This window comes from Symphalangus syndactylus, chromosome 1 (genome assembly GCF_028878055.3).
Source record: "Symphalangus syndactylus isolate Jambi chromosome 1, NHGRI_mSymSyn1-v2.1_pri, whole genome shotgun sequence".
NCBI lineage: Eukaryota > Metazoa > Chordata > Mammalia > Primates > Hylobatidae > Symphalangus > Symphalangus syndactylus.
The window spans coordinates 83701899-83773987 of record NC_072423.2 but is presented as its reverse complement, the minus strand read 5'-3'; positions in this window follow the sequence as shown (position 1 = coordinate 83773987).

Here is a 72089-nt window from a genome sequence, read left to right as displayed (position 1 = left end):
ATTTCGTAAAGTCCTGTGGGATCCTGTCTCCTTTGCCATGCCGCTACAAGGTCATAAAGTAGATAAAACCTAAGTTGCACTTCTGGTTTCCCTCAAAATCCAAGACATGTCACAAAATAATTTACTGCCTTTGTTTCTCACTCTGGTAACATCTTCCCGCCACACGTATCTCCCATCTTAAAGAGTTTAAAAGGCAATCACCCAAAACTAAGAGTGGCTACCCATTCAGGACCCCTTCCATGCTGTGGAAGCTTTGTACTTTCACTCTGCCCAATAAAGCCTACAGGTTTTTCTCTCTATGGGTCCCTATCTATATCACTCACCGTGGGCAGCCACCACAAGTCTTTGGCATGGCTAAGGCAAGGACCTTTGGCATTACAGTAATATTGGTGATCTAAGGTACAGCATAATGTCTGTAGTTAATAATACCGTATATTATGTGAGTATATGTGTGCATGTGTACATTAAATAGATACATGATAGATAGATAGATGATAGATGATAGATAGATGATAGATAGATAGATAGATAGATGATAGGTAGATAGATAGATGATAGATAGATGATAGATGTCACATTGCGTTTATTCATTCATCTGTTGATGGACACCTAAGTTGTTTCCATATCTTGGTGATTATGAATAATGCTGCAGTATACATGGGAGTACAGGTATCTCTTCAAGATACTAATTCATTTTCTTTTGATACATACCAACTAGTGGGATTGCTAGATCATATGGTAGTATTATCCTCCTTAGCATTTTCTATAATGGCTGTATCGATTTACATTCCCACCAACCATGTAGAAGAGTTCCCTTTTCTCCACACTGAAGGTAAAGAATACATGATCTCAATTAAATGTGGAATCTAAAAAAAAAAAAAAAGTCAAACTTATAAGAGTAGAGAGTAGAATGGTGATTGCCGGGGACTATCGGGAGGGAGAAATGAGGAGAGGTTGGTCAAACAGGACAAAGTTTCAGTTATGCAGAATGAATAAGTTCTGGAGAGCTAAGTTACAGCATAGAGAATATACTTCATAATACCATATTGCATACTTGAAGTTTGCTAAGAAAATACATCTTAAATATTCTCACCACACACAAAAGATAACTATGTGATGTGATGAACATGTTGATTGTGGTAATCATTTCACAATGTATACATTTAAAAAAACATCACATTGCACATCTTAAATATATATTATATATTTTTGTCAAATACACTTCAATAAAGTTAGAGAAAATAAAAAGCAAACTATGTTTTAAAGATGACAACAACAAAAGGAGTAACCAATCTGCATGGACTTGCAAAAACAGACAAAACTCTGCAAATGCTGCACTGTCCTCAGAAGGTGGTCTGGAAGCACTGGAGTGAAGGAAAAGCCTCCCAAGGGCAGTATTTTGAGCAGTCAGTCTGGTTTTCCGCTGTTTTGTGGAAGGAATAATAACCATACTTATGGATCTAGGCTGAAAAGGGATACTGTCTCACAGGTTGGATGAGCTAATGAGGAAATTGGAAATTTAAAGATGGAAAAGTGATGACAAAGTAGTTGGAAGAACCAAATGTGGACGAATCTTTCAAAATGAACACCAAATACAATAATGTTAGTTTCTGACATAAATACCTAACAAAAAGAAACTACTGCAGAGGAAGCTTTCAGGAATCTCATAAACATGAACTGCACTTTGGATATCAGTCAGCCTTTTGCCCAGTTACCTTTGTAGTCACTGTGGCAGAGATGAGTACTCTACAAAACATCAGGGTCTAAAATGCCATCAGCAATGTCCATCATTGACTTCTTAACATGGTATAAATAGCTAGAGAAGCCAGCCAATAATCCTGGGACAGCTTACCTCATTGCAACTCCTCAGTATGGAGAAGACAGCATTTTGTCATCATACCTTCTTGTTATATATTTGTCCTAGCACTAGCCTTATTTATTATTCATGGAGTAGAATCCATTATCCTTTGCTATGGTATCTCACTCATTCTCTATCCAGAAGAAACATTTCTAGTAAATAAAGTAAAACATATCACTCACCACAATAGAATTTACTGGTATAACCACATTTCTCATCACCTAGAAGCTGAAAAAATGGGACATTGGAATGGCCTCCTAAAGGGTGAGCAATGATGCCAGCTGGACAATCCTAACCTGAGAACTTGAAATGCTCTTTCCCATATGTTTGACACACAGTATGTGCTAAGCAAATTTTAGTCATCATATACTCATGCCACATATATTTTGAGAAATTATCCCAATGCTAATAAACATTCCCCCATGCAGCCATCATCTTTGCCTTTTTTGCTCCAATATCCACAAGATCCATTTCCACACTTTCCTCCAATTCTTGCCAGTGCATATTATTTAGACTCTGCAATTTGCTAATCAAATGAAATATTTCCTTCTAGAACAAGGCCGTATTTCCCACTTGCACTCTAGTGATAGCTGAAACTAAATACTGATCTAGATGCAAAAAGGGAATTCTTTGGGAAAGGACATGAGGCCTTTGGTGAGGTGGCTTTCTGCAGCTTCTACAGATATTGAAAGGGCTAATATCTGAAGGTTCTCTACTAACAGCATGCCCAGCAATTGAAAAAATATATCCTTCTTTCATAAAGAGAGGGCAAGGAAGTACATTCTTATATCTATCACAGTCTACCACTTAGGTCACTTGAATCAATTTCTTCATATACACGTGATGACATCTTCTTCAGAATCCTCTTCCTGGGGTGAAATTACTGCTATTTATCATCTTATTCCTTCATTGTCAATTCTATTTCTCCCACTTCACCTTCTACTAGCACCGCTACTGATCTTATGACTTACTTAAAGGTGTGGCTTAGACCTTCATCCTCAAAATGTCTCCTCCCTGTTCACTATACTCATTCAGAACAGGATTTTTTTTTTTTGGACTTTCTCACTTACTATCACAATTAGAAAAGGGCATGAGGTGGAGCCAAGATGGCCGAATAGGAACAGCTCTGATCTACAGATCCCAGCATGAGTGATGCAGTAGATGGGTGATTTCTGCATTTCCATCTGAGTTACTGGGTTCATCTCACTAGGGAGTGACAGACAGTGGGTGCAGGACAGTGGGTGCAGCACACCATGCATGAGCCAAAATAGGGTGAGGCATTCCCTCACTAGGGAAGCGCAAGGGGTCAGAGAATTCCCTTTCCTAGTCAAAGAAAGGGGTGACAGATGGCACCTGGAAAATTGGGTCACTCCCACCTTAATACTGCATTTTTTCCAATGGGCTTAAAAAATGGCACACCAGGATATTATATCCCGAACCTGGCTCAGAGGGTCCTATGCCCATGGAGTCTCACTGATTGCTAGCACAGCAGTCTGAGACCAAACTACAAGGCTGCATTGAGGCTGGGGGAGGGGTGCCTGCCATTGCCCAGGCTTGATTAGGTAAACAAAGCAGCCTGGAAGCTCAAACTGGGTGGAGCCCACCACTGCTCAAGGAGGCCTGCCTGCCTCTGTAGGCTCCACCTCTGGGGGCAGGGCACAGACAAACAAAAAGACAGGAGTAACCTCTGTAGACTTAATTGTCCCTGTCTGACAGCTTTGAAGAGAGTAGTGGTTGTCCCAGCACGCAGCTGGAGATCTGAGAACGGCAGACTGCCTCCTCAAGTGGGTCCCTGAATCCCGAGCAGCCTAACTGGGAGGCACCCCCCAGAAGGGGTGGACTGACACCTCACATGGCTGGGAACTCCTCTGAGACAAAACTTCCAGAGGAACAATCAGGCAGCAGCATTTGCGGTTCACCAATATCCGCTGTTCTACAGCCACTGCTGTTCTACAGCCACTGCTGCTGATACCCAGGCAAACAGGGTCTGGAGTCGATCTCTACCAAACTCCAACAGACCTGCAGCTGAGGGTCTTGTCTGTTAGAAGGAAAACTAACAAACAGAAAGGACATCCACAAAAAACCCATCTGTACATCACCATCATCAAAGACCAAAAGTAGATAACACAACAAAGATGCAGAAAAAAACAGAGCAGAAAAACTGGAAACTCTAAAGAGCAGAGTGCCTCTCCTCCTCCAAAGGAATGCAGCTCCTCACCAGCAATGGAACAAAGCTGGATGGAGAATGACTCTGACTAGTTGAGAGAAGAAGGCTTCAGACTATCAAACAATTCCGACCTACAGGAGGAAGTTCAAACCAATGGCAAAGAAGTTAGAAGCTTTGAAAAAAACTAGATGAATGGATAACTAGAATAACCAATGAAGAGAAGTCCTTAAAGGAGCAGATGGAGCTGAAAACCAAGGCTCAAAAACTATGTGAAGAATGCAGAAGCCTCAGTAGCCGATGCGATCAACTGGAAAAAAGGGTATCAGTGATGGAAGACGAAATGAATGAAATGAAGCAAGAAGGGAAGTTTAGAGAAAAAAGAATAAAAAGAAATGAACAAAGCCTCCAAGAAACATAAGACAATATGAAAAGGCGAAATCTACGTCTGATTGGTGGACCTGAAAGGGATGGGGAGAATGGAGCCAAGTTGGAAAACACTCTGCAGGATATTATCCAGGAGAACTTCACCAATCTAGCAAGGCAGGCCAACATTCAGATTCAGGAAATACAGAGAATGCCACAAACATACTCCTCGAGAAGAGCAACTCCAAGACACATAATTGTCAGAGTTACCAAAGCTGAAATGAAGGAAAAAATGTTAAGGGCAACCAGAGAGAAACGTCGGGTTACCCACAAAGGGAAGCCAATCAGACTAACAGCTGATCTCTCGGCAGAAACTCTACAAGCCAGAAGAGACTGGGGGCCAATATTCAACATTCTTAAAGAAAAGAATTTTCAACCCAGAATTTCATATCCAGCCAAACTAAGCTTCATAAGTGAAGGAGAAATAAAATCCTTTACAGACAAGCAAATGCTGAGAGATTTTGTCACCACCAGGATTGCCCTAAAAGAGTTCCTGAAGGAAGCACTAAACATGGAAAGGAAAAACCGGTACCAGCCACTGCAAAAACATGCCAAAATGTAAAGACCATCAAGGCTAGGAAGAAACTGCATCAACTAACGAGCAAAATAACCAACTAACATAATAATGAGAGGAACAAATTCACACATAACAATATTAACCTTAAATGGAAATGGGCTAAACGCTCCAATTAAAAGACACAGACTGGCAAATTGGATAAAGAGTCAAGACCCATCAGTGTGCTATATTCAGGAAACCCACCTCATGTGCAGAGAAACACATAGGCTCAAAATAAAGGGATGGAGGAAGATCTACCAAGCAAACGGAAAACAAATAAAGGTAGGAGTTGCAATCCTGGTCTCTTATAAAACAGACTTTAAACCAACAAAGATCAAAAGAGACAAGACCACTATATAATGGTAAAGGGATCAATTCAACAAGAAGAGCTAACTATCCTAAATATATATGCACCCAATATAGGAGCACCCAGATTCATAAAGCAAGTCCTTAGTGACCTACAAAAAGACGTAGATTCCCACACAATAATAATGGGAGACTTTAACACCCTACTGTCAACATTAGACAGATCAACGAGACAGGAAGTTAACAAGGATACCCACGAATTGAACTCAGCTCTGCACCAAGTAGACCTAATAGACATCTACAGAACTATCCACCCCAAATCAGAAGAATATACATTCTTTTTGGCAGCACACCACACCTACTCCAAAATTGACCACATAGTTGGAAATAAAGCACTCTTCAGCAAATGTAAAAGAACAGAAACTATAACAAACTCTCTCTCAGACCACAGTGCAATCAAACTAGAACTCAGGATTAAGAAGCTCACTCAAAACTGCTCAACTACATGGAAACTGAACAACCTGCTCCTGAATGACTACTGGGTACATAACGAAATGAAGGCACAAATAAAGATGATCTTTGAAACCAAGGACAACAAAGACACAACATGCCAGAATCTCTGGGACACATTCAAAGCAGTGTGTAGAGGGAAATTTGTAGCACGAAATTACCACAAGAGAAAGCAGGAAAGATCCAAAATTGACACCCCAACATCACAATTAAAAGAACTAGAAAAGCAAGAGGAAACACATTCAAAAGCTAGCAGAAGACAAGAAATAACTAAAATCAGAGCAGAACTGAAGGAAATAGAGTCACAAAAACTCTTCAAAAAATTAATGAATCCAGGAGCTGGTTTTTGGAAAAGATCAACAAAATTGATAGACCGCTAGCAAGACTAATAAAGAAGAAAAGAGAGAAGAATAAAATAGATGCAAAGAAAAATGATAAAGAGGATATCACCACCTATCCCACAGAAATACAAACTACCATCAGAGAATACTACAAACAACTCTATGCAAATAAACTAGAAAATCTAGAAGAAATGGATAAATTCTTCGACACATACACCCTCGCAAGACTAAACCAGGAAGAAGTTGAATCTCTGAATAGACCAATAACAGGCTCTGAAATTGTGTCAATAATCAATAGCTTACCAACAAAAAAAGTCCAGGACCAGAAGGATTCACAACCGAATTCTACCAGAGGTACAAGGAGGAGCTGGTACCATTCCTTCTGAAACATTCCAATCAATAGAAAAACAGGGAATCCTCCCTAACACATTTTATGAGGCCAGCATCATCCTGATACCAAAGCCTGGCAGAGACACAACCAAAAAAGAGAATTTTAGACCAATATCCTTGATGAACATTGATGCAAATATCCTCAATAAAATACTAGCAAACCAAATCCAGCAGCACATCAAAAAGCTTATCCACCATGATCAAGTGGGCTTCATCCCTGGGATGCAAGTCTCATTCAACATATGCAAATCAAAAAATGTAATCCAGCATATAAATAGAACCAAAGACAAAAACCACATGATTATCTTAATAGATGCAGAAAAGGCCTTTGACAAAACTCAACAACCCTTCATGCTAAAAACTCTCAATAAATTAGGTATTGATGGGACATATCTCAAAATAATAACAGCTATCTATGGCAAACCCACAGCCAATACCATACTGAATGGGCAAAAACTGGAAGAATCCCTTTGAAAACTGGCACAAGACAGGGATGCCCTCTCTCACCACTCCTATTCAACATAGTGTTGGAAGTTCTGGCCTGGGCACTGAAGCAGGAGAAGGAAATAAATTGTATTCAATTAGGAAAAGAGGAAGTCAAATTGTCCCTTTTTGCAGATGACATGATTGTTTATCTAGAAAACCCCATTGTCTTACCCAAAATCTCCTTAAGCAGATAAACAACTTCAGCAAAGTCTCAGGATACAAAATCAATGTACAAACATCACAAGCATTCTTGTACACCAATCACAGACAAACAGAGAGCCAAATCATGAGTGAACTCCCATTCACAATTGCTTCAAAGAGAATAAAATACCTAGGAATCCAACTTACAAGGGATGTGAAGGACCTCTTCAAGGAGAACTACAAACCACTGCTCAATGAAATAAAAGAGGATACAAACAAATGGAAGAACATTCCATGCTCACGGGTCGGAAGAATCAATATTGTGAAAATGGCCATACTGCCCAAGGTAATTTATAGATTCAATGCCATCCCCATCAAGCTACCAATGACTTTCTTCACAGAATTGGAAAAAACTACTTTAAAGTTCATATGGAACAAAAAGAGCCCACATCGCCAAGTCAATCCTAAGCCAAAAGAACAAAGCTGGAGGCATCACGCTACCTGACTTCAAACTATACTACAAGGCTACAGTAACCAAAACAGCATGGTACTTGTACCAAAACAGAGATATAGGTCAATGGAACAGAACAGAACCCTCAGAAACAATGCTGCCTATCTACAACCATCTGATCTTTGACAAATCTGACAGAAACCAGAAATGGGGAAATGATCCCCTATTTAATAAATGGTGCTGGGAAAACTGGCTAGCCATATGTAGAAAGCAGAAACTGGATCCCTTCCTTACACCTTATACAAAATTTAATTCAAGATGGGTTAAAGACTTACATGTTAGATCTAAAACCATAAGAGCTCTAGAAGAAAATCTAGGTAATACCATTCAGGATATAGGCATGGGCAAGGACTTCATGTCTAAAACACCAAAAGCAATGGCAACAAAAGCCAAAATTGACAAATGGGATCTAATTAAACTCAAGACCTTCTGCACAGCAAAAGAAACTACCATCAGAGTGAACAGGCAACCTACAAAATGGGAGAAAATTTTGGCAACCTATTATTCATCTGACAAAGGGCTAATATCCAGAATCTACAATGAACTCAAACAAATTTACAAGAAAAAAACAAACAACCCCATCAAAAAGTGGGCAAAGGACATGAACAGACACTTCTCAAAAGAAGGCATTTATGAGGCCAAAAAACACATGAAAAAATTCTCATCATCACTGGCCATCAGAGAAATGCAAATCAAAACCACAGTGAGATACCATCTCACACCAGTTAGAATGGCCATCATTAAAACATCAGGAAACAACAGGTGCTGGAGAGGATGTGGAGAAATAGGAAGACTTTTACACTGTTGGTGGGACTGTAAACTAATTCAACCATTGTGGAAGTCAGTGTGGCAATTCCTCAGGGATCTAGAATTAGAAATACCATTTGACCCAGCAATCCCATTACTGGGCATATACCCAAAGGATTATAAATCATGCTGCTATAAAGACATATGCACAGGTATGTTTATTGTGGCACTATTCACAATAGCAAAGATTTGGAACCAACCCAAGTGTCCAACAATGATAGACTGGATTAAGAAAATGTGGCACATATACACCATGGAATACTATGCAGCCATAAAAAATGATGAGTTCATGTCCTTTGTAGGGACATGGATGTAGCTGGAAACTATCATTCTCAGCAAACTATCACAAGGACAAAACACCAAACACTGCATGTTCTCACTCACAGGTGGGAATTGAACAATGAGAACACGTGGACACAGGAAGGGGAACATCACACTCTGGGGACTGTTGTGGGGTGGGGGGAGGGGAGAGGGACAGCATTAGGAGATATACCTAATGCTAAATGACGAGTTAATGGGTGCAGCACACCAACATGGCACATGTATACAAATGTAACAAACCTGCACGTTGTACACATGTACCCTAAAACTTAAAGTATAATAATAATAAAATTAAAAAGAAAAAGAAAAGTGCATGACAAGACGTGCCCATGTCAGTCACCTGGAAGGTGAAAATATCATTGCCTGCTACAATTGTGTTATAACACCTCCATTCCACATCATAATCAGGTCAATTACCTCTGCCACAGTTTCTGAAAGAACCTTTTCTCAATGGCTACAGAGACCCACCCTTCTTGTGATAGGAGAGTGAGATTAAATACAACATTTGACACACCAGATACTATGAACAAAAAATAGAGCTCCTTCATTAAATAATCAATTTTATCCACTTACCATGAAGCTTTATATAGCATTGAATTTTACACTTATGTCACCCAACAAATAAATACCCTTATATTTCAAAATAGTTTGAGTTTTCTGTTGTTTGTAACAAAAACATCTTAAATAAAACATACTCTATGTAAATATGTATAGGAAACTGAAGTAATATATAAATTCTACTATTTATTTACCTATGTATATATTTGAAACAGTACCACTTTTTTATTGTTATAACCTTTTAATCTATTTTATCCAGAATAGCTCATTATTCTTTCAAAATTTAATTGCAATTTCCATCTCTTTATGCTTCGAGATGAACTTTTAGAATCAAAGGAATAACATGAATAGTTCAGTTCCACGTAGAAAAAAGGCAAAATATGTTTAATATTTTCCCCATGGATATATACTTAGCACACTACCATGAATTGGTGAAATAAAATTTACACACAAATCTAATCAAAATAAATACATTCATTTTGATTTGATTAATTAATTCATTAATAACATCTTAATAGTTGATTCCTCAGAAGAAGCTTTGAGGAGTATGGGAGCCACAGCAACATACCACTAGTCTAGTTTAATCGATCAGTCTAGCCAAAATACAGAATTTGGACTAATCAGGCAAGTTCCATGGAACAAAATGGTCCATGATCATCAGAGACATTTTAGAAACCTTATCAAATATACCATATATTTCATATCCTAGTAACACAAAAGAAATGACAATGACTCTTTTTAAGAAAGGAATAGAAAGCCTTTGTCCCAGGATTTTCATGTAGCCACTTGGATATATGAGATGAATGCCGTATAATGATGGGAAGAATAGAGACATACTCCATTACGTCAACCAAAACTGTAAAGACTAAGGTGCTAAAACAATAGCAGAATCACTGCTTTAAATAGCTTTAAAGAGTACTTTTTAGGGCCAAGAACCACAACAGAACTTGTAGGGTTATTACAAAAGACCAGTAGTCATAGCTCCTAGTGATGTCAAGTGGATTTATCTTTATTAAACTTTAAATGACACGTTGAGATTTACTTAGCCTGTGATCCAAGCCATAGATGAAAACACCATCAGGCTACTGAAACAAGTCATGGCCTACCAATTTGATTCCCCAAATCTCTTGGAATCAAAGTAGAAATGTCCTTATGGCCAGTTGGCATAAATGAGCTAAGAAGTCATCACATAGGCCGGGCACAGTGGCCCACACCTGTAATCGACAGCATTTTGGTAAGCCATGGTGGGCAGATGCCTGAAGTTAGGAGTTAAAGACCAGCCTGATCAACATGACAAAACCTCTTCTCTACTAAAATTACAAAAATTAGCTGGGCGTGGTGGTGCATGTCTGTAATCTCAGTTACTCAGGAGGCCGAGGCAGGAGAATACCTTGAGTCCGGGAGGTGGAGATTGCAATGAGCCAAGGTGGTACCACTGCACTCCATCCTGGGTGACAGAGTGAGACTCTGTCTCAAAAACAAACAGACAAAAAGAAGTACCTCACATGCACATATTATACTCCTTACAAACCACATAATAATGGCTTAATCAAAAAGATAAATTCGGTTTATATAGGTAACAGTTAAATGGAAAAACCATGCCAGATGGGAAAGGAGCACACAGATGGGTGATAACGCCTAGAATGGACATAATTATTCTTTCCCCAAGACAATATCTTGTTTCGAGAGAATAAAACCCTTGTTTTATTTTCATATGTGACATGAAGTCAGCTAATGCCAGGAAAGGACAATGAATCCCTTCTCACTTGAATGGGAGAACTAAACTGAAGTTATTTCACGCTCTGTCTGAGAATTGTATTATTTGTTTTGAAATGTACAATGCAGTAAATTCTTCTGTTGATAAAACTGCATGAGAACAAAGTAGAACTATAAAAAGGTGAAGATGATAAAAGATAAAGAAATAAAAGGAGTAGCCCAATTGGTAAAGGACGTCTAAAAGGGCTATCATATAATCCGTAATTCTGGGATGCAGACATTATTGCTGAGACATGGAACTTCTTGAGTTTCAACAGAAAGCTGAAACATTTACTATGTCACTCTATTATAGCAGAAATTGAACTTTAAACTCTTTTCCAACATCCCTTGCACTAGCAAATTGCTGAAATTTCTTCTCACTCTTTCAGTCTTTTACTTATTTTGTGTTGAGGGGAGAGCTAAATGTAGTCGCAACCTGCCTTACGCAATTCAGTAATAAGCTCAGTACTGGATGGATGAGCTAGGTCATAGACAGCAGACCTGTTATTATAAGAAATGCAAAAAAAAAAAAGTTCCTCAGGCTGAAAAACACAATATTACATATAAATTATAATTTATAGAAAAGAATTAAGAAAGTAGAGATAATGCATAGGCATTAGAGATTCTTTTTCTTTCTTTTTTAGTTGTTTTATAAAAATTGTTCAAACAAAATTCATAAATAATATATTCAGAAGTTAATAACATGCAGCAGTAAAACATAAAACAATTTCAAAGAGCTGTTAGATGTTAATTAGAATGACACTTTCAAAAGATTCTTCATTTCTATTGAGAAACTGAGTTCTGCCCACAGCCATCTTGGAAGTGGATCCTTCCTCAGCCAAGCCTTCATGTGAGACTATAGTGCCAACCAGACGATGATTACAGATTTGTAAGGGACCCTGAAGCACTGGAGCCAGCTAAGCCATCCTTAGTTTCCTGATCTTCAAAAATTGAGACATAATAAGTACATAGCATTTCCAGTCTAAGTTTTAGAGTAACTTTTATATGGGAATAAACAGCTCATTTGAAAAATCTTCAAATATTTGGAATCTTGGCAATAACTTTTTATAACCTATGAATCAAAGTAAAAGTTATAATAGAAATAAGCAAATATTTAGAATTCAACACTAAAATATATCAAAATGTGTGAGATGTAATTAAAATAGTACTGAGAGAAAAATTTATAGCTATGTGTTATGTAACTATATATAGCTATGAGTGTTATCTTAAAAGTGTTATATATGTGTGTGTTATAGATTAAAAATAAATGTTTAAAAGCATCCATCTGAGCTTTCACCTTAAGAAGAGTAAATTAAAGCCAAGTTAAGTAAAAGAAAGGACATGATAAATATAAGATCAAAAATCAATAAAATGGGAAACATTAGTGAAAATCAAAACAGACAAAAGTTGGTGCTTTTATAATAAAATTGATAAACTTCTAGAAAGAATGATCAAGAAAGAGAAAAGAAATAGAAATTCAAGTTACCAACATCAGAAATTTTAAACAATCATCTTCAAATAGATCCTTTAGACTTTAAAGTGATAGAAAATAATTGTTATGAAAAACATTATTTTAATTAATTTGACAGCTTAGATAAAAGGGTAAAATGTAGGGAAAACCCAGCCTTCTGAAAATGACCCCAAAACGAATTGAAAACCTAAATACTCCTCTATCCCTCAAAGTAATGAACTATTCTTGTTTGTAGATAATTTGATAATGTCTCATAAAACACTAAAGAATCTACAGAGATGACAAGAAATAAGTGGCAAATTTAGCATGTTTATAGGACTCAAATGCCAAATGAAAGAATCAATTGCATTTATATATACTAAGAGCAATAACAATTGAAATTTTTTAATTAAAAATTTGTGAAATCACCTGGACACATAAATAATTGGGAACAGATGAGTACGATCTTACAATAATAACTACAAAATTTTTCAAACATAAATATTTAAAACACCAAGTAGATGTATTGTATTCAAGAATTAGAAAACCCACTATTGTTAAGATGTTAATTCAGTCCAAGATGATTTATAGATCCAACTCAGTCTGAATAAAACTTCCAACATGTGCCTTTTCAGATGTAGAAAATTGTTCTGCACATTGCTCTGCAAAGTGACTTTGCCACTTCCCCGTCAAGGGTTATCATCTGTTTCTGTAACATTTCAAATCTGGGATGGTCATGTGACCACTCTAAACAATAGAAGATGTTGCAACTGACATTGTGCCAGTTTTGGACATAGCCCTTAATTGTCCTGACGTCTTCTACTTTCTAACCTGCAGATCTCTTAGTGCCACGTAAAAAGGCTGACTATCCTGTTGGAGAGACCTTGTGGTCCTTCTTCTAAATGGACCAGAGGAAGTACTCAGTGGATCTCTTCCTGTCATCACTTACAAGATATTAAAAATACAAAGTAAGCTTTCCTGGACCCTACAGATGACCCAGCTATCAGCTGAATAACAATAAGTGACTACAGTCCATGCCATATGAAGCAGAAGAAATACCCAGCCAGCAACTGCCTGAATTCCTAGCCCATAAAATTTAAAGATAAAATAAAATGGTGATTGTTTTAAAGTCACAAAAACTGTGGAGTCTTGTACAATGCAGGAAGAGAAGACCAGAATAAAAAGTGGCACCTGTAAGTGTGGTGTTTCCATAACAACAATCTAAAACATGTAGCACAGGCTTTAATATCAGAAGCCACATGACACCTAAAAGGGTCTCCTGGACAGTGTAAGTGAATGCTGAAAAGACAGAAGTAAATAGGAGAAAAAAAGAAAAAAAAGTGACTCCGTATCTAGTGCCAGAAAGGAAGGTTTGGTGATATTGCCACCTCTAGTAATGTAGAAAACAGACAGTGTACTTAAGTCAACAGGTGGATTCAGCTAAAATTTTCAAGTACAATATTGAAAGTTCAACCTGTTTCTTGTAAAAGTGTATAATATGATAAGGCATAGATAAAAATATGAATTAAAAGAGTAACTTGAATTTTCAGGCAAAATGTACAAGAAAAATGAAAGAGCCAAAACGTGCCAGTTTCAAAAATCAAACTGGTTTCCCTTTCCAGTCTCTCCAAAGATCTAAAAACTCGATGTAAACAATGTCACCTAGCTTCTGATATTAAAGCCAATGCCACATACTTTAAATGTCAAAATAAATATCATCTCAAAGTCGTCAATGGAAGATTCTTTGAGAAGACTTCAGAAAGATTTTTAAATGTGTCTCTTTTTTTTTTTTTTTTTTTTTGAGACGGAGTCTCGCTCTCTCACCCAGGCTAGAGTGCACATAAACCCTACCACTTAAACAAAAATAATTCTAAGGCTCTTATGGTAATTATCCCACTGCACACACACAAACTTTCAGCTCAAACCCAGGAAGAGTCAGTTGCAAATATATTTGTGAATATGCCTCTTTTATAATGTTGTAAATGCCAATAAAAAACACATATATATTACAAAGTTTTTAAGGAAATTGCACTGAAGGAAGCATCTTAGCCTTTCCTTGTGAAAACAAGTGTCTGTTTTTGGTTACCTGCTCCTCTCTTCATCAATTGTATGCTGAGAATGTGAAAGAAAAACACTATCTCTAGTTTATAGATCTGAAAATAGAGAAGAATCAGAATAAAAGAGCTGTACATTTGAAATTACACCCAAAGAGCTTTGTCCACACTCATTCTAGATATACAATTTGAGATCTTGGATGTCAAATTGAGGCCATGATGGGACTACATGTTAAATGTGCTGGGAGGTCCTAAATCCTGCTTTCCCAATCTAGGATCCCTGAATTGCCATTATACATCTGATAATCTCACTCATAGGCCATTACCACCAGAAGGAAGACCTTAGCACCACCAAATGGGTGTTCTGTAAAGAGCTGGCCCATGCAAGCTAGGAAAGAAATAGTGTTCTTTTTTTTTTTTTTTATCACAGAGCCACCTCCCAGCAGGGGTTGACAGACACTTCACACAGGAGAGCTCCGGCTGGCATCTGCGAGGTGCCCCTATGGGTGGAAGCTTCCATAGCAAGGAACAGGCAGCAATCTTTGCTGTTCTGCAGCCTCTGCTGGTGATACTCAGGCAAACAGGGTCTGGAGTGGACCTCTAGAAAACTGCAGCAGACCTGCAGAAGAGGAGCCTGACTGTTAGAAGGAAAACTAACAAAGAGAAAGGAATAGCATAATATCAACAAAAAGGACATCCACACAGAAACCCCAGAAAACTGGATGGAGAATAAGTTTGATGAATTGACAGAAGTAGGCTTCAGAATGTGAGTAATAACAATCTGCTTCAAGCTAAAATAGTATGTTGTAACCCAATGCAAGGAAGCTAAGAACCTTGAAAAAAGGTTAAAGGAATTGCTAACTAGTATAACCAGTTTAGAGAAGAACACAAATGACCTGATGGAGCTGAAAAATACAGCAGGAGAACTTCATAAATCATACACAAATATCAATAGCTGAATCAAACAAACAGAAGAAAGGATATCAGAGATTGAAGATCAACTTAATGAAATAAAGTGTGAAGACAATATTAGAGAAAAAAGAAGGAAAAGAAATGAACAAAGACTCCAAGAAACAGGAGACTATGTGAAAAGACCAAACCTATGTTTTACTGGTGTACCTGAAATTGATGAGGATAATGGAACCAAGTTGGAAAACACTCTTCAGGATATTATCTAAGAGAACTTCCCCAACATAGCAAGACAGGCCAACATTGAAATTCAGGAAATACAGAGAACACCACAAAGATACTCCTTGACAAAAGCAACCCAAAGACACATAATCATCAGATTCAGCAAGGTCAAAATGAAAGAAAAGAGTTAAGGGCAGCGAGAAAGAAAGGTCAGGTTACCCACAAAGGGAAGCCCATCAGACAAACAGCAGATCTCTCAGCAGAAACCCTACAAGCCAGAAGAAAGTGGGGGCCAATATTCAACATTCTTAAAGAAAAGAGAATTTCATATCCAGCCAAACTAAGCTTCATAAGTGAAGGGGAAATAAAATCCTTTACAGACAAGCAAATGCTGAGAGATTCTTTACCACCAGGCCTGACAAGAGCTCCTGAAGGAAGCACTAAACCTGGAAAGGAAAAACTGGTACCAGCCACTGCAAAAACAAACCAAAATGTAAAGACCATGGACATTAGGAAGAAACTGCCTCAACTAATGGGAAAAATAATCAGCTAGCATCATAATAAGAGGATCAAATTCAAACATAACAATATTAACCTTAAACATAAATGGGCTAAATGCCCCAGTTAAAAGACACAGACTTGAAACTGGATAAAGAGACATGACCCATCAGTGTGCTGTATTCAGGAGACCCATCTCATGTGCAAAGACACACATAGGCTCAAAATAAAGAAATGAAGGAATATTTACCAAGCAAATGGAAAGCAAAATAAAACAGGGGTTGCAATCCTAGTGTCTGATAAAACAGAATTTAAATCAACAATGAGCAAAAAAGACAAAGAAGGCCATTACATAATGGTAAAGGGATCAATGCAACAAGAAGAGCTAACTATCCTAAATATATATGCACCCAATACAGGAGCACCCAGATTCATAAAGCAAGTTCTTAGAGACCTACGAAGAGACTTAGGCTCCCACATGATAATAATGGGAGACTTTAACACCCCATTGACAATATTAGACAGATAAATGAAACAAAAAAATGACAAGGATATTCATGACTTGAACTCAGCTCTGGACCAAGCAGACCTAATAGACATCTACAGAACTCATCACCCCAAATCAAGAGAATATACATTCTTCTAAGCACCACATCACACTTACTCTAAACTTGACCACATAATTGGAAGTAAAACACTCCTCAGCAAATGCACAAAATGGAAATTATAACAGTCTCTCAGACAACAGTGCAATCAAATTAGAACTTTGGATTAAGAAATTCACTCAGAACCACACAAATCCATGAAAACTGAACCACCTGCTTCTTATTGACTACTGGGTAAATCACAAAGTTAAGGCAGAAATAAATAAGTTCTTTGAAAACAATGAAAAAAAAGACACAAAGTACCAGAATCTCTGGGACACAGATAAAGTAGTGTTCAGAGGGAAATTATAACACTAAGTGCCCACAAGAGAAAGCAGGAAAGATCTAAACTTGACACACTAACATCACAATTAAAATAACCAGAGAAGCAATAGCAAACAAATTCAAAAGTTAGCAGATGTCAAGTAATAACTAAGATCAAAGCAGAAATGAATGAGATAGAGACATGAAAAACCCTTCAAAATATTAAGGAATCCAAGAGGTGTTTTTTTTCTTTTTAAGTTTAACAAAATAGACAGACTGCTAGCCAGACTAATAAAGAAGAAAAGAGAGAAGAATCAAATAGACACAATAAAAAATGATAAAGGGGATATCACCACTGATCTCACAGAACTACAGACTACCATCAGAGAATACTATAAACACCTCTATGCAAGTAATCTAGAAAATCTAGAAGAAATGGATAAATTCCTGGATACATACACTGTACTAAGATTAAACCAGGAAGAAGTCAAATCCCAGAATAGACGAATAACAAGTTCTGAAATTGAGGCAGTAGTTACCAGCCTACCAACAACAACAACAACAAAACAGCCCAGGTCCAGATGGATTCACAGTCGAATTCTACCAGAAGTACAAAGAGGAGCTGGTACCATTCCTTCATAAACTATTCCAAACAATAGAAAAAGAGGGATTCCTCCCTAACTCATTTTATGAGGCCAGCATCACGCTGATACCACAACCTGTCAGAGACATAACAAAAAAAAGAAAACTTCAGGCCAATATCCCTGATGAATGTCGATGAAAAAATCCTAAATAAAATACTGGAAAACCAAATCCAGCAGCACATTGAAAAGCTTATCCACCACAATCAAGTCAGCTTTATCCCTGGGATGTGAGCCTGGTTTAACATACACAAATTAATAAATGTAATCCATTACACAAACAGAACCAATGACAAAAACCACATGATTATCTCAATAGATGTAGAAAAGGCCTTTGATAAAACTCAACCCCCTTCATGCTAAGAACTCTCAATAAACTAAGTATTGATGGAATATATTTCAAAATAATAAGACCTATTTATGACAAACCCATAGCCAATATATACTGAATGGGCAAAAGCTGGAAGCATTTCCTTTGAAAAATGGCACAAGGAGGCTCTCTGTTACCACTCCTATTCAAAATAGTATTGGAAGTTCTGTCCAGGGCAATCAGGCAAGAGAAAGAAATAAAGTGTATGAAATAGGAAGAGAGGAAGTCAAATTGTCTCTGTTGAAGATGACATGATTGTATATGTAGAAAACCTGATCATCTCAGCCCAAAAACTCCTTAAGCTGATAAGCAACTTCAGCAGTCTTAAGATATATAATCAATGTGCAAAAATCACAAGCATTCCTGTACACCAATAACAGACAATCAGAGAGCCAAATCATGAGTGAACTCCCATTCAAAATTGCTACAATGGGAATAAAATACCTATGAATGCAACATACAAGGGACATGAATGGCCTCTTCAAGGAGAACTACAAACCACTGCTCAAGGAAATAAGAGAAGACACAAATAAATGCTCATGGATAAGGAGACTCAATATCGTGAAAATGGTCATACTGCCTAAAGTAATTTTGAGATTCAATGCTATTCCTATCAAGCTACCATTGATTTTCTTCACAGAATTAGAAAAAACTACTTTAAATTTCATATGAAACCAAAAAAGAGCCTGTATAGTCAAGACAATCCTAAGCAAAAAGAACAAAGCTAGAGGCATCACACTACCTGATTTCAAACTATACTGTAAGGCTACAGCAACCAAAACAGCATGGTACTGGTACCAAAACAGATATATAGACCAACAGAATAGAAGAGGAATAACATCACATATCTATAACCATCAGAAATATTCATGCCTCAGAAATAACACCATACATCTATAATCATCTGATCTTTGACAAATATGACAGAAACCAGAAATGGGGAAAGGATCCCTTATTTAATAAATACTGCTGGGAAAACTGGCTAGCCATATGCAGAAAACTGAAACTGGACCCCTTCCTTACACCTTATAAAAAACTAACTCATGATGGCTTAAAGACTTAAAGGTAAAACTTAAAATTATAAAAACCCTAGAAGAAAACCTAGGCAATACCATTCAGGACATCAGGACATAGGCATGGGCAAAGACTTCATGACTAAAACACCAAAAGCAATGGCAACAAAAGCCAAAATTGACAAACGGGATCTAATTAAACTACAGAGTTTCTCCACAGCAAAAGAAACTAGCATCAGAGTGAACTGGTCAACCTACAGAATGGGAGAAAAATTTTGCAATCTATCCATCTGACAAAGTGCTAATATCAAGAATCTATAAGGAACTTAAACAAATTTAAAAGAAAAAAACAACCCCATCAAGAAGTGGGCAAAGGATATGAACAGGCACTTCTCAAAAGACATTTATGCAGCCAATAAACATATGAAAAGAAGCTAATTATCAATGGTCATTAGAGAAATGCAAATAAAAACCACAATGAGATACCATCTCATGCCAGTTAGAATGGTGTTCATTAAAAAGTCAGGAAACAACAGATGTGGAGAGGATGTGGAGAAATAGGAACGTTTTTACACTGTTGGTGGGAGTGTAGATTAGTTCATCCACTGTGGAAGATGGTGTGGTGATTCCTCTAGGATCTGGAACTCAAAATATCATTTGATCCATCAATCCCATTACTGGGTATATACGCAAAGGATAAATCATTCTACGATAGAGACACATGTATACATATGTTTATTGCAGCACTATTTAAAATAGCAAAGACTTGGAACCAACCCAAATGCCCATTGATGATAGACTGAATAAAGAAAATGTGGTACATATATATCATGGAATACTTTGCAGCCATAAAAAAGAATTAGTTCATGTCCTTCACAGGGACATGGATGAAGCTGGAAACCATCATTCTCAGCAAAATAACACAGCAACAGAAAACCAAACACTGCATGTTCTCACTCATAAGTGGGAGTTGAACAATGGGAACACATGGACACAAGGAGGGGAACATAACACTGCAGGGCCTGTTGAGGGGTGGGGAGAAGGGGAGGGAGAGCATTACTACAAATACCTATGGCATGTGAGACTTAAAACCTAGATGATATGTTGATAGGTGCAGCAAACCACCACGGCACATGTATACCTTTGTAACAAACCTTCACATTCTTCACATGTACCCCAGAACTTAAAGTAAATAAAAAAATAATAAAAAATAAAGAAAATTACTTACTGCCATAGAATTCACTGCAATGACCAAATTTCCCATCACCTAGAAACTATTGTCTAGATAGAACATTGGAATGGCCTCCTAAAGGGTGAGTCATGGTGACTCCTGAACATTCCATCCTAAACACTTGGAATGCTTTCTTCTATATGTCTGACACACAGGATGTGCTCAGTGATTTTAGTCAACATAAATCTTGTGCCACATATATTGATGGGAGGTTATCTTCACACTGATAAACATTCCCCCATGAAGCCTAATCAATGTCCATCTGCATTTCAATATCCACAAGATCCAATTCCACATATTCCTATGATTGTCATCATTTAAATTATCTAGATTTGCAATTTTTAGCTGAATAAGTTATTTTCTTATAGAAAAGGACCCTGTTTTCTACTTGCACTCTAATTATACCTGAAGCTAAATATTAATCTGGATGCAAAAAGGGACATCTCTGGGAAAGGGCATGAGACCTTTTTGAGGTAGCTTTTTGCACCTTTACAGATATTGAAGGTGCTATCATCTGAAGGCTCTCTATTAACAGCACATCCAACAGCTTAAATAAACTCTTCTTTCCCAAATGAAGGGCAGGGCATGGTCTCTTCAAATACACCATAATATACACCTTATGCCACTTGAAGTTATACCTTTATATGAATTATCAGAATAGCTCCTTTAGGATTCTCTTACTTGAGGAGAACTCGAAGAGAAAGGTTTGAGGACAAACTATGTCTCTTACCACTGCGGCTGATCTCAAGAGTTGCAGCTGCTATTTACCTTCTTCCTTACCAATTTTTTTTCCCACTTCACCTTCTGCTAGCATTGCTACTGATCTCATAACTTATTTAGCAGAATAGTCCAGACTTTCATCCTGAAAATATCTTATCCCTGTTCATTATACCCATTCAGGAATGGACATCTGCACTTTCTCATTTATTATCACCATTGGAAAAAGGAATGGTAAGATGTGCTCAACTTAGTAACCTGGAAGACAAAAGTATTATATCTTGCAACCATTGTGTTATAACACCACTATTCCACATCATAATCAGGTCAATTACCTCTGCCACAGTTGTGGGAAGAGCCCTCTCTAAATCACTACAAATAGCAATCCTTCTTGTCATAGGAAAGCCAGATTTAATCCAATATTGTAATTCATGGGTCAAAATAAACAAAGAATAGGGTTCTTTAAAAACATAATTTATCCACTTTATCAACTAACCTTAAGTATTTTCATAGCATTGAAAAGTGCGATTATGCCAGCCAATCAATAAATTTTCTTGTATTTCAAAAGAAGTTGAATTGAGTTTTCTATCATTTGAACCAAAAACATCTAAACTGAAACAGCTGCATTTTATTTATTTTTTATTTTTATTTTTTTATGTGGAGTCTTACTCTGTTAGCAGGCTGGAGTACAGTGGTGTGATCTTGGCTTACTGCAACTTCCGCCTCATGGGTTCAAGTGATTCTCCTGTCTCAGCATCCTGAGTAGCTGGCATTACAGTCATGCACGACCACACACCCAGCTGATTTTTGTATTTTTAGTAGAGATGAGATTTTGCCATGTTTGCCAGGTTGATCTTGAACTCCTGACCTCAGGTGATCTGCCCGCATCAGCCTCCCAGTATTCAGATTGGTTCATTATCCTTTCAAGATTTAATTGCAAATTTTATATTTTGGGTTTCTAGATCAACTTTTAAAATTAAAGCAACATCCAGATTCGTTTGCTTTTACGTGGAAAGAAATGCAACATATGGTTGCCATTTTTCCTCAAAGATATATACTTAGCATAATGCCATAATTAGGTGAAATGAAATTTAGACATGAACATAATAAAATAATTCATTACTTTTATAACATTATAACAGTTTCTTCCTCAGAAGAAACAATGTGGAAGAGTAAAGGGACTACGGTAAATATTAGTAGTCTAATGTGCTTGATTGGTCTAGTCAAAAAATAGAGCTTAGACTAATCATGCAAGATTCTGGGAACAACATAGTCTGTGACCGTCAGAGATATTTCACAAACCTTAGCAATTATACCACTAGATCTTCCCCATCCTAGTAATAAAAAAAATGACAAGGGCTCCAGAAAATTCATAATGGGAAGTTACTCATGCAGTGCCATTAGACCCAAGAACCTAATGCAGTCATTTTTGAAAGTGTATATATATGAACCTATGCAGACTGAAGACTCTAGCAGAAATCTAGTCCTGCCACCCTGTGATGATTATTGGGATTTGGGATTCAATAATTCCTGATAGCGTGTCCAGAGGAAGCCCATTGGATAGGCAACTACTGAGAAGTTATTGGGCTTTCACAGAGACACAATTTAATGTCATTAATGGATTAGCATAACAAAATATCTTAATAAAATGGAAATAGTATGTACAGAAACATATTTTAGGAGATGACTCTAGTAAGTATATCATATTCACAAACATAACTTTCAGAAGAAAAGAAATCTCTCACAGAGGTTTCCATTCCTGTTGGTCAGGCAATTATACATTTCCTACCACAGAAAAACAGAATACTGAATTTCCCAATGAGATTTCTCAAATTGTAGGGTGTGATTATTATGAAAATCTGTTGAAATTCTCATTCTGAATGGTAAAACCTTGGTCAAAGAAGGCAAAATTAATTCCTTTGAAGGACTATACATATATATATATAATATATAATGTGTATTATATATATATATATACATATATATATTAGCAGCATATCCTTCATTGCATGGAGCATTTGATTCTTGCTCTTAGAGCAATGTTTGCACATTTTCAGACTCCTGTACGGTAACTTCACCATTTGATCAGGCAGACAAGACCCTGATGAATGGATGACAAAGAATTTTAGCAATATAGAATGCTATTATGGAAAGTCATACAAGTATTCTAAGGGAAGTTTAAAGTGGGCATAGGATGCACCAAAGAACCCAGGTTTTGACTCAAAAAAGAAAGAGAATCCCACTGGCCTACGATTTAGAGGTGGTAACCACTTGGGTATATGCATGGATGACATATAATGATGAGCAGAATAATGACATAGCCCACTAAGTCAACCAAAATGTGGTGAAGAATAAAGTTCTGTAACAGTTTGAGGAGTATATGCTAGGGTCAAATATGATAACACAGTTCGTTGGCTATTTTAAAGGACCATTAGCCATAGATACTAGTGGTTTCAAATTAATTTATCCATAAATAGAATTTTTTTTTACCATTTTGGGATTCACCTAGTTTATGACCTAAGCCACAAATGACAACACTGTCAACCTACAGCAACAATATGTCCTACCAATTTGCCCACTCAATTACATCTCATTGATTTAAGGCACAGATTTCCACAAGGCACATGGACATAAATAGCCTAATAAATACATCACATGGACATATTATACCCCTTAAAACCGACATAATAATGGCTTAATAAAAGCTAAAACTAGGTTCATAAGAATAATAAATTATTGAAAGGAAAAAATATGTCAGATGGAAGAAGAGCATACAGATGGGTAATTACTCCTAGGGAGGACATGATTACTATTTTTCCCATGAGATTATCTTAACTCTTGAGAATAGAACTCTTAACTCTTTTGCTCATATATGACATGCAGTTATGGCCAGGAAGAGGTACTAGACCACTTTTCATATGAATGGGAGAACTTAACTGAAGTTCTTTAATGCTCTGATTCAGAATTATATCATTTGTAGGAAACGCACAATGGAACAAAAGACTCTGTTAATAACATTGTATAAGAACAAATCAGAATTATAAATGCATGAAGAAGATAAAGGATAAAGAAGGAAAAGGAGTTGTCCAAATGACAAAAAAAAAAAAGAAGATATGGTTTGGATCTGTGTCCTCACTCAAATCTCATGTTAAAATGTAATTCCGAATGCTGGAGGTAGGGCCTGGTGGGAGGTGACTGGATTATGGGGGAGTTTCCTCATGGTTTAACACCGTCCCTTCTTGGTACTGTCATCACAATTGTGGGTTCTTATGGGATCTGGTTATTTAAAAGTGTATGACAGTTCCCTTTCCTACTCCTGCACCTGCCAGGTAAGATTTGCCTCCTCCCACTTTGCCTTCCACAATGATTTTAAATGTACTGAGGCCTCTCCAGAACTGAGGAGATGCCAGCATCATGATTTCAGTTACAGCCTGTGGAACACTGAGCCAATTAAAACTCTTTTCTTCATAAATTACAGAATCTCTCTGATATTTCTTTACAGCAATGCAAGAGTGGGCTAATATAATAATTAGTACTGAAGAGTGAAGCATATCTATAAAGATATCTGGAAATGTGGAAGCAGCTTTGAAACTGGGTAACAGGCAGAGGCTGGAAGAGTGTAGAGGGGGCTCAGAAGAAGAAAGGAAGATGAAAGAAAATTTTGAACTTCCTAGAGACTTTTTGAATGGCTCTGACCAAAATGCTGACAGTGAAATGGACAGTAAAGTCTAGAGTGAGGAGATCTCAGATATAAATAAAAAACTTAATGGGAACTGGAGTGAAAGTCACTTTTGCCGAGCTACAGAAAAGTCTGGCTGCATTGTGACCTTGCTCTATGGATCTGTCAAACTTTGAACTTGAGAGTGATGACTTAGGGTATCTGGCAGAAGAAATTTCTAAGGAGCAAAGCATTCAAGATTTAGCCTGGCTGCTTCTAATAACCTAAACTCATGTAGAGGAGCAAAGAAACGACCTGAAAATGGAACTTATATTTAAATGGGAAGCAGAGTGTAAAAGTTTGAAAAATTTGCAGCCTGGCCATGTGAAAGAAAAGAAAAGCCCATTTTCAGGGAAGAAATTCAAGCAGGCCACAGAAATTTGCATAAGAGTAGCCAAGTGCTAAGCTCAAAGACAATGGGGAAAAACCCTCAAAGGCATGTCACAGACATTTTCAACAGCACTTCCCATCACAGGACTGGAGATCTAGGAGAACTGAACAATTTTCTGGACCAGAGCCAGGGGTCTACTGCCCTGAGCAGTCCTGGAACACTGCTGTTTGCATCCCAGCCATTCCAGATCCAGCCATAACTAAAAGGGGCCAAGGTACAACTCAGACCACTGCTTCAGAGGATGAGAGCTGTGAGCATAGAAGGCTTCCAGGTGTTTGTAGGCCTACAGGTGCACAGAATACAAGAGATGAGGTTTGGAAGCCTCCACTTAGGATTCAGAAGGTCTATCGAACAGCATGGATGCCCAGAGAGAAGCCTGCTGCAGGGGTGGAGCACTCACAGAGAACTTCTACTCGGGCAGTGTGGAGGAGAAATGTGGGGTTGGAGCCCACACACAGAGTACCCACTGGGGCACTGCCTAGTGGAGCTGTGAGAAGAGGACTACCACTCTCCAGACCCCAAAATGGTAGCTCCCCCAGCAGCTTGCTCTCTGTACCTAGAAAAGCCACAGACATCCAGGAGCAACACCCAACCTAAGAGCATCTGTGGGGGCTAAGCCTTCAAAGCCACATGGGTGGAGCTACCCAATGCCTTGGAAGCCTACCCATTGCACGAATATGCCCTGGTTGTGAGCCATGGAGTCAAAATAAATTATTTTGGAGCTTTAAGATTTAATGACTGCCCTGCTAGATTGCAGACTTCCATGGGGCCTGTAACCCCTTTCTTTTGGCTGATTTCTCCACTTTGGAATGAAAGTATTTACCCAATTCCTGTAACTTCTTTGTATCCTGTAAGTGACTAGCTTGCTTTTGATTTTACAGAGTCAGGTGGACGGGACTAGCCTTGTATCAGAGAAGCCTGGACTGTGGACTTTTCAGTTAGTGCTGGAATGGGTTAGCACTTTGGGGGACTGATTGTATTTTGAAATGTGAAAAAATGTGAGAGAAATGTAAGAAGAACATGAGGTTTTGGAGGGGCCAGTGGCAGAATGATATGGCTTTGATCTGTGTCCCCACTTAAATCTCATGTTGAAATGTAATATCAAGTGTTGGAGGTAGGGTCTGGTGGGAGGTAACTGGAATATGGGGGAAGGTTCTCATGGTTTAATGCCATTGCCCCTTGGTGCTGTCATCCTGACAGTGAGTTCTCATGAGATCTTGTGATTTAAAATTTTGTGTCATCTCCCCCTCTTGCTCCTGATGCTGTCCAGTAAAATGTACCTGCTCCCACTTTGCCTTCCGCCATGTTTATAAATTTCCTGAGGCCTCTGTAGAAGTCAAAAAGATAACAGAATCATTCTTCGTTTACAGCTTATGGAGAAATAAGCTAATTAAGCCTCTTTTCTTTATAAATTACCCAGTTTCAAGTATCAATATTTTTACAGCAATGCAAGAATTAACTAATTCAAGGAATGTCTTAAAATTTGATAGTATAATTCTTAACTCTGGGATGTAGTCATTAATGGTGAGACATAAATCTGCTTAAGTTTCAATGGAAAGCTGAAGTATTTAATAAGTGACTCTAATCATGCAGAAATTGAACCCCAAACTTTTTTTCACCCCTCTGCACTGGTAAGTTGCTAATATTTCTACTCACACTTTCAAGTGCTCACCTATTTGAGGAAATAGAAGGGAGAAATGTATGTATTCTCAACATGCCTCTGTGCAATTCTATAATAAACTAAGTATGTGAGGATTGGGAAAAGTCATAGTCACTAGACCCACATTACAAAAAATACAAAAAGAAATTCCTCAGCAAGAACAAAGCAGACGGAGGAGCCAAGATGGTCAAATAGGAACAGCTCCAGTCTACAACTCCCAGCGTGAGTGATGCAAAAGATTGGTGATTTCTGCATTTCCAACTGAGGTACCAGGTTCATCTCACTGGGGAGTATCAGACACTGGGTGCAGGACAGTGGGTGCTGTGCACTGAGCTTGAGCCAAAGCAGGGGGAGGCATTACCTCACCCGGGAATCTCAAGAGGTCAGGGAATTCCCTTTCCTAGTCAAAGAAAGGGGTGACAGACAGCACCTGGAAATTTGGGTCACTCCCACCCTAATACTGCACTTTTCCAACAGTCTTAGCAAATGGCAGACCAGGAGATTATATCCCACACCTGGTTCAGAGGGTCCTAGTCTCCAACAGCAGTCTGAGATCAAACTGCAAGGTGGCAGTGAGGCTGGGGGAGGGGTGCCCACCATTGCCCAGACTTGAGTAGGTAAACAAAGCAGCTGAGAAGCTGGAAGTTGGTGGGGCCCACAGCAGCTCAAGGAGGCCTGCCTGCCACTTCAGACTCCACCTAAGGAGGCAGGGCATAGCCAAACAAAAGGCAGCAGAAAACTCTGCAGACTTAAATGTCCCTGTCTGACAGCTTTGAAGAGAGTACTGGTTCTCCCAGCATGCAGCTGGAGACCTGAGAACGGGTAGACTGCCTCCTCAAGTGGGTCCCTGACCCCTGTGTAGCCTAACTGGGAGGTACCCCACAGTAGGGGCAGACTGACACCTCACATGGCCGGGTACACCTCTGAGACAAAATTTCCAGAGGAACGATCAGGTAGCAATATTTGCTGTTCACCAATATCCGCTGTTCTGCAGCCTCTGCTGCTGATACCGAGGCAAACAGCATCTGGAGTGGACCTCCAGCAAACTCCAACAGACCTGAAGCTGAGGGTCATGACTGTTAGAAGGAAAACTAACAAACAGAAAGGACATCCACACGAAAACCCCATATGTACATCACCATCATCAAAGACCAAAGGCAGATAAAACCACAAAGATGGGGAAAAAACAGAGCAGAAAAACTGGAAACTCTAAAAATCAGAGTGCCTCTCCTCCTCCAAAGGAGTGCAGCTCCTCACCAGCAATGGAACAAAGCTGGATGAAGAAAGACTTTGATGAGTTGAGAGAAGAAGGCTTCAGATGATCAAACTACTTGGAGCTAAAGGAGGAAGTTTGAACTTGGCAAACAAGTTAAAAATCTTGAAAAAAATTAGATGAATGGCTAACTAGAATAACCAATGCAGAGAAGTCTTTAAAAGACCTGATGGAGCTGAAAACCAAGGCACGAGAACTACATGACAAATGCACAAGCCTCAGTAGCTGATTCGATCAACTGGAAGAAAGAGTATCAGTGACGGAAGACCAAATGAAGTGAGAAGAGAAGTTTAGAGAAAAAAGAATAAAAGGAAATGAACAAAGCCTCCAATAAATACAGGAGTATGTGAAAAGACCAAATCTAAGTCTGATTGGTGGACATGAAAGTGACGGGGAGAATGGAAACAAGTTGGAAAACACTCTGAAGGATATTATCCAGGAGAACTTCCCCAATATAACAAGGCAGGCCAACATTCAAATTCAGGAAATGCAAAGAATGCCACAAAGATAATCCTCAAGAAGAGCAACTCCAAGACACATAATTGTCAGATTCACCAAGGTGGAAATGAAGGAAAAAATGTTAAGGGCAGCCAGAGAGAAAGGTCGGGTTACCCACAAAGGGAAGCCCATCATACTGACAGCTGATCTCTCGGGAGAAACTCAACAAGCCAGAAGAGAGTGGGGGCCGATATTCAACATTCTTAAAGAAAAGAATTTTCAACCCAGAATTTCATATCCAGCCAAACTAAGCTTCATAACTGAAGGAGAAATAAAATCCTTTACAGACAAGCAAATGCCGAGAGATTTTGTCACCACCAGGCCTGCCTTAAAAGAGCTCCTGAAGGAAGCATTAAACATGGAAAGGAACAACCAGTACCAGCCACTAGAGAAACATGCCAAATTGTAAAGACCATAGAGACTAGGAAGAAACTGCATCAACTAACGAGCAAAATAACCAGCTAACATCATAATGACAGGATCAAATTCACACATAACAATATTAACCTTAAATGTAAATGGGCTAAATGCTCCAATTAAAAGACACAGACTGGCAAATTGGATAAAGACTCAAGAAGCATCAGTGTGCTGTATTCAGGAAACCCATCTCATGTGGACAGACACACCTGTGCAGGTTTGTTACATATGTATCCATGTGCTGGAATTACAAACGTGAGCCACTGTGCCTGGCCCATTATTATTTTTTTTTTATCATTTAATAATAACCATTTTGACTCTTGTGAAATGGTTTCTGATTTGATTTTGATTTGCACATTGTTGTTGAGCATTTTTTTATTCTTGTTGGCTTCATGTATGTCTTCTTTTGAAAAATGTCTGTTTATGCCCTTTGCCCATTTCTAATGAGCAAAGAACCATTTTAATATTTGTGTTTTGCTTGTAAATTTATTAAAGGTTCTTAAAGATTCTGGATATTAGACTTTTGTCAGACCATAGTTTGAAAATATTTTCTCCCAATCAGTAGGTTGTCTGTTTACTCTGTCAATAGTTTCTTTTGCTCTGCAGAAGCTCTTAAGTTTAATTCTATTCAATTTCTCCATTTTTTTCTACAATTTCTTTTGACATCTTCATCAAAAATCTGTGGAACACATCTCAAAATAATAAGAGCTTTTTATGACAAAGCCATAGCCAATATACATGGAATGGGCAAAAGCTGGTAGCATTCCCTTTGAAAACTGGCACAAGACAAGGATGCCCTCTCTCACCATTCCTATTGAACATGGTATTGAAATTTAGACCAGGGCAATCACACAAGAGAAAGGAATAAAGTATATTCAAATAGGAAGAAAGGAATTCAAATTGTCTCTGTTTGCAGATGACATGATTACATATTGAGAAATCACCATTATCTCAGCCCAAATACTCCTTAAGCTGATAAGCAACTTCAGCAAAGTCACAGGACAAAAAATCAATGTGCAAAAATCACAAGCATTCCCATACACCAATAATAAACAAACAGACAGCTAAATCATGAGTGAGCTCCCATTTAAAATTGCTACAAAGGGAATAAAATACCTAGGGATAGAACTTACAAGGAATATGAAGGATCTCTTCAAGAACTACAAACCACTGCTAAAGGAAATAAGACAAAACACAAACAAATGGAAAAACATTTCATGCTCATGGATAAAGGAATCAATATTGTGAAAATGGCCATACTGCCCAAAGTAATTTACAGATTCCATGCTATTCCCATCAAGCCACCATTGACTTTCTTCACAGAATTAGAAAAAAAATACTTTAAATTTCATATGGAACTAAAAAAGAGCCTGTATAGCCAAGACAATCCTAAGAAAAAAGAACAAAGCTGGAGGAATCACACTACCTGACTTCAAACTATACTACAATAGTACAGTACTCAAAACAGCATGTTACTGGTACCAAAAGAGATGTATAGACCAATGAAACAGAACAGAGGCCTCAGAAAGGACATCACAGATCTGCAAATACCTGATCTTCCATATGCAGAAAACTGAAACAGGACCGCTTTCTTACACCTTATACAAAAATTTACTCATGATGGATTAAAGACTTAAACATAAAACTTAAAACCATAAAACCCCTAGAGGAACACCTAGGTAATACCATTCAGGGCATAGGCATGGGCAAAGACTTCAATACTAAAACAAAAAAAGCAATTGCAACAAAAGCCAAAATTGAAAAATGGTACCTAATTAAACTAAAGGGCTTCTTCACAGAAAAGAAACTATCATCAGAGCGCTCCAGCAGCTTAACGTATAGTAGTAATAAAAAAGAAACCTGAAGCTAGACACATCATGGTAAAACCAAAGACAAATATAGTACAATAATATAATGCAATAAAAGTGAAATAAACACTGTTATACAAAAAGAGAAAAGAAAAAAAATCGTAGCTAACTGAATCTAACAACTTGTCAAAAGGATAATCCACCATGGTCAAGTGGGTTTCACACCAGGGATGCATGGATGGTTTAACATGCACAGGTCAATAAATGTGACACACCACCCAAACAGAATTAAAAACAAAAATCACATGATCATTTCAATAGATGAAGAGAAAACATTGGACAAAATCAAATAGCCCTTTATCATGAAAACACTCAGCAAAATTGGCATGCAAGGGATGTATCTTAATGTAATAAAAGCCATCTATGACGAACCCACAGCCAACACAATACTGAATGGGGAAATGTTGAAAGCATTCCCTCTGAGAACGGAAACAAGACAAGGATACCTACCCTCACCACTCCTCTTCAACATAGCATTGGAAGTCCTAGCCAGAGAAACCAGACAAGAGAAAGAAACAAAGGGCATTTAAATTGGTAAAGAGGAAGTCAAACTCTCACTGTTTGCTGATGATATGATCATTTACCATGAAAACCCTAAGGACTCCTCCAAAAAGATCCTAGAGCTGATAAAATAATTCAGCAATGTTTCCAGATACAAGATTAATTTACACAAATCAGTAACTTTTCTATACACCAACAGGGACCATGAAGAGAATCAAATCAAGAACTCAATCCCTGTTATAATAACTGCAAAAACTAAAAAATAAAATATTTAGGAACATACCTAATCAAGGAGTCAAAAGACCTCTACAAGCAAAACTACAAAACACTGCTGAAATAAATCATAGAGGATATGAACAAATGGAAACACATCCCATGCTCATAGATGAGTAGAATCAATATTGTGAAAATGATCACACTGCCAAAAGCAATCTACAAATTCTATGCATTCCTCATTAAAGTAACACCATAATTCTTCCCAGAATTAAAAAAAAAAATTCTAAAATTCATATGGAACCAAAAAGAAACCTGTATAGCCAAAGCAAGACTAAATAAAAAAGAAAACAAATCTAGAGGCATTACAGTACCTGATCTCAAAGTACACTATTAGGCCATAGTCACAAAAACATTGTAGTACAGGTAAAAAAAAATGTATGCACATAAACAAATGGCATAGAATAAAGAAACCAGAAATAAACCCAAATACATACAGCCAACAGTTCTTTGACAAAGCAAACAAAAACGTAAAGTGGGGAAAGGATATCCTTTTCTACAAGTGGTGCTAGGATAATTGGCTAGCTATAAATACGAGAATAAAACTCGATCCCCATCTCTCACCTTATACAAAAATCAACTCAAGAAGGATTAAGAACGTAAACCTAAGACCTGAAACAAACAAAAAAACTAGAAGGTAACATTGGAAAAACACTTCTAGATATCAGCATAGGCAAGGATTTTATTACCAAGAATCCAAAAGGAAATGCAACAGAAACAAAGATAAATACCTAGGACCTAGTTAAAAAGATTTTGCACGGCAAAAGGATCAGTCAGCAGAGTAAACAGACAACCCATAGAGTGGGAGAAAATATTCACAATCTATAAATCTGACAAAGGACTAATATCCAGAATTTACTATGAACTCAAACAAATCAGTAAGAAAAAACAAACAATCCCATTGAAAATTGGGCTAAGGACGTGAATAGACAATTCTCAAAAGAAGATATACAAATGGCCAAAAATCATACGACAAAATGCTCAACATCACTAATGATCAGGGAAATGCAAATCAAAATTACAACAGAATACCATCTCACTCCTGCAAGAATGGCCATAATAAGAAAAACAATCATATTTTTAATTACAATGGTTTGAGGAACTTCCATAGAGTTTCCTATAATGGCCACAGCAATTTACATTCCCAACAATAGTGCACAAGGGTTCTTTCTCTACTGAAACGTAAATGCCATATGATCTCACTTATGTGTGCAATCTAAAAAAAGTCAAACTCATGAAAGACAGAGACTAGGATGGTGGTTGCAAAGGGCTTGGGCTGAAGAAAATGAAGAGCTGATTAAAGGGTACAAAGTTTCAGTTATGCAGTATGAATAGATTCTGAAGAGCTCAGGTGTAGCATGTAGATCATAATTAGTAATACATATTGGATACATGAAATTTGCTAAGAGAATATACCTTAAATATTCTTACCTCAAATAAAGGTAACTATGTGAGATAATGGATACAATAGCTAGCTACATAGTGGTAATCACCTCACAAGGTATACATTTATCAAACATCATATTGTACACGTTATTTATTTTATTTATTTATTTTTTTATTTTAATTTTTTTTCCAATGTTTCTTTTTCTTTTCTTTTTATTATACTTTAGGTTTTAGGGTACATGTGCCCAATGTGCAGGTTTGTTACATATGTATCCATGTGCCATGTTGATTTCCTGCACCCATTAACTCGTCATTTAGCATTAGGTATATCTCCTAATGCTGTCCCTCCCCACTCCCCCCACCCCACAGCAGTCACCGGAGTGTGATGTTCCACTTCCTGTGTCCATGAGTTCTCATTGTTCAATTCCCACCTATGAGTGAGAATATGTGGTGTTTGGTTTTTTGTCCTTGCGATAGTTTACTGAGAATGATGTTTTCCAGTTTCATCCATGTCCCTACAAAGGACACGAACTCATCATTTTTTATGGCTGCATAGTATTCCACGGTGTATATGTGCCACATTTTCTTAATCCAGTCTATCGTTGTTGGACATTTGGGTTGGTTCCAAGTCTTTGCTATTGTGAATAGTGCCACAATAAACATACGTGTGCATGTGTCTTTATAGCAGCATGATTTATAGTCCTTTGGGTATATACCCAGTAATGGGATGGCTGGGTCAAATGGTATTTCTAGTTCGAGATCCCTGAGGAATCGCCACACTGACTTCCACAATGGTTGAACTAGTTTACAGTCCCACCAACAGTGTAAAATTGTTCCTATTTCTCCACATCCTCTCCAGCACCTGTTGTTTCCTGCTTTTTTAATGATGGCCATTCTAACTGATGTGAGATGATATCTCACTGTGGTTTTGATTTGCATTTCACTAATGGCCAGTGATGATAAGCATGTCTTCATGTGTTTTTTGGCCTCATAAATGCCTTCTTTTGAGAAGTGTCTGTTCATGTCCTTTGCCCACTTTTTGATGGGACTGTTTGTTTTTTTCTTGTAAATTTGTTTGAGTTCATTGTAGATACTGGATATTAGCCCTTTGTCAGATGAGTAGGTTGCAAAAATTTTCTCCCACTCTGTAGGTTGCCTGTTCACTCTGATGGTAGTTTCTTTTGCTGTTCAGAAGCTCTTTAGTTTAATTAGATCCCATTTGTCAATTTTGGCTTTTGTTGCCATTGCTTTTGGTGTTTTAGACATGAAGTCCTTGCCCACGCCTATGTCCTGAATGGTATTGCCTAGGTTTTCTTCTAGGATTTTAATGGTTTTAGGTCTAACATTTAAGTCTTTAATCCATCTTGAATTAATTTTTGTATAAGGTGTAAGGAAGGGATCCAGTTTCAGCTTTCTACACATGGCTAGCCAGTTTTCCCAGCACCATTTATTAAATAGGGAATCCTTTCCCCATTTCTTCTTTTGGTCAGGTTTCTCAAAGATCAGATAGTTGTAGATATGCGGCATCATTTCTGAGGGCTCTGTTCTGTTCCATTGATCTATGTCTCTGTTTTGGTACCAGTACCATGCTGTTTTGCTTACTGTAGCCTTGTAGTATAGTTTGAAGTCAGGTAGCGTGATGCCTCCAGCTTTGTTCTTTTGGCTTAGGATTGGCTTGGCAATGCGGGCTCTTTTTTGGTTCCATATGAACTTTAAAGTAGTTTTTTCCAATTCTGTGAAGAAAGTCATTGGTAGCTTGATGGGGATGGCATTGAATCTATAAATTACCTTGGGCAGTATGGCCATTTTCACGATATTGATTCTTCCAACCCATGAGCATGGAATGTTCTTCCATTTGTTTGTATCCTCTTTGATTTCATTGAGCAGTGATTTGTAGTTCTCCTTGAAGAGGTCCTTCACATCCCTTGTAAGTTGGATTCCTAGGTATTTTATTCTCTTTGAAGCAATTGTGAATGGGAGTTCACTCATGATTTGGCTCTCTGTTTGTCTGTGATTGGTGTACAAGAATGCCTGTGATTTTTGTACATTGATTTTTGTATCCTGAGACTTTGCTGAAGTTGCTAATCAGCTTAAGGAGATTTGGGGCTGAGGCAATGAGATTTTCTAGATATGAAATCATGTCATCTGCAAACAGGGACAATTTGACTTCCTCTTTTCCTAATTGAATACCTTTTATTTCCTTTCCCTGCCTGATTGCTCTGGCCAGAACTTCCAGAAACTATGTTGAATAGGAGCGACAAGAGAGGGCATCCCTGTCTTGTGCCAGTTTTCAGAGGGAATGCTTCCAGTTTTTGCCCATTCAGTATGATATTGGCTGTGGGTTTGTCCTAGATATCTCTTATTATTTTGAGATACGTCCCATCAATACCTAATTTATTGAGAGTTTTTAGCATGAAGGGTTGTTGAATTTTGTCAAAGGCCTTTTCTGCATCTATTGAGGTAATCATGTGGTTTTTGTCTTTGGTTCTGTTTATATGCTGGATCAAATTTATTGATTTTCATATGTTGAACCAGCCTTGCATCCCAGGGATGAATCCCACTTGATCATGTGGATAAGCTTTTTGATGTGCTGCTGGATTCGGTTTGGCAGTATTTTATTGAGGATTTTTGCATCAATGTTCATCAAGGATATTGGTCTGAAATTCTCTTTTTTGGTTATGTCTCTACCAGGCTTTGGTATCAGGATGATGCTGGCTTCATAAAATGTGTTAGGGAGGATTCCCTCTTTCTCTATCGATTGGAATAGTTTCAGAAGGAATGGTACCAGTTCCTCCTTGTACCTCTGGTAGAATTCAGCTGTGAATCCATCAGGTCCTGGACTCTTTTTGGTTGGTAAGCTATTGATTATTGCCACAATTTCAGAACCTGTTATTGGTCTATTCAGAGATTCAACTTCTTCCTGATTTAGTGTTGGGAGGGTGTATTTGTCGAGGCATTTATCCATTTCTTCTAGATTTTCTAGTTTATTTGCATAGAGTTGTTTGTAGTATTCTCTGATGGTAGATTGTATTTCTGTCGGATCGGTGGTGATATCCTCTTTTTCGTTTTTTATTGCATCTATTTGATTCTTCTCTCTTTTCTTCTTTATTAGTCTTGCTAACAGTCTATCAATTTTGTTGATCTTTTCAAAAAACCAGCTCCTGGATTCATTAATTTTTTGAAGGGTTTTATGTGTCTCTATTTCCTTCACTTCTGCTCTGATTTTAGTTATTTCTAGCCTTCTGCTAGCTTTTGAATGTGTTTGCTCTTCCTTTTCTTGTTCTTTTAATTGTGATGTTAGGGTGTCAATTTTGGATCCTTCCTGCTTTCTCTCGTGGGCATTTAGTGCTATAAATTTCACTCTACACACTGCTTTGAACGTGTCCCAGAGATTCTGGTATGTTGTGTCTTTGTTCTCGTTGGTTTCGAAGAACATCTTTATTTCTGCCTTCATTTCATTATGTACCCAATAGTCATTCAGCAGCAGGTTGTTCAGTTTCCATGTAGTTGAGTGGTTTTGAGTGAGTTTCTTAATCCTGAGTTCTAGTTTGATTGCACTGTGGTCTGAGAGACAGTTTGTTATAATTTCTGTTCTTTGACATTTGCTGAAGAGAGCTTTACTTCCAACTATATGGTCAATTTTGGGATAGGTGTGGTGTGGTGCTGAAAAATATGTATATTCTGTTGACTTGGGGTGGAGAGTTCTGTAGATGTCTATTAGGTCCACTTTATGTAGAGCTGAGTTCAATTCCTGGATATCCTTGTTAACTTTCTGTCTCATTGATCTGTCTAATGTTGACAGTGGGGTGTTAAAATCTCCCATTATTATTGTGTGGGAGTTTAAGTCCCTGTGTAGGTCACTCAGGACTTGCTTTATGAATCTGGGTGCTCCGTGTTGGGTGCATATATATTTAGGATAGTTAGCTCTTCTTGTTGAATTGATCCCTTTACCATTATGTAATGGCCTTCTTTGTCTCTTTTGATCTTTGTTGGTTTAAAGTCTATTTTATCAGAGACTAGGATTGCAACCCCTGCCTTTTTTTGTTTTCCAGTTGCTTGATAGATCTTCCTCCATCCCTTTATTTTGAGTCTATGTGTGTCTCTGCACGTGAGATGGGTTTCCTGAATACAGCACACTGATGGGTCCTGACTCCTTATCCAGTTTGCCAGTCTGTGTCTTTTAATTGGAGCATTTAGCCCATTTACATTTAACATTAATATTGTTATGTGTGAATCTGATCCTGTCATTATGATGTTAGTTGGTTATTTTGCTCGTTAGTTGCTGCAGTTTCTTCCTAGTCTCGATGGTCTTTACAATTTGGCGTGTTTTTGCAGGGGCTGGTACCGGTTGTTCCTTTCCATGTTTAGTGCTTCCTTCAGGAGCTCTTTTAGGGCAGGCCTGGTGGTGACAAAATCACTCAGCATTTGCTTGTCTGTAAAGTATTTTATTTCTCCTTCACTTATGAAGCTTAGTTTGGCTGGATATGAAATTCTGGGTTGAAAATTCTTTTCTTTAAGAATGTTGAATATTGGCTCCCACTCTCTTCTGGCTTGTAGAGTTTCTGCCAAGAGATCAGCTGTTAGTCTGATGGGCTTCCCTTTGTGGGTAACCTGACATTTCTCTCTGGCTGCCCTTAACATTTTTTCCTTCATTTCAACTTTGGTGAATTTCACAGTTATGTGTCTTGGAGTTGCTCTTCTCGAGGACTATCTTGTGGTGTTCTCTGTATTTCCTGAATCTGAATGTTGGCCTGCCTTGCTAGATTGGGGAAGTTCTCCTGGATAATATCTTGCAGAGTGTTTTCCAACTTGGTTCCATTCTCCCCGTCATTTTCAGGTATACCAATCAGACGTAGGTTTGGTCTTTTCACATAGTCCCAAATTTCTTGGAGGCTTTGTTCGTTTCTTTTTATTCTTTTTTCTCTAAACTTCCCTTCTCTCTTCATTTCATTCATTTCATGTTCCATCAGCGATACCCTTTCTTCCAGTTGATCGCATCTGCTACTGAGGCTTCTGCAATCTTCACGTAGTTCTCGAAACTTGGCTTTCAGCTCCATCAGCTCCTTTAAGCTCTTCTCTCCATTGGTTATTCTAGTTATCCATTTGTCTAATTTTTTTTCAAAGTTTTTAACTTCTTTGCTATTGTTTTGAATTTTCTCTCGTAGCTCAGATTAGTTTGATCGTCTGAAGCCTTCTTGTCTCAACTCGTCAAAGTCATCCTCCATCCAGCTTTGTTCCGTTGCTGGTGAGGAACTGCATTCCTTTGGAGGAGGAGGGGTGCTCTGCTTTTTAGAGTTTCCAGTTTTTCTGCTCTGTTTTTTCCCCATCTTTGTGGTTTTATCTACATTTTGTCTTTGATGATGGTGATGTACAGTTGGGTTTTTGGTGTGGATGTCCTTTCTGTTTGTTAGTTTTCCTTCTACCAGACAGGATCCTCAGCTGCAGGTCTGTTGGAGTTTACTAGAGCTCCACTCCAGACCCCGTTTGGCTGGGTGTCAGCAGCGGTGGCTGCAGAACAGCAGATTTTCGTGAGACCACAAATTCAGCTGTCTGATAGTTCCTCTGGAAGTTTTGTCTCAGAGGAGTACCTGGCCGAATGAGGTGTCAGTCTGTCCCTACTGGGGGGGTGCCTCCCAGTTAGGCTGCTCAGGGGTGAGGGACCCACTTTAGGAGGCAGTCTGTCCATTCTCAGATCTCCAGGTGTGTGCTGGGAGAACCACTACTCTCTTCAAAGCTGTCAGTCAGACAGGGACATTTAAGTCTGTGGAGGTTCCTGCTGAGTTTTTGTTTGTCTGTGCCCTGCCCCCAGAGGTGGAGCCTACAAAGGCAGGCAGGCCTCCTTGAGCAGTGGTGGGCTCCACCCAGTTCAAGCTTCCTGGCTGCTTTGTTTACCTAAGCAAGCCTGGGCAATGGCGGGCGCCCCTCCCCCAGCCTCACTGCCGCCTTGCAGCTTGGTCTCAGACTGCTGTGCTAGCAATCAGTGAGACTCCGTGGGCATAGGACCCTCCAAGCCAGGTGTGGGACACAATCTCCTAGTGTGCCATTTTCCAGGCCCGTTGGAAAAGTGCAGTATTAGGATGAGACTGACCCGATATTCCAGGTGCCATCTGTTACCTCTTTCTTTGACTAGGAAAGGGAACTCCCTGACCCCTTGCACTTCCCGAGTGAGGCAATGCCTCGCCCTGCTTCGGCTAGAGCACAGTGCACTTCACCAACTGTCCTGCACCCACTGTTTGGCACTCTGTAGTGAGATGAAACCGGTACCTCAAGCAGAAATGCAGAAATCACCCCTCTTCTGTGTCACTCAGGCTGGGAGCTGGAGACTGGAGCTGTTCCTATTCGGCCATCCTGTACACTTTAAGTACATAAAATATTTGTGAAGTATCAGTAACACTAGAAACAACAAAAACAAACTATGTTTGAAAGACAACAATAAAAGACATTACCAATCTGCTTGGTGTGGCAAAAGCAGATGAAACTGAACAAATGTTGCACACTACTCTCCCTGGAAGGTGGTAGCGAAGCACTGAAGTGAAGCAAAAGCATCCCAGTGAGTGGTATTTTGAGGATTACATTTGGTTTTCCGCTTCATGTGGAAAGAGAAATAGCCTGAGTTATGGGTCTACAGAGATTCAGGAATATTGCTAACAGATATAAGATATTGAGGAAATTGGAAGCTTAAAAATGGAAAAAGATTACGAAGCAGTTGGAGTGGTATGGATATCCCAGAATGTGCACCAAGTGCAGTTAGTTTTCCACATTAATGCCTATCAAAGGGAATTTACTGCAGAGGAGGCTTGCAGAAATCTGGTCAGCAACCTGAACTATATTTTGGATGTCAGTCAGGTTTTATTTTTTTTTCCAGTTATCTTTGTAGTCACTGTGGCAGAGATTAACATTTTACAAGGGCTCAAAGAAGAATATAATCTGTCTTTCACGATGGCTGCTCTGGCTACTGTCAGTGCTCAAGGTCCAAAATGCCATCAGCAATGTCCATCATTACCTCCCTAACATGGCACCAATAGTTAGGGAAACCAACCAACAAGCTTGTGACAGCTTACTTCATTGCAAATCTCAGTGTGGTGGAAACAGCATCTTGTCATTATTTATAGATTCTGGTTATGTGATAGCCCCAGTACTTTAGTCTTACTTATTATTCATGCTGAGTAATCCATTATCCATTGCCATGGTACCACAATCATTGTCATTTCTAACTAGGGGATACCTTTTCTAGTAAATGAAGTAAAGGAAATTACTCGCCACCATAGAATTCACCGCTATGACCACATTTCCCATCACCTGGAAGCTATTGTCATGATAGAACATCGGAATGGCCTCCTAAAGTGTGAGTCATGGTACCACCCTGAACATTCCACCCTAAAAACTTGGAATGCTTTCTTCCATATGTTTGACACACAGTATGTGCTCAGTAATTTTAGTCAACATAAACCTTCTGCCCCATATATTTATGGGAGATTATCTTCACACTGTTAAACATTCTCCCATGCAGCCTAATTAATGTCCTTCTCCATTTTAATATGCACAAGATCCAATTCCACATTTTCCTGTGATTATTGTCATTTAAATTATCTAAATGTGTAATTTTTAACAAAAATAAATTATTTTCTTCTAGAAAGGGACGATATTTCCTACCTGCACTCTTATGATACATGAACCTAAATATTAATCTGGATGCCAAAAGGGACTGCTCTCGGAAAGGGCATGAGACATTTCTGAAGTGGCTTTCTGCACCTTTATATTCAAGTGGCTATTATCTGAATGCTGTCTACTAACAGCACACCCAACAGCTGAAAAAAAAAAATCTTTCCTAAATGAAGGGAAGGGCATGCCCTACTCATATACACCACAATATACCCCTTATGCCACTTGAATTTATATATTCCTACACATTATCAGAACAGCTCTTTTAGGGTTCTTACTTGAGGAGAAACAGAAGAGAAAGGTTCAAGGACAAACTATATCTCTTGCCACTGCAGCTGATCTCAGAGTTATAACTGTTATTTACCATCTTCTTCCTTATCAATTTCTTCCCACTTCACGTTCTACTAGCATCTCTACTGATCTCATAACTTATTTAATGGTATAGTCCAGAATTTCATCCTCAAAATATCTCCTTCCTCTTCATTATACCCATCCAGGAATGGACTCCTGAACTTTCTCATTTATTATCACTATTAGAAAAGGGAATGGCAAGATATGCTCAAGTAAGTCAACAGGAAGGAAAAAGCATTATTTCTTGCAACCGTTGTATTATAACAACTCCATTCCACATCACAATCAGGTCAATTAGCTCTGCCCTGTTTGTAGGAAGAGGATTCTCTAAATCACTACAGATCGCCACCATTCTCGTAATAAAAGAGTCAGATTTCATCCAATATTGTGACTAATGGGACAAAATAAACAAAGAAAAGGGCTCTTTAAAAACAAAATTGATCCATTTTATCAACTAACCTTGAATATTTTTATAACACTGAAAAGTTCAATAATGCTAGCCAATCAAAAAATATTTTTATATTTCAAAAAAGTTTGAATTCAGTGTTCTTTTTTTTATTATACTTGAATGGTGATCATTAAAAAGTCAGTGTTCTATTATTTGCACCAAAAAAATCATAACTAAAACAGCTGCATTTTCAGTGTGTTTATTAAATGGTTTTAATTTACAAGTATTTTAACTTATTTACATTTCAAACAGCACCACATTATATTAATTATTATAACATTATAATCTGTCTTATTCAGAATGGCTCATTAGTCTTTCAAATTTTCATTGAAAATTTTGTATCTTTGTGCTTCCAGATCAACTTTTAGGATTAAGGGACTATCCAGAATAGTTTGCTTTTATGTGGAAAGAAATGCAACATACGGTTGCCATTTTCCCCAAACATATATATATATACTTATCATAATGCCATAATTTAGTGAAATAAAATTTAGACATGAACATAACTAAAATTAATTCATTACTTTGATAGCATTGTAATAATTTCTTCCTCAGAAGTAGGGACTACAGTAAATATTATTAGTCCAATGTGATTGATCATTCTAGTCAAAAAACAGAGCTTAGACTAATCATGCAAGATTCTTGGAAAAACGTGGTCCATTACCATCAGAGACATTTCTCAAACCTTAGCAATTATACCACTAGATCTTCCACATCCTGGTAATAAGAAAGAAATGACAAGGGCCCTAGAAGTGTCATAATGGGAAGTTACTCATGCAGTGCCATTAGACTCAAGAAACCTAATGTCCAGTCATTTTTGGAAGTGTAAATATATGAACATATGCAGACTGGAGACTCTAGCAGAAACCTAATCCTGCCATCCTGTAATGATTACTGGAATTTGGGATTCAAATTCCTGATAGCATGTCCAGAAGAAGCCCATTGAATACGCACTACTGAAAAGTTATAGGGCTTTCACAGAGACATAACTTATTGTTATTAATGGCATAGCATAACAAAATATCTTAACAAAATGGAAATAGTATGTACAGAAACATATTTTAGGAGGTGGCCCTGGAAAATATATCATATTCATAAGCATAAATTTCAGAACAAAAGGGACCTCGCACAGAGGTTTCCACTCCTATTGCTCAGTAGTATGAATGCAATTATAAATTTCCTACCAGAGAAAAACAAAATACTGAATTTCTCAATGGAATTTCTCTAATTCAGGGGTATGATTATTATGGAAATATGTTGAAATTCTCCCTCTGAATGGTAAAACCTTTGTCAAATAAGGTAAAATTAATGCCCCTGAAGGACAATATATATCAGAGCGTATCTTTCAGTGCTCGTAGCATTTGGTTATCCATGCAATGTCTGCATAGTTTCAAACTGCTTTGTGGTACTCTTGCCATTTGGTTAGGCAGAAGAGTCTCTGATGAATGGATTACAAAGAAATTCAGGAATGCAGAATGCTATTACGGAAAGTCATACAAGTATTCTGAGGGAAGTTTAAAGTGGGCATGGAATCCACAAAAGAACCGAGGTTTTGACTCAAAAAAGAAAGAGAATCACACTGGCCTAGGCTTTTGAGGTGGTGGCCACTTGAATATATGCATGAATGACATAGAATGATGAGCAGAATAATGACATACCCCACTAAGCCAACCAAAATGTGGTGAAGAATAAAGTTCTGTAACACTTTGAGGAGTATTTGCTTGGTTAAATATTATGACACTGCTTTTTGGCTATTTCATAGGACCATTAGCCATAGATCCTAGTGGTTTCAAATAGATTTTCTTAAAATAGATGTTTTTCCATTTTGGAATTCAATTAGCCTATGACACAAGGCACAAGGGACAACACTGTCAAGTGACAGAAATACTACATAATACCAATTTGCCTGCCCAATTACATCTCATTGATCTAAGGCAGAGATTTCCTCATGCCTGTGGACATAAATGGGTTAAAAAGTACATCATATGGACATATTGTACCCCTTAAAGCCCACATAATAATGGCTTAACAAAAGCTGAAATTGGGTTTAAAAGACTAATAAGTTATTGAAAAAATCATAGCAAATGGGAAAGGAGCACATAGATGGATAATAATTCCTAGAAAGGACATGATTATTATTTTCCCATGAGATTATCTTGACTCTTGAGAATAAAACTATTAACTGTTTCTCTCATATATGACATAAGACAGCTAATGTTAGGAAAAAATACTAGACTCCTTTTCATATAAATGGGAGAACATAACTGAAGTTATTTAAAGCTCTGCTTCAGAATTATATTATTAGTAGGAAATGTACAATGCAATAAATGGCTCTGTTGATACAACTGAATAAAAATAAATCAGAATTATAAAAAAATGGAGATAATAAAATATAAAAAAAAATAGAGTAGTCCAAATGATTTTTTTTTAAATTATATAGTTTAGATCTCTGTCCCCACCCAAACCTCATGTTGAAATGTAACACCCAATGCTGGAGATAGGGGCTGGTGGGAAGTGACTGGATTATGGAGGAAGTTTCTCATGATTTAACACCATTCCTTTTTGGTACTGTCATCAAAATAGTGGGTTCTCATGGGATCTGGTTGTTTAAAAGAGTGTGGCAACTACCCTTCTTGCTCCTGCTATGTAATATGTGCCTGCTCCCACTTTTCCTTCCACTATGATTGTAAACTTACTGAGGTCTCCCTAGAAGCTGAGGAGATGACAGCCTCATGATTTCAGTTACAGCCTTTTGAAAAATGAGCCAAATATGCCTCTTTTCTTTATAAATTACTGTCTCTCTCTGATATTTTTTATAGCAATGGAAGAATGGACTAACACAGAAAATTAGTACCAAAGAATAGGGCATTTCTATAAGGATACCTGAAAATGTGAAAGCAGCTTTGGAATTGGGTAACAGGCAGAGGCTGGAAGAGTGTAGACGGTTCAGAAGACAGAAAGGTGAAAGAAAGTTTGGAACTTCTAGAGAGTTTTTGAATGGCTGTGACCAAAATTCTGACAGTGGAGGACAGTCAAGTCTAGACTGAGAAGGTCTCAGATGGAAATAAAAAACTTAATCGGAACTGGATGGAATAAAGATCACTTTTGCTGAGCTTCATCAAAGACTGTCTTCATTGTGCCCCTGCTCTAGGGATCTACCAAACTTTAGACTTGAAAGTGATGATTTAGGTTATCCGGCAGGAGAAATTTCTAAGCAGTAAAGCATTCAAGATTTAGCCTAGCTGCTTTTAATAACCTAAGCTCAAATGAATGAGCAAAGAAATGACATGAAACTGGCACTTACTGAAATTGAAAAATTTGAAGGCTGGTCATGTGGTACAAAAGAAAAGCCCATTTTCTTGGAAGAAATTCAAACAGGCTGCAGAAATTTGACTAAGAGGAGCCAAGTGCTAACAGGCAAGACAATGAGGAAAAGCCTTCAAAGGCATTTCAGAGATCTTTTCAGCAGCACCCCCAATCACAGGCCTGGAGAACTAGGAGAACCAGATGATATTCTGGGCCAGACCCAGGGCAGTGTTGCCCTGAGCAGACTTGGGACACTGCTGTGTGCATCCCGGCCACTTCAGATCCAGCCATGGCTAAAAGAGGCCACGGTACAGCTCAGGTCACTTCTTCAGAGGATGAAAGCTGTGAGCTTTGAAGGCTTCCATGTAGTGCTAAGCCTGCAGGTGCATAAATTGCAAGATATGAGGCTTAGGAGCCTCCACCTAAGATTCAGAGAATGTATCAAAAAGCCTGGAAGTTCAGACACAAGCCTGCTACAGGGTGGAGCATCACAGAGGATCTGTACTAGGGCAGTGCAGAGGGAAAATGTGGGGTTGGAGCAGATACACAGAGTACCCACTAGGGCACTGCCTAGTGGGGCTGTGAGAAGAGGACTACCATCCTCCAAGCTGCAAAATCATAGATCCACCAGCAGCTTGCACCCTGCAACTAGAAAAGTCACAGGCCCCCACAAGAGCAACAAAAGACAATAAGAGTAACTGTGGGGGTGAAACCCTATAAAGCCACATAAGTGGAGCTACCCAAGGCCTTGGTAGCCTACCCGTTGCACCAGTACACGCTGGATGTTAAGCATGGTGTGAAAGGGAATTGTTTTGAAACTTTAAGATTTAATGATTGTTGTGCTAGATTTCTGACTTGTATGGGGCCTGTAACCCCTTTCTTTTGGCTGATTACTTCATTTTGGAATGAAAGTATTTACCTAATTCCTATACCTTCTTTGTATCTTGGAAGTAACTAGCTTGCTTTTGATTTTACAGGCTCATGTGGAATGGACTAGCACTGTCTCCCACCAGACTAGACTGTGCACTTTCAATTAATGCTGGAATGGGTTAATACTTTGGGGGGGCTGTTGGGAAAGCATGTTTGTATTTTGAAAGTTGAGAAGAACATGAGATTTTAGAGGGGGAAGGAACAGAACAATATGGTTTGGATTTATGTCCCCACCCAAATCTCATGTCAAAATGTAATACCTAATGTTGGAGGTGAAGCCTGCCAGGAGGTAACTAGATTATGGGAAAAGTTTCTCATGGTTTAATACTACCCCCCCCCCACCTTGGGGCTGTCAACATGACAGCGAGTTCTCATGAGATCTTGTGATTTATAATTGTGTATTACCTTCCCCTTTTGTTCCTGCTGCTGCTTAGTAAGATATACCTACCCCCAATTTGCATTTTGCCATGATTGTAAATTTCCTGAGGCCTCCCTAGAAGTCAAACAGATGCCAGAATCATTCTCTCTGTACAGTCTGTGGAACAATGAGGTAACAGAACCTCTTTCCTTTACAAATTACCCAGTTTCAGGTATTAATATTTTTATAGCAATGCAAGAATTAAGTAATACAAGGAATGTCTGAAAATTTGTAGTATAATTATTAATTTTGGGATGTAGTCATTAATGATGAGACATAAATCTGCTCCAGTTTCAATGGAAGGCTGAAGTATTTAGTAAGTGACTCTAATCATGCAGAAATTTAACCCCGAGCTATTTTTTCACCACTCTGCACGGGAAAGCTGCTAATGTTTCCACTCACTCTTTCAAGCTTTCACTTATTTGCGGAAATAGAAGGGAGAAATGAATGTAGTCTCAACATGCTTGTATGCAATTCAGTAACAAGCTAAGTATTTCAGGGGTGGGAAAAGTCATAGCCAGGAGACCCACATTACAAAGGATGCAAAACAAAATTTCCTCAGCAAGAAGAAAGCAACATTACTCGAATATCAAGTTTATAGAAAGAATGAAGATAGTAGAAATAATATATACAGAAAAATTTTCTTCTCTTCATTGATTTACAAAATTAATGGTTTAAGGTGAGATTAATATCAATATATTCAGGAGTTATATAACATGTAGCACTAAAGTATATAAAACTATTTCAAAGAGCTGTGGGACATAAGTAGAATTATGCTTTCATAAGATTTTTTGTTTCTTTTGAGAAACAGAAAGCTGCCAACAATCAGCTTGGAAGTAGATCCTTCCTCAGCCAAGCCTTCATATGAGACTGTGGTCCCAACTAGCAGATTGATTAGAGCTTTGTGAGAGACACTGAAGCACAGGAACCAGCTAAATCTTCTTCATTTCCTGACCTACAGAAATTGAGAATGTATACATATTGTTTGCATGACTAAGTTTTGGAATAATTTGTTATGACTAAATAAATAACTCATAAATGTATCTAGAATATGCTTCAAATATTGAAAATTATACCATAAATATTTAGTGAACCTATGAATCTAAGAAAAAGGTAGCATGAAAATAATCAAATACTTAGAACTAAGCAATAACAAAAACATATCAAAATGTGTGAGGTGTGATTTAAACAGTACTTAAAGAAAAATGTGTGGCAAAACTGCTTACATTTAAAATAAAGGTTTAAAAGCAGCCATCTGAGCCTTCGCCTTAAGAAGCAAAAACAAGAGCAAATGAAAGCCAAGCTAAACTAATTGACATAATCAATATAAGATCAAAAGTCAATGAAATGAAAAATGTAATATATAACAAATAAATTGGCCAACAATTGGTACTTTTATGATAAAACTTATAAACTGCTAGCAAGGGTGGTCAAGAGAAAACAAACAATAATTCAAATTATCAACATCAGAAATAAACAAACAATCATCCCATAGATCATTTAGAATTTAAAATGGTAGAAAAAAGATGGTCATGGAAAACACTACTTCAATTAATTTGACAGCTTAGATGATAGGTAAAATGTAGGAAAAGCACAACCTTCTAAAAATGACACAAAGAGAAACTGAAACAGTCCTATATCCTTCCATGTAATGAGGAATACTAACTTGTAGATAACATGATAGTGTTTTAGAAAACCCTAAAAATCTACAGACATAACTTTGTAGGAATAAGAACTGAATTTACCAAGCTAATGGACACCCTGACATCACAATTAAAAGAATGAGAGAAGCAAGAGCAAACACTTTCAAAAGATGGCAGAAGGTAAGAAATAACTAAGATCAGAGCAGAACTGAAGGAGATATAGACACAAAAAAACCCTTCAAAAAATCAGTGAATCCAGGGGCTGCTTTTTTGAAAAGATCAACAAAATTGATAGACAACTAGCAAGACTAATAAAGAAGAAAAGAGAAGAATCAAATAGATGCAATAAAAAATGATAAAGGGGATATCATCACCATTCACACACAAATACAAACTAGCATCAGAGAATATCATAAACATCTCTATGCAAATAAACTAGAAAATCTAGAAGAAATGGATAAATTCCTTGACACATACACCCTTCGAAGACTAAACCAGGAAGAAGTTAAATCTGTGAATAGACCAATAACAGGCTCTGAAATTGAGGCAGTAATTAACAGCTTACCAACCAAAAAAAGTCCAAGACCAGATGGATTCACAGCCAAATTCTACCAGAGGTACAAGGAGGAGCTGGTACCATTCCTTCTGAAACTATTCCAATCAATAGAAAAAGAGGGAATCCTTCCTAACTCATTTTATTAGGCCAGTATCATCCTGATACCAAAGCCTGGCAGAGACACAACCAACAAAGAGAATTTTAGACCAATATCCCTGATGAACATCACCGCAAAAATCCTAAATAAAAGACTGGCAAACCAAATCCAGCAGCACATCAATGAGCTTATCCACTATGATCAAGTGAGATTCATCTCTGGGATTCAAGGCTGGTTCAACATACCCAAATGAATAAATGTAATCCAGCATATAAACAGAAACAATGACAAAAACCTCATGATTATCTCAATAGATGCATAAAAGGCCTTTGATAAAATTCAAAAACCTTCATGCTGAAAACTCTCAATAAATTAGGTATTGATGGGACGTATCTCAAAATCATAAGAGCTATCTATGACAAACCCACAGCCCATATCATACTGAATGGGCAAAAACTGGAAGCATTCCTTCTGAAAACTGGCACAAGACAGGGATGCCCTCTCTCACTACTCCTATTGAACATACTGCTGGAAGTTCTGGCCAGGTCAATCAGGCAGGAGAAGGAAATAAAGTGTATTCAATTAAGAAAAGAGGAAGTCAAATTGTCCCTGTTTGCAGATGACATGATTGTATATCTAGAAAAGCCCATCATCTCAGCCCAAAATCTCCTTCAGCTGATAGGCAATTTCAGCAGTCTCAGGATACAAAATCAATCTGCAAAAATCACAAGCATTCTTATACACCAATAACAGACAGAGAGCCAAATCATGAGTGAACTCTCATTCACAATTGCTTCAAAGAAAATAAAATACCTAGGAATCTGACTTACAAGGGACGTGAAGGACCTCTTCAAGGAGAACTACAAACCACTGCTCAATGAAATAAAAGAGGATACAAACACATGGAAGAACATTCCACGCTCATGGGTTGGAAGAATCAATATTGTGAAAATGGCCATACAGCTCAAGGTAATTTACAGATTCAATGGATCCCCATAAAGCTACCAATGACTTTCTTCACAGAATTGGAAAAAACTACCTTAAAATTCATATGGAACCAAAAAGGAGCCTGCATTGTCAAGTCAATTCTAAGCCAAAAGAACAAAGCTGGAGGCATCACGCTACCTGACTTCAAACTATACTACAAGGCTACAGTAACCAAAACAGCATGGTACTGGTAATAAAACAGAGATACAGACCAATGGAACACAACAGAGCCCTCAGAAATAATGCCACATCTCTACAACCATCTGATCTTTGACAAACCTGACAAAAAGAAGAAATGGGGAAAGGATTCCCTATTTAGTAAATGGTGCTAGGAAAACTAGCTGGCCATATGTAGAAAGCTGAAACTGGATCCCATCCTTGCACCTTATACATAAATTAATTCAAGATGGATTAAAGACCTACATGTTAGACCTAAAAGCATAAAAAACCTAGAAGAAAACCTAGGCAATACCATTCAGGACATAGGCATGGGCAAGGACTTCATTTCTCAAACACCAAAAGCAATGGCAACAAAAGCCAAAATTGACAAATGGGATCTAATTAAACTAAAGAGCTTCTGCACAGCAAAAGAAACTACCATCAGAGTAAACAGGCAACCTACAGAATGGGAGAATATTTTCACAACCTACTCCTCTGACAAAGGGCTAATATCCAGAATCTACAATGAACTCAAACAAATTTACAGGAAAAAAACAACCTCATCAAAAAGTGGACGAAGGACATGAACAGACACTTCTCAAAAGAAGACATTTATGCAGCCAAAATACACATGAAAAAATGCTCATCATCACTGGCCATCAGAGAAATGCAAATCAAAACCACAATGAGATACCATCTCACATCAGTTAGAATGGTGATCATTAAAAAATCAGGAAACAACAGGTGCTAGAGAGGATGTGGAGAAGTAGGAACACTTTTACACTGTTGATGGGACTGTAAACTAGTTCAACAATTATGGAAGTCAGTGTGGAGATTCCTCAGGGATCTAGAACTAGAAATACCATTTGACCCAGCAATCCCATTACTGGGTATATACCCAAAGGATTATAAATCATGCTGCTATAAAGACACATGCACACGTGTGTTTATTGTGGCAATATTCACAATAGCAAAGAGTTGGAACCAACCCAAATGTCCAACAATAGACTGGATTAAGAAAATGTGGCACATATACACCATGGAATACTATGCAGCCATAAAAATGATGAGTTCATGTCCTTTGTAGGGACATGGATGAAACTGGAAACCATCATTCTCAGCAAACTATCACAAGGACAAAAAACCAAACACTGCATGTTCTCACTCATCATAGGTGGGAATTGAACAATGAGAACTCATGGACACAGGAAGGGGAACATCACACACTGGGGATGGTTGTGGGGTTGGGGGAGGGGAGAGGGATAGCATTAGGAGATATACCTAATGCTACATGAGAAGTTAATGGGTGCAGCACACCAACATGGCACATGTATACATATGTAACAAACCTGCACGTTGTGCACATGTACCCTAAAACTTAAAGTATAATTATAATAAAATAAAATAAAATAAAGAAAATTGAATAATAAATTATGAGTTTCACATTATGAAATACTGAAGTGAGACAACCAGTATTTAAGCCAGAATGAATGGGAAGCCCCAGATTCTCTTCCCTAAGAATGTTCTCAGTAGGGAGGGCCTTACCCTTCTGGTTAGAAAGTCCATGTCCAAGAAGCCCTGAGGCTCAGAAGCAGAGGGCCCAAGAACAGAAATTTACATTCTGATCCTTGGAAAAACAGATCATCATATTTCTGCTGTTTTAAGTTAGAGTACAGGCTTTTGATCAAGGTCTGAATCTATGTCACATATAGCCATAATGATTTGTAGTTCATTAATTCAATCTTTTAATTTTATTCCAAGGTCAATTCAATAACTGTTTCTACAATAAAGAAATTTTATTTTCCGACAATGGAGCAGTGCTTAAGCACTTCCATTGTTATTTCCGTGACTTAGCTTACAATTTGCTCCATTGAACGTCTTCATTTCATCACATATGTAGTTAAATATTGGATCTTCTGTGTCATAACAGCCTTAGATGAAGAGTCTCATAAATACTTATCTGAACCAGCTAAGGAGTTTATCATGTAACAGGCTCCACTAAAAGTTGGTCATTTTCAACTTACATACTGAGTGGATTAAATTCAGCCATCCCAAATGTAATAGTCTCAATTTAAAATTTGAAGACTATGTCTATAGCACAGTGCTCTCTTATTGGTAAGTGGTAAAAGATGCACAAACACATCTTTAATTCTGAAGAACTATCAGATATGAGCAAAGATATCATGGATTGAATTCTGACTCCAAGATGGTGAACTGAATTCAAATAACAACTAATTCTTCCCACTTTTTGGAATGACACAAAAGTGTTTGTTAGATCAGATGATGCCTACAATAGCCCAGAATCTGAATTTATTTGCTCCAATAATAAAAAGTACATAAAAATATTAACTAATGTAGAAAATGCCAAAAGTATCTCATTGTCCATAGAAATTCTCTGCAACCCATACCTATTACCAAATTATAAAGTTAAATATAGTTACAATATACATTATTTTTAAAAAAGAAATGCATGTATGTTAGTCCATTCTCACATGATATAAGAAAATACCCAAGACTCGGTAATTTACAAAGAAAAGAGATTTAATTGACTCACAGTTCTGCATGATTGGGAAAGCCTCAAGAAACTCAAAATCATGCCTCTTCACAGGGTGGCAGGAAAGAAAATGAATGCCAGCAGGGGAAATGCCTGACACTTATGAAATCATCAGATCTCATGAGAACTCACTCATGATCAAGAGAACAGCATGGGGGAAACCACACCCATAATTCAATTACCTCCCACCTGGTACCTTCCACAACACATGAGAATAATGGGGATTACAAAATCAAGATGAGATTCAGGTGCACACAAAGCCAAACTATATAAGCATGTTATGTAGTCCCAGGTATTTTTAAAACTGAGGATTTTAGGGACCATGGTGGACGGGAAGGGAGGACTAGATTGCAGCTCTGGACAGAGCAGCTTACAGAGGCTTGCATTGTGAATTTTAGCTCCAGATTGACTATAAGAACAAACCAGCAATTCTGAGAGGACCCACAGACCCTCTGGAGGAAGCAGACTGCTTCTGCAGGACCGACCCAGGAGACACCTCAAATACTGTGCGTGTCCCAATTGCAGAAGGGGGAAAGGGAGACTGTCCTCTCCTGAACACACTCCCACACTAGAGAAGCTGAATGTCTGTTTGCAGGAGAAGTTCCCAACTTTACCTGGAGCTGAGTCAAGTTAGAGAGTCAAGCTGAGAAAACTACAGGGGTAGAGGAAACAGCAGAAAGGCCCTGGGAGCTCACTGGTTCTCCAAGCAGCTGTTTCCTGCCTGGCACCACAGGGATCCATCAGGAGGGTGGCCCGAGGAGCAGGGGGTGAAACTTTCCAGGGAGAAGGACTTCTCTAGCTGAACCTCATAACAATTTGAATGGGATAAGAAGTCTCCTGGCCAGAACTCGAGGGAGGGCTCAAATCCGGTATGCAGACTTCACAGGTGAAGAAAGAATTAAAATACTTTCCTTTCACAGCTGGGAGGCAGAAATCCACCTGCAAGTTTTCAAGCCCGGCTCATCCTCCACCTGGAAACAGACTCAGGCTGCTGTGGGGGTCATGGTGGGAGTGAGACCAGCCCTTCAGTTTGCACAGGAGCTGGGTGAGACCTGTGACTGCTGGCTTTCAGCCACTTCCCTGACATCCTGCATGACTCAGCAGAGTCACCCACAATCCTCCTAGGTACACAAACCAGTGACTTCAGAATATCACACCCATCCCCCACAGCAGCCACAGCAAGACCCACTGAAGGAGAGTCAGCTCAACACGCCTAGCCCCACACCCACCTGATGGTCCTTCCCTATCCACACTGGTAGTGGAAGACAAAGGGTATATAATCTTGCGAGTTCTAGGGCCCCACCCATGGCTGGTCTCTCTTCGCACTACTACAATAGATGGTTTCTGGAAAGTGCCACCTCCTGGCAAGAGGCCAACCAGCACAAAAATAGAGCATTAAGCGGCCAAATCTAAGGACCCCCACAGAGTCCATTTCACCCTCCACCACCTCCACTGGAACAGGCACTGGTATCCATGGCTTAGAGATCCATGGATGGTTCACATCACAGAACTCTGTGCAGACAACCCGCAGTACCAGCCCAGAGCAGGGTAGACTCGCTGGGTGGCTACACCCAGAAGAGAGACAATAATCACTGCAGATTGGCTCACAAAAAGCCACATCCACAGGAAAAGGGGGGAAATACTATATCAAGGGAACATCTCATAGGACAAAATAATCTGAACGTCAGCCTCCAGCCCTAGAACTTCCCTTTGACAGAGGATACCGAAATGAGAAGGAACCAGAAAACCAACCCTGGTAATATGACAAAACAAGGCTCTTCAGCACCCCCTAAAAAATCACACTAGTTCACCAGCAATGAATCCAAACCAAGAAGAAATCCCTGATTTTCCCGAAAGAGAATTCAGGAGTTAGTCATCAGGCTAATCAGGGAGGGACCAGAGAAAGGTGAAGCCCAATGAGAGGAAATCCAAGATAGGATACAATAAATGAAGGGAGAAATATTCAAGGAAATGGATAGCTTAAAAAAAAACTTTCAAAAATTCAGGAAACTTTGGACACACTTTTAGAAATGTAAAATGCTCTAGGAAGTCTTGCTGTAGAATTGAACAAGTAGAAGAAAGAAATGTAGAGCTTGAAGACAAGGTGTTTGAGTTAACTTAATCAAACAAAGACAAAGAAAAAAGAATAAGAAAATATAAACAAAGCCTCCAAGAAGTCTGGGATTATGTTAAATGACCAAACCTAATAATAATCAGTGTTCCTGAGGAAAAAGAATATTGTAAAAGTTTGGAAAACATGTTTGGGGAAATAAGAGGAAAACTTCCCCAGCCTTACTAGGGACCTAGAAATCCGAATAGAAGAAGCACAAAGAACATCGGGAAATTAATCTCACAAAGAGATCTTGGCCTAAGCACATTGTCATCAGGTTATCCAAAGTTTAGACAAAGGAAAGACTCTTAAGAACTGTGAGACAGAAGCTCCATGTAACCTATACAGGAAAACCTATCAGATTAACAATAGATTTCTCAGCAGAAACCCTACAAGCTAGAAGGGATTGGGACCCTATCTTCAGCCTCCTCAAGTAAAACAACTATCAGCCAAAAATTTTGTATCCAGAGAAACTAAGCGTCATGTATCAAGGAAAGGTAGTGTTTTTCAGACAGACAAATGCTGAGAGAATTCGCCATTACCAAGCCACCACTACAGGAGCTCCTAAAAGTAGTATGAAATCCTAGAACAAATCCTGGAAATACAACAAAACAGAAACTCTTTAAAGCGCAAATCACATAGGACCTACAGAAGAAAAATACAAGTTAAGAAGTAAAAACAAACAAACAAAAATAAAGTACACAGGCAACAAAGAGCACAATTAATGCAACAGTACCTCTCATTTCAATACTAACATTGAAAGTAAGTGGCCTAAATGCTTCACCTAAAAGATACAAAACTAGTGAATGGATAAGAACTCAACAACCAACTATCTGCTGCCTTCAGGAGACTCATCTAGCACATAAGGACTCACATAAAATTAAAGTAAAGGGGTAGAAAAAGGTATTTCATGCAAATGGACACCAAAAGTGAGAAGGGGTAGCTATTCTTATGTCAGACAAAACAATCTTTAAAGCAACATCAGTTAAAAGAGACAAAGAGGGACATTATATAATGGTAAAAGACCTTGTCCAACAGGAAAATATCACAATCCTAAACATACACACCTAACACTGGAACTCTCAAATTTATAAAACAATTACTAAAAGACCTAAGAAACGAGCAACACAATGATACTGAGCAACACAATGATACTGGGAGACTTCAATATTCTACTGACAGCACTAGACAGGTCATCAACACATAAAGTCAACAAAGAAACAATGGATTTAAACTATACCTGGGAATAAATGGACTTTAACAGATATATACAGAACATTTCATCCAACAACCACATAATACACATTCTATTCAAAAGCACATGGAACTTTCTCCAAGATAGATCATATGATAAGTCATAAAATGAGTCTCAATAAATTTAAGAAAGTTGAAGTTCTATCAGGCATTCTCTCGGATCACAGTGAAACAAACTGGAAATTAACTCCAAAAGGAAACTTCAAATCATGCAAATACATTGAAATTAAACAACTTAACCCTGAATGAGCATTGGCTCAAAAACAAAATCAAGATGGAAATTTAAAAATTTTTTGAACTGATGACAACCTATACCTATCAAAACCTCTGGGATACAGCAAAGGCAGTGGTAAGAGGAAAGATTATAGCCCTAAATGCCTACATTAAAAAGACTGAAAGAGCACAAATTGACACTCTAAGGTCACACATCAAGGAACTAGAGAAACAAAAACAAACTAAACCCAAACCCAGCAGAAGAAGGAAATAACCAAGATCAGAGCAGAGCTAACTGAGATTGAAACAAACAAACAAAAAATTACAGAAGATAATGAAACAAAAACCTGGTTCTTTTAAAAGATAAATAAAATTGATAGACCATTAACAAGATTAACCAAAAAAAGAGGACAGAAAATTCAAATAACCTCACTAACAAACAAAACAGGAAATATTACAACTGACACTAGTGAAATACAAAAGATCATTCAAGGCTACTATGAACACCTTTATGCACACAAAGTAGAAAACCTAGAAGAGATGGAGGAAATTCTTGGAAAAATACAACCCTCCTAGCTTAAATCAGGAAGAATTAGATACCTTGAACTGACCAATAACAAGCAGCAAGATTGAAATGGTAACTTTAAAATTGCCAACAAAAAAGGTTCCTGGACTCTGGCTAAAAATATGATCCTTTACCTTGAAAGCCCTAAGGACTCCTACAGAAACCTCCTAGAACTGATAAAAGAATTCTGCAAAGTTTCCAGATACAAGATTAATATACAAAAATCAGTAGCTCTTCTACACACCAACGGCAACCGAGTAGAGAATCAAATTAGGAACTCAACCTGTTTTACAAAAGCTTCAAATAAATAAATAAATAGGAATATAGCTAACCAAGGAGTCAAAAGTCCTCTACAAGGAAAACTACAAAACACTGCTAAAAGAAGTATAGATGACACAAAAAAATGGAAACACATCCCATGCTTATGGATGGTAAAATCAATATTGTGAAAATGACCATACTGCCAAAAGCAATTTACAAATTCAATGCAATCCCCATCAAAATATCATTCTTCACAGAATCAGAAAAAGTCCTAAAATTATTATGGAACAAAAAGAGAGCCCACATAGCCAAAGAATGGCTAAGCAAAAAGAACATATCTGGAGGCATCGCACTACCTAATTTCAAGCTATACTATTAGACCATAGTCACCAAAACAGCGTGGTACTGGAACAAAAATAGGCACATAGTCCAATGGAGCAGAATAGAGAACTCAGAAATAATACCGAACACTTATGGCCAACTGATCTTCAACAAAACAAACGAAACCCTAACGTGGGGAATGGAGACTCTTTTCTTTTTTTTTTTTTTTTTATTATACTTTAGGTTTTAGGGTACATGTGCACAATGTGCAGGTTTGTTACATATGTATCCATGTGCCATGTTGATTTCCTCCACCCATTAACTCGTCATTTAGCATGAGGTATATCTCCTAATGATGTCCCTCCCCCCTCCCCCAACCCCACAACAGTCCCCGGAGTGTGATGTTCCCCTTCCTGTGTCCATGAGTTCTCATTGTTCAATTCCCACCTATGAGTGAGAACATGCAGTGTTTGGTTTTTTGTCCTTGCAATAGTTTACTGAGAATGATGTTTTCCAGTTTCATCCATGTCCCTACAAAGGACATGAACTCATCATTTTTTATGGCTGCATACTATTCCATGGTATGTGTCACATTTTCTTAATCCAGCCTATCGTTTTTGGACATTTGGGTTGGTTCCAAGTCTTTGCTATTGTGAATAGTGCCGCAATAAACACGTGTGCATGTGTCTTTATAGCAGCATGATTTATAGTCCTTTGGGTATATACCCAGTAATGGGATGGCTGGGTCAAATGGCATTTCTAGTTCTAGATCCCTGAGGAATCACCACACTGACTTCCACAATGGTTGAACTGTTTACAGTCCCACCAACAGTGTAAAAGTGTTCCTATTTCTCCACATCCTCTCCAGCACCTGTTGTTTCCTGCTTTTTTAATGATGGCCATTCTAACTGGTATGAGATGGTATCTCACTGTGGCTTTGATTTGCATTTCTCTGATGGCCAGTGATGATGAGCATTTCTTCATCTGTTTTTTGGCTGCATAAATGTCTTCTTTTGAGAAGTGTCTGTTCATGTCCTTTGCCCACTTTTTGATGGGGTTGTTTGTTTTTTTCTTGTAAATTTGTTTGAGTTCATTGTAGATTCTGGATATTAGCCCTTTGTCAGATGAGTAGGTTGCAAAAATTTTCTCCCATTCTGTAGGTTGCCTGTTTCTGATGGTAGTTTCTTTTGCTGTGCAGAAGCTCTTGAGTTTAATTAGATCCCATTTGTCAATTTTGGCTTTTGTTGCCACTGCTTTTGGTGTTTTAGACATGAAGTCCTTGCCCATGGCTATGTCCTGAATGGTATTGCCTAGGTTTTCTTGTAGGATTTTAATGGTTTTAGGTCTAATATTTAAGTCTTTAATCCATCTTTAATTAATTTTTTATAAGGTGTAAGGAAAGGATCCAGTTTCAGCTTTCTACATATGGCTAGCCAGTTTTCCCAGCACCGACTCTTTTCAACAAATGGTGCTGGGGTAATTGGCTAGCCACATATAGGAAAATGGAGTTGAAACCTCATCACTCCCCTTATACAAAAACCAACTCAAGATAAACTAAGGATTTAATCCTAAGAGCTTAAACTATAAAAATTCTAGAAGATAACATTGGAAAAACCCTTCTAGACATTGGCTTAGGCAAGGATTTTATGACCAAAAACCCGAAAGCAAATACAATAAAAACAAAGATAAATAGCTGAGACCTAATTAAAAAATAGAATTTTTGCATGGCAAAATGAACAGCCAGCCACAGTAAACAGATAACCTACAGAGTAAGAGAAAATCTTCATAATCTGTACATCTGACAAAAGAGCAATATCCAGAATCTACAATGAACTCTATAAAATCAGTAAGAAAAAAAAAAATCCCATCAGAAAGTGGGTTAAGGACATGAATAGGCAATTCTCCAAAGAAGATATACAAATGACCAACAAACATGACCAAATTCTCAACATCTCTAATGATCAGGGAAATGCAAATCAAAACCACAATGCACTATCTCCTCACTCCTGCAAGAATGACCATAATCAAAAAATCAAAAAAGAGTTGATGTTGGCATGGATGCAGTGAATACGAACACTTATACACTGCTGGTGGGAATGAAAACTAGTACAGCTGCTCTGAAAAACAGTGGTGAGATTCCATAAAGAATTAAAGGTAGAACTACCATTTGATCTAACAATCCCATCACTGTGTATCTATTCCAGAGAAAAAGAAGTCATTATACAAAAAAGATACTTGTACACACATGTTTATAGCCTCACAATTCCCAATTGCAAAATCTCAGAACCAACCCAAACGTCCATCAATCAAGTGGGTAAAGAAACTGTGAGATGTATATGTATATATACACACATATATGTATATGTGTATACATATATATATACACATGTGGGTAAAGAAACTATGAGATGTGTGTATACATATATATATATGATGATATATATATATATACACATATATATGACGGAATACTATGCAGCCATAAAAACGAATGAATTGACTGCATTTGCAGTGACCTGGGTGAGATTGGGGACTATTATTCTAAGTGAAGTAACTCAGGAATGGAAAACCAAACATTCCATATTCTCAATGATATGTGAGAGTTAAGCTATGAGGATGCAAAAGCATAAGAATGACAGAATGGACTTTAGGGACTTCAGAGGAAGAGTGGGAGGGGGGTAAGGGATAAAAGACTACATGTATGGTGCAGTATTTACTCTTCGGGTGATGGGTGCAACAAAATCTCACTAATCCCCACTAAAGAACTTACTCATGTGAACAAATACCACCTGTACCCCAATAACTTATAGAAAAATAAAAATATGAAAATAAAATAACGTAAATTCTCCAGAAATTTCTACATACTTGAAAGTTAAGTAAATCATTTTTTAACAAACTATTGGTGAAGTAAATTACAATGGAAATTAGAAAATATTTTGATGTTAAGGTTTTTAAAAATACAACCTACCAAAGCTTGTAAAAGTAGCATAAATCTTAGTTGTATTAATTAGAAAATAATAAAGACTGAAAAATTAATGCACAAAACATTCATTCAAGAACACATTTCACTTAGCATAATGCCCCCCAAGTTCATCCATGATACTGCAAGTGATTTAAAAGCATCTTATTGTACCCTATAAATATATAATATTATTGTTCATCAACTAAAATTGAAATAGTGAAGTTATTAAAGTCCTACAGGTCCATATATATTGTCAAAAATGGGAAGATTTTCTTCTATTTTAAGGTTGAATAATATTGTATTTTATATATATATATCTATTGCATAATATTGTATTTATATATAGGCAAAAATGGTGAGCTATACAGGATGAATAAATTCTGGTAATGTAAGGTACAGCATGATGACTACAATTAATAATATAATTTTAGGTATATAGATACATAAATATCATTCCATATTGGATACATATTTTCTTTCCACATTCATCTTTGATAGATTTTTTTTTCATATCTTGACTACTGTGAATAATGATGCACTATACATGGAAGTGCAGGCATCCTTCAAGATATTGATTTCATTTCCTTCACATATATTACAAAAAGTCACGTTACTAGACCATATTTTTAATTTTAATTTTTTGAGGAACTTCCATAGAGTTTCCTCTAATGGCCATAGCAATTTACATTTCCAACAACAGTGCACAAGTGTTCTCTTTACTGAAACATAAATGCCACATCATCTCACTTATATGTGCAATCTAAAAAATGTCAAACTCATAAAAGCCAGAGACTAGAATGCTGGTTGCCAGGGGCTGGGGCTGAAGAAAATGAGATGTTGGTCAAACGGTACAAAGATTCAGTAATGCAGTATGAATAAATTCTGAAGAGCTCAGGTACAGGATGTTGATCATAATTAGTAATACATAGTGGATACATGAAATTTTCTAAGAGAATACACATCAAATATTCTTACCTCAAATAAAGGTAACCGTGAGATAATGGATACATTAACTAGCTACATAGTGGTAATCCCTTCACAAGGTGTACACATATCAAACATCATATTGTACACTTTAAGTACATAAAATATTTTTGAAGTATACCTCAATAACACTAAAAACCACACAATAAACTATGTTTGAAAGACAACAACAAAAGACATTACCAATCTGCTTGGTATGGCAAAAGCAAGTGAAACTAGACAAATGCTGCACAGTACTCTCCCTGGAAGGTGACATTGAGGCAATGAAGTGGAGGAAAATATCCTAGTGAGCGATATTTTGAGGATTATGTTTGGATTTCCACTTCATGTGGAAAGAGAAATAGCCTGAGTTATGGGTCCACAAAGATTCGAGCACATGGCTAACATATTTGATAAGAAATTGAGGAAATTGGAAATTTAAAAATGGAAAAAAGATCACACAGCAGGTGGAGTGGTATGGATATCCCAGAATGGGCACCAAATGCAATAGTTAGTTTTCCACATAAATGCCTATCAAAGGGAATCTACTGCAGAGGAGGCTTACAGAAATGTGGTCAGCAACTTGAACTATATTTTGGATGTCAGTCATGAATTTTTTTCCCAGTCATATTTGTAGTCTCTGTGGCAGAGATGAATATCTTACAAGGGCTCAAAGAAGAACATAATCTGCCTTTCACCATGGCTGCTCTGGCTACTGTCAGTGCTCAAGGTCCAAAATGCCATTAGCAGTGTCCATCATTACCTTCCTAACATGGCACCAATAGCTAGGGAAACAACTAACAAGCTTGTGACAGCTTACTTCATTGTGAATCCCAGTGTGTGGAAACAGCATCTTGTCACTATATTATATATTCTGATTATATAATAGTCCCAGTACTTTAGCCCTATTTATTATTGATGGGAAATGATCCATTATCCGTTGCGATGGTACCACAATCACTGTCATTTCTAACCAGGGGATACATCTTCTAGTAAATGAGGTAAAGCACCTTTACAGATAGTGAAGGCACTATCATCTCAATGCTGTCTAACAGCACACCCAACAGCTGAAAAACATATATCCTTCTTGCCTAAATGAAGGGAAGAGCATGGCCTCTTCATATACACCACAATATACCTCTTATGCCACTTGAATTTGTGTATTTCTACACATTATCAGAATAGCTCTTTTAGGATGCTCTTACTTGAGGAGAAATAGAAGAGAAAGGTTCAAGGAAAAACTATCTCTCTTGCCACTGCAGTTGATCTGAGTTGCAACTGCTATTTACCATCTTCTTCCTTATCAATTTCTTCCCACTTCACATTCTGCTAACATCTCTACTCGTCTCATAACTTATTTAAAGGTATAGTCTAGACTTTCACACTCAAAATGTCTCATCCCTGTTCATAATATCCATTCAGGAGTGGACTCCTGCACGTTCTCTTTATTATTATTATTATTATTATTATACTTTAAGTTTTAGGGTGCATGTGCACAATATGCAGGTTTGTTACATATGTATCCATGTGCCATGTTGGTGTGCTGCACCCATTAACTCGTCATTTAGCATTAGGTATATATCCTAATACAATCCCGCCCCCCTCACCCCACCCCACAACAGTCCCCAGAGTGTGATGTTCCCCTTCCTGTGTCCATGTGTTCTCATTGTTCAATTCCCACCTATGAGTGAGAACATGCAGTGTTTGGTTTTTTCTCGTTGCGATAGTTTACTGAGAATGATGATTTCCAGTTTCATCCATGTCCCTACAAAGGACATGAACTCATCATTTCTTATGGCTGCATAGTATTCCATGGTGTATATGTGCCACATTTTCTTAATCCAGTCTATCTTTGTTGGACATTTGGGTTGGTTCCAACTCTTTACTATTGTGAATAGTGCCACAATAAACATACGTGTGCATGTGTTTTTATAGCAGCATGACTTATAGTCCTTTGGGTATATACGCAGTAATGGGATGGCTGGGTCAAATGGCATTTCTAGTTCTAGATCCCTGAGGAATCGCCACACTGACTTCCACAATGGTTGAACTAGTTTACAGTCCCACCAACAGTGTAAAACTGTTCCTATTTCTCCACATCCTCTCTAGCACCTGTTGCTTCCTGACTTTTTAATGATCACCATTCTAACTGATGTGAGATGGTATCTCACTGTGGTTTTGATTTTCATTTCTCTGATGGCCAGTGATGATGAGCATTTTTTCGTGTGTTTTTTGGATGCATAAATGTCTTCTTCTGAGAAGTGTCTTTTCATGTCCTTCACCCGCTTTTTGGTGGGGTTGTTTGTTTTTTTCTTGTAAATTTGTTTGTGTTCATTGTCAACTCTGGATATTAGCCCTTTGTCAGATGAGTAGGTTGCAAAAATTTTCTCCCATTCTGTAGGTTGCCTGTTCACTCTGATGGTAGTTTCTTTTGCTGTGCAGAAGCTCTTTAGTTTAATTAGATCCCATTTGTCAATTTTGGCTTTTGTTGCCATTGCTTTTGGTGTTTTAGACATGAAGTCCTTGCCCATGCCTATGTCCTGAATGGTAATGTCTAGGTTTTCTTCTAGGGTTTTTATGGTTTTCGGTCTAACACGTAAGTTTTTAATCCACCTTGAATTAATTTGTATAAGGTGTAAGGAAGGGATCCAGTTTCAGCTTTCTACATATGGCTAGCCAGTTTTCCCAGCACCGTTTATTAAATAGGGAATCCTTTCCCTGTTACTTGTTTTTGTCAGGTTTGTAAGACATCAGATAGTTGTAGATATGTGGTGTTATTTCTGAGGGCTCTGTTCTGTTCCATTGATCTATGTCTCTGTTGTGGTACCAGTACCATGCTGTTTTGGTTACTGTAGCCTTGTAGTATAGTTTGAAGTCAGGTAGCGTGATGCCTCCAGCTTTGTTCTTTTGGCTTAGGATTAACTTGGCGATGTGGGCTCTTTTTTGGCTCCATATGAACTTTAAAGTAGTTTTTCTCCAATTCTGTGAAGAAAGTCATTGGTAGCTTGATGGGGATGGCATTGAATCTATAAATTACCTTGGGCAGTATGGCCATTTTCACGATATTGATTCTTCCAACCCATGAGCATGGAATGTTCTTCCATTTGTTTGTATCCTCTTTTATTTCATTGAGCAGTGGTTTGTAGTTCTCCTTGAAGAGGTCCTTCACGTCCCTTGTAAGTTGGATTCCTAGGTGTTTTATTCTCTTTGAAGCAATTGTGAATGGGAGTTCACTCATGATTTGGCTCTCTGTTTGTCTGTTACTGGTGTATAAGAATGCTTGTGATTTTTGTACATTGATTTTGTATCCTGAGACTTTGCTGAAGTTGCCTATCAGCTGAAGGAGATTTTGGGCTGTGACAATGGGGTTTTCTAGATATACTATCATGTCATCTGCAAACAGGGACAATTTGACTTCCTCTTTTCCTAATTGAATACCCTTTATTTCCTTCTGCCTAATTGCCCTGGCCAGAACTTACAACAATATGTTGAATAGGAGTGGTAAGAGAGGGCATCCCTGTCTTGTGCCAGTTTTCAAAGGGAATGCTTCCAGGTTTTGCCCATTCACTATGATATTGGCTGTGGGTTTGTCATAGATAGCTCTTATTATTTTGAGATATGTCCCATCAATACCTAATTTATTGAGAGTTTTTAGCATAAATGGTTGTTGAATTTTGTCAAAGGACTTTTCTGCATCTATTGAGATAATCATGTGGTTTTTGTCTTTGGTTCTGCTTATTGTCACCATTGGAAAAGAGAAGGACAAGGTGTGCTCAAGTAAATCAACAGGAAGAAAAAAGCATTACTTCTTGCAACCATTGTATTATGACTCCTCTATTCCACATCACAATTGCGTCAATTACCTCTGCTGCAGTTGTGGGAAGAGCACTCTCTAAAACACTACAGATAGAAACTCTTCTTCTGATAGGAAAGCCATATTTAATCCAATACTGTGACTCATGGAACAAAATAAACAAAGAAAAATATTCTTTAAAAATATAATTGAGCCATTATATCAACTAACTTTGAATATTTTCATAACATTGAAAAGTGTAATTACGCTAGCCCATCAAAAAATTTTTTATATTTCAAAAAAGTTTGAATTCAGTGTTCTGTTATTTGAACCAGAAACATCAAAACTGAAACAGTTGCATTTTCAGTGTGTTTATGAAAGTTTTAATTTACAGGCACTTTATTTACAACTATATTTCAAAAAGCAACATATTATATTAATAGTTATAACAATATAATCTGCCTTATTCATAATGGCTCATTAGTCTTTCAAAATTTCATTACAAATTTTATATCTTTGTGCTTCCAGATCAACTTTTAGGATTAAAGGAATATCCAGAATAGTTTGCTTTTATGTGGAAAGAAATGCAACTTATGGTTGCCATTTTTCCCCAAAGTATATACTTAGTATAATGCTATAATTTGGTGAAATGAAATTTAGACATAAACATAATCAAAATTAATTCATTACCTTGATAACATTGTAATAGTTTCTTCTTCAGAAGAAGCAACATAGAAGAGTACCGGGACTACAGTAAATATTATTAGTCTATGTGATTAATTGGTCTACTCAAAAAACAGAGCTTAGACTAATTATGCAAGATTCTTGGAAAAACGTGGTCCATTACCATCAGAGACATTTCACAAACCTTAGAATTATACCACTAGCTCCTCCACATCCTAGTAAAAAGAAAGAAATGACAAGGACTCTAAGATTCATAAAGCAAAGTTACTTATGCAATGACATTTTACCCAAGAAACCTAATGTCTAGTCATTTTTGGAAGTGTGAATATATGAACATATGCAGACTGGAGACTCTAGCAGAAACCTAATCCTGCCATCCTGTAATGATTACTGGAATTTGGGATTCAAATTCCTGATAGCATTTCCAGAGAAAGCCCATTGGAATGGCAACTACTGATAAGTTATTGGGCTTTCGGAAAGACACATTTTAATGTCATTAATGGCATAGCATAACCAAATATATTAATAAAATTGAAATAGAATTTACACAAACATATTTTAGGAGGTGGCTCCGGGAAGTATATGATATTCATAAACCTAACTTTCAGAACAAAAGGTACCTCTCACAGAGGTTTCCATTGCTGTTGATCAGTGATATGAATGCAATTATACATTTCCTACCAGAGAATAACAAAATACTAAATTTCTCTAATTGAAGAGTATGATTATTACAGAAATCTATTGAAATTCTCCCTCTGAATTTTAAAGCCTTGGTCAAAGTAGGCAAAATTAATTCCCCTGAAGGAATATATGTATTAGCAGTATATCCTTCACTGCACGTAGCATTTGATTATCCATGCCATGTCTGTATATTTTCAGATTCCTGAATAGTACCCTTACCATTTGGATAGGCAGAAATGCTTCTGATGAATGGATATCCAAGAAATTCAGCAAGAGAGAATGCTATTATGGAAGGTCATACAAGTATTCTGAGGGAAGTTTAAAGTGGGCATAGGATCCATCAAAGAACTCAGGTTTTGACTCAAAAAAGAAAGAGAATCTCACTGGCTTTTGAGGCGGTGGGCACTTGAATATATGCATGAATGACATATAATGATGAGCAGAATAATGACATACCCCACTAAGCCAACCAAAATGTGGTGAAGAATAAAGTTCTGTAACACTTTGAGGAGTGTTAGCTAGGGTCAAATATTATAACAGTTTGTTGGCTATTTCATAGGACCATTAGGCATAGATCCTAGTGGCTTCAAAGAGATGTATCCTTAAATAGATTTTCCATTTTGGAATTCACTTAGCGTATGACCCAAGCCACAAGTGACAACACTGTCAAGCTACAGAAACACTACATAATATCAATTTGCCCACCCAATTACATCTCATTGATCTAAGGCAGAGATTTCCTCATGGCCCATGGACATAACTGGGCTAAAAAGTACATCACATCGACACATTATATCCCTTACAACTCACATAATATCGGCTTAATAAAAGCTAAAATTGGGTTTAAAAGAGTAATACGTTATTGAAAAACGTCATAGCCGATGGGAAGGGAGCACACAGATCAAAAATAATTCCTAGAAAGGACATGATTATTATTTTCCCATGAGATTATCTTGACTCTTGAGAATAAAACTATTAACTCTTTCTCTCATATATGACATGAAGACAGTTAGTGTCAGGAAAACATACTAGACTCCTTTTCACATGAATGAGAGAACTGAAGTTATTTCATGCTCTGCCTCAGAATTATATTATTTGGAAAAAAAGCACAATGCAATAAATGGCTCTGTTGAAACAATTGAATAAACAAAAATCATAAATGTGAATAAATGAAGATGATAAAAGATAAAGAAGGAAATGGAGTAATCCAAATGATTTAAAAAAAAGATATGGTTTGAATCTGTGTCCTAACTGACCCAAATCTCGTGTTGAAATTTAACCCCCAATTCTGAAGACAGGGCCACATAAGAGGTGACTGGATTATCGAGGAAGCTTCTCATGATTTAACACCATCCCTTTTTGGTACTGTCATCACAATAGTGTGTTCTCATGGGATCTGGTTGTTTAAAAATATGTGGAAATTCCCCTTCTTGATCCTGCTCCTGCCATGTAAGTTGTGCCAGATCCCACTTTGCCTTCCACTATGATTGTAAATTTACTGAGGCCTCCCCAGAAGCTGAGGAGATGCCAGCATCATTCTTTCAGTTACAGCCTGTAGAAAAATGAGTTGATTAAACCTCTTTTTTAAATAAATTACAGTCTGTCTGATATTTCTTTATAGCAATGCAAGAATGGACTAATACGAAAAATTAGTACCAAAGCATGGGGAATTTCTATAAAGATACCTGAAAATGTGGAAGAGCTTTGGAATTGGGTAACAGGCAGAGGCTGGAAGCGTTTAGAGGGCTCAGAAGAAGACAGGAAGATGAGAGAGTTTGGAACTTCCTACAGGCTTTTTGAATGGCTGTGACCAAAATGCTGATAGTGAAATGGACAGTAAACTCTAGACTGAGGAGGTCTCAGAAGGAAATAAAAAACTAAATGGGAACTGGATAAAATAAAGGTCATTTTTGCCAAACTCAGCAAAGTCTGGCTGCATTGTGCCCCTTTTCTAGGAATCTGTCAAACTTTGAACTTGAGAGTGATGATTTAGGTTATCTGGCAGAAGAAATTTCTAAGCGGCAAAGCATAAAAGACTTAGCCGGGCTGCTTCCAATAACTTAAACTCATATGAATGAGTAAAGAAGTGATCTGAAAAAGGAACTTATATTTAAATGGAAAGCAGAGTGTAAAAGGTTGAAATATTTGCCACCTGGCCATGTGGTAGAAAAGAAAAGCCCATTTTCTGGGGAGAAATTCAAGCAGGCTGCAGAAATTTGCATAAGAGGAGCCATGTGCTAACAAGCAAGACAATGGGAAAAAGCTCTCAAAGGCATTTCAGAGACCTTTTCAGCAGCCCCTCCCATCACAGACTTGGAGACCTAGGAGAAGCAAATGGATTTCTGGGAATGTTCCAGTGCCTTGTTTCCCTGAGCAGCCTTGGAACACTGCTGTGTGCATCCCAGCCACTTCAGATCCAGCCATAGCTAAAAGGGGCCAAAGTACAGCTCAGGCAGGTGTTTCAGGGGATAAAAGCTATGAGCTTTGAAGGCTTCCAAGTGGTGTTAAGCCTGCAGGTGCACAAATTCAAAGAGATGAGGCTTGGGAGCCTCAACCAAGGATTCAGAGGATGTATCAAAAAGCCTGGAAGTTCAGACAGAAGCCTGCTATGGGGTGGAGCATCAGAGAGGATCTCTACTAAGGCAGTGCGGGGGGGAAATGTGGGGTTGGAGCCCACACACAGAGTACCCACTGGGGCACTGCCTAGTGGAGCTCTGAGAAGAGGACTACCATCCTCCAGAGCCCAAAATGGCAGCTCCACCAGCAGCTTGCACCCTGCACCTAGAAAAGCCGCAGGCCTCCTCAAGAGCAACAAAAGACATTAAGAGCAACTGTGTTGGCTGAACTCTGTAAAGTCACATGAGTGGAGATACCCAAGGCTTTGGAAGCCTATCCATTGCACCAGTATGCCCTGGATGTGAGGCACGGAGTCAAAGGTAATTGCTTTGGAACTTGAAGATTTAGTGACTGCCCTGCTAGATTACAGACTTGAATGAGGCCTGTAACCCCTTTCTTTTGGTTGATTTCTTCATCTTGGAATGAAAGTATTTACCCAATTCCTATACCTTCTTTGTATCTTTGAAGTAACTAGCTTGCTTTTGATTTTACATGCTCAGGTGGAAGGGACTAACCTTGTCTTAGACAAGACTGGACTGTGGACTTTTCAGTTAATGCTGGAATTGGTTAACAATTTGGGAGACTGTTGGGAAAGCATGATTGTATTTTGAAAGTTGAGAAGAACATGAGATTTTAGAGGGGCCAGGAACAGAATGATATGGTTTTGATCTCTGTCCCCACCCAAATCTTACGTTGAAATGTAATACCCAATGTTGGAGGTGATTAGATTATGGAGGAAGTTTCTCACGTTTTAATGCCATCCCCCCTTGGTGCTGTCAACATGACAGTGAGTTCTCATGAGGTCTTGTGATTTATAATTATGTGTTACTTTCCCTTTTTGCTCCTGCTGCTGTCTACTAAGACGTACCTGCTCCCACTTTGCCTTCCACCATGATTGTAAATCTACTGCGGCCTCCCTGGAAGTCAAACGGATGCCAGAATCCTTCTTCCCGTACAGCCTGTGGAACAATGAACTAGCAAAGCCACTTTTCTTTACAAATTCCCCAGTTTCAAGTATGAATAATTTTTTATAGCAATGCAAGAATTAACTACTACAAGGAATGTCAAAAAATGTGATAGTACACTTCTTAATTTTGGGATGTAGTCATTAATGCTGAGACATAAATCTGCTTAAGTTTCAGTGGAAAGCTGAAGTATTTAATAAGTAACTCTAATCATGCAGAAATTGAACCCCAAACTTTTTTTCACCCCTCTGCACTGGTAAGCTTCTAATATTTCTACTCACTCTTTCAAGCTATCATCTATTTTGGGAATTAGAAGGGAGAAATTAATGTAGTCTCAACATGCCTCTGTGCAATTCAGTAATAAGATAAATATTTGAGTTGTGAGAAAACTCATAGTCAGTAGACTTACATTACAAAAAATACAAAAAGATTAATTTCTTCAGCACAGAGAAAGCAATATTACTTGAATATCAAGTTTATCAAAATAATGAAGATCGAAATAATATACACAAAATAATAATTCTCTTGATTTATAAAATTAATGGTTTAAGGTGAGATTAGTAATATATTCTGGAGTTTATAACATGTAGCAGTGGACTATATAAAACAATTTTATAGTGCTGTGGGATATAAGTAGAATTACAGTCTCGAAACATTTTTCATTTCTATTGAGAAACTGAATGCTGCCAACAGCCAGCTTGGAAGTGGATCCTTCCTCAGCCAAGCCTGCATATGAGACTGTAGTCCCAACCAGCACCTTGATTAGTCTATAGCCAATTCTGTTATTTTTCACACCTTACTTTCTGCAAGGTTTAGTGCCTTTTCCCCCTTTCATCAATAAAACTAGATTCAACAGGAAAATTCTACTTGGAAATTTAAATGTTTCCTTGTAAAAATAGGGTATGAAAATTATCCTTTATAGCTTAAACAATTAAAAACGTGATACTTCAAATGCTGAAACATGGCATTACTAGGCTTTCAATGTAAACTGCTGTTAACATTTTTGTAGAAAAAATTGATTTAACACAGTTTTAACAGACTTTCCTGAGAACATGCCATTTTCAAAACACAAAATTTCATAATAATAAAAACTCTATAATATTTCACAGTCACAGTTTTATAAATCTATTTAAATGACAGTAGACTAGGTACTTTTCTGACCATATATATATCTACTAGTATGTTTCCTGAAATAATTTTTAGATTTATAAGTAAAATCCTATATTATGCTTCCAGAACATAATAGGTATTGGTTACTTTACACTCTAGCACACTTGACATGATCTGGAATTTTATTCTCTAATCAAATATAAATGAAAGTAACTATACACCTTTATTAATATATCATATAAAAATAATAACCCATAAACTAAGATTATACATCTATTGGTGTATTTGTTATACATGTAATATGGAACATGTTTTTCATCTGGCAAATGGAATAAGAAAACAAATTAGGTTGTATATTAAAACCAATTATACATTTTATATACTGACACATTTCTATGTGCGTTAGCTTAATTTTTCCAATTAGAATTTGTCCAATAAAATCACTGGTTTTTAAGACATTCACTACATTTCAACATATCACAGAAATTTTTAATAAATGTCTCTCATCAATGGTTTCAAATACTAACATCTTGGTCCAGAAAAGCAATGCTTCTTTCACTGAGGGTTGCCATAGATACCTCATTCCTCTATGTGTCCTCATAAAACACAGGAATATACATGCTTAATCCATGGATATAGAATTAATTCCTAGTGTCTATAGTTTCCATAGTTCCACACAGTCTTCTCATTATCTCAGTCTTTAGAGGAGTATGGCACTATCCAAAGCAGATGACAAAACTATAATAATGCTTTAACATAGTGACAATATTTACTGTGAAAGGTGATTGAATATTCTCACCTGCTGGAAAATTTCTTCATAGAAAAACAAAAAGACTGTCTTTGCTTGGCTATGTAAAAGTTGTCCTAATTAGTGAAAATTAACCTGGGCAATATCCTTATTATGTGACACAAGTATCAACACTAAACTTTGTTACTTGAACATTTCCTCAATTATGGTGAAGCAACCATAAGTACTTCACTGTGATTAAGGATTTATAACATTCATGTACCTGGCTATTAAGCTTTTTACCTAACAAGAACAATGCTGAGATTTAACTTTGTGGAAGATCCAATGACAGAGCTTTTGCACAGAGAGAAGAACTCTTTAGTCTTTCAGTTGTTCAACTAGCATATCCCTAAGACCACTTCTTTCCTAAGTAAAAGCATGTCTCTATATCTCTCCAATCTCATCCCAGGAAATTGAGACCTTTCACTCACTTTTACAAGCAATGGTAGATATTTCAAGAGAATATTACACCTAGAGGACTGGATACCAACTGAAGACATACTCTATCTTGGACAGAAATTTAACTTTTTTGATATCTCCTGGGTTGTTCTATCAGAAAAATAAT